Source organism: Gossypium hirsutum, chromosome A07 (assembly GCF_007990345.1).
Source record: "Gossypium hirsutum isolate 1008001.06 chromosome A07, Gossypium_hirsutum_v2.1, whole genome shotgun sequence".
NCBI classification, from domain to species: Eukaryota; Viridiplantae; Streptophyta; class Magnoliopsida; order Malvales; family Malvaceae; genus Gossypium; species Gossypium hirsutum.
In genome coordinates this window covers 92,141,959-92,214,047 of record NC_053430.1, presented here as the reverse complement: position 1 = coordinate 92,214,047, position 72,089 = coordinate 92,141,959, and the positions used below count along the sequence as shown (strand labels likewise).

At 33.3% G+C, this 72,089-nt stretch overlaps 3 protein-coding genes and 2 pseudogenes across 5 annotated transcripts; all 5 read left to right on the top strand.

The window, feature by feature from the left end:
* Positions 1 to 24,410: 24,410 nt before the first annotated feature.
* LOC107941027 (uncharacterized membrane protein At3g27390-like) lies at positions 24,411 to 38,069 on the top strand (annotated as a pseudogene).
* Positions 38,070 to 38,197: 128 nt separating this feature from the next.
* On the top strand, positions 38,198 to 39,854 carry LOC107941028 (uncharacterized). Its single transcript, XM_016874534.2, has one exon. The coding sequence runs from the start codon at positions 38,698 to 38,700 to the stop codon at positions 39,625 to 39,627; it is 930 nt and encodes a 309-aa protein (XP_016730023.2). The 5' UTR covers positions 38,198 to 38,697; the 3' UTR covers positions 39,628 to 39,854.
* A 79-nt stretch (positions 39,855 to 39,933) lies between these two features.
* On the top strand, positions 39,934 to 42,431 carry LOC107941030 (uncharacterized). Its single transcript, XM_016874537.2, has 4 exons — positions 39,934 to 40,382; positions 40,472 to 40,553; positions 41,557 to 41,955; positions 42,099 to 42,431. The coding sequence occupies exons 1-4, from the start codon at positions 40,204 to 40,206 to the stop codon at positions 42,240 to 42,242; spliced, it is 804 nt and encodes a 267-aa protein (XP_016730026.1). The 5' UTR covers positions 39,934 to 40,203; the 3' UTR covers positions 42,243 to 42,431.
* Positions 42,432 to 45,385: 2,954 nt separating this feature from the next.
* On the top strand, positions 45,386 to 50,334 carry LOC107941029 (zinc finger protein CONSTANS-LIKE 9). 3 transcript variants are annotated; one of them, XM_016874535.2, is made up of 5 exons: positions 45,386 to 45,748; positions 46,522 to 47,214; positions 48,095 to 48,316; positions 48,960 to 49,261; positions 49,541 to 50,334. In XM_016874535.2, the coding sequence occupies exons 2-5, from the start codon at positions 46,642 to 46,644 to the stop codon at positions 49,668 to 49,670; spliced, it is 1,227 nt and encodes a 408-aa protein (XP_016730024.1). In that variant the 5' UTR covers positions 45,386 to 45,748; positions 46,522 to 46,641; the 3' UTR covers positions 49,671 to 50,334. The 3 variants fall into 3 exon arrangements, 2 of the variants coding, with proteins under 2 accessions (XP_016730024.1, XP_016730025.1); XR_005929894.1 differs by having other exon boundaries at positions 45,453 to 45,748; positions 48,960 to 49,369; positions 49,541 to 49,681; XM_016874536.2 differs by having other exon boundaries at positions 45,480 to 47,214.
* Positions 49,925 to 53,891, top strand: LOC107941026 (uncharacterized; annotated as a pseudogene).
* The last annotated feature ends 18,198 nt before the right edge of the window (positions 53,892 to 72,089 follow it).

Below are 72,089 nucleotides of genomic sequence, written 5' to 3'. Positions count from 1 at the left end.
TATGTAAACCCTAAAATAGTGAATTTTACTAAAACACCCCTAAGTATGAAAATTACCGTTTTACCCCTAGGTGCAAAAAGACCGTTATACCCTAGGGTTAATTTTGACTGAAATGCATGATATCCTGATTCTGTTTGTTGTATGCCATGACATATATATCTGTTGCATGGGATCTGGGTTATGTTATGGAGGAAGAACCCGTTCTGGTGGCTGTGCCACATATTCTGATATAAGCAGCTTTGCTGTGGACTATAGTTAGTATCGCAACCGGTGCTAACACTGTAAGTGTAGGGATGGCGTGGGTGATTTATTCCCCACAGGAAGTGTAGGGATGGACGGAGGCAAGTGCAGGGTTGAATGGGTTTATCATGCATTAATCATATGAGGCTGTTTTGTTATGGGCCAACTGTATTGAAATGGGCCCAACTGTGTTAATATGGCCAAGGCCCAATATATCTCGACTTGTAATAGGGCTACAGCCCAGATTGATACTGATATGGGCTAGGCCCAATATACTCTGATACTGTAAGGGGTTATGGCCCAGATTAATATTGATATGGGCTAAGGCCCAGTTAACACTGATTTCTGAATAGGGCTTAGGCCCAGTAAAGCTTGAACCGATTTGGGCTCTGGTTGGGATACTTTACACACTGAGTTTTCCAAACTCATCCCTTTCTCTTCCATCCTTGCAGGTGAGCCCTAGTTGGTGGACTTGGAGCTGGGTGGGGTTCAGAGTGGCCACGAAGATTAAGATTCTATTTTCTTTAAAATAAGTTTCGCATTTATTATTTTGATTATTTTTATTTCGATTTAAGTTGTAATAAGGCCGCTCTTTTTATTTTTTTTAATATTTTGGGTTATTAAATTGGTTAGCTCTAGGGCGCGTTTTATAAAAGTAACTTATTTTCAAAATATCACGATTACCGAGCAAAGCTTCCGCAACGTAAATGTTTTCAAAGGAAATAAATATTTTAAATGGACTTAAACTTAATTTGTTGTTCGTGGACAAGTAATATGCTTTAAGTGTGACAATGGATGTGTGCATGTCTAGGATTGGATCCATGAAGAGCTTGGTACTTAAGCAGTCCAATAGACTCACCTCCTCTTTTCTGGTTTCCTACTTGCTGCACAGCTTCCATTCACTTTAATCTATAACGAAAATATTCCTTTCAAAGATTTTTAATTAAAACATGAGTTTTACAATAACGCTCCAATGAGTTTTACATCAAGAAGGGTTTTCAATGAAAACATGGTTTTCGAAAAACACTTCAATATGACACACCGAATTCAGCCGTAACGTCTGGGCCGGGTTTGGGGTGTTACAGTAATTGCGGTGACTTTCTTATTTATTGGTTTCATTGAAAGTGATAATTTAAAACAAATAGCCAAGTTCTTTGGCTTCTTGATTCTGGATGGTGGTGGTTTATGTAGTCTCTGTTGCTGCTCTAGTTTGGTGCCCTTTGTTGTTATGGGAGCACGTATTTGCATTGCTACTAGGCATTGGCATAGATTGTCGCTTGCTTGACAAAAAAATACATTTTTTAACAAAAAACACAATTAATTACTGTAGGTGTACAAACATGCTCTGTAGTCTTCACATGGTTTGAATCATTTATTTCTTTTCTGTTTTACGATTTAGAAAGATTTATTTTCTCAGGGTTCAATGATTTTTAAACATATTATAAATTGATTTATTTGCATATAATAATTTGCGTATTAAATATATAAAAGAAATATATATAGAACTTTCTTCAATTTTTTAATGATAATGGAATAGGTTTAAATATATTGGTTGTGTCCCTGTCCTTACCTTTTATTTCTTATAATATATATAAGAATAAACAAAACTTTTCTTTGTTAACAGGATATATAATTTTAGAAAGCAAACAATGATCATTGTTGCTACAATGGTGATACATAATTTTATCTAAAAACATGTCGGTTGAAATAATGTAGATTTTATGAAATACAAAAATATTAACAACGCATATGAGAATATTATTGATCTAGAAGATGTGCATGATGGAGATGGTGATCGTGATGATGATGATCGTGATGATGATGGTGAGTCAAACAATTCAAGTGGAGATATGCTATAGCTTCTAGTTTAATGAATTCACTTTAGATTGCAAATGCTAATGTAATCCTTGCCTCAATTCTAGATCCTCTACAAGTTGCAGTGAATCAAGCTCTCTAAAGATAAAACAAAGACATTTTAAGTCTCACAGCTGGAGAAATTCAACAGGAAGTTTTTATTGCTCTTGAAGATATTTGCAACAGGAGAAAAATTTTCAAAGATTATATTAATGGAGATAAAAGGATTGAAAAAGCTTGTGATGATTCTTATTTGAAGTTCAATTGCCCAAAAGATCGATCTTGTGTATGCAAAACCAAAAAGAAAAGACATTTCAAAATATCTATCTTCAGATGCAACAAATCCTCCAGAATCTTAAGAAAATGGAAACCAAAGTGGAGATATTTGAGAAAGAAAATATCTCCTCAAGGTACAAAATCATCCAGATGCTACATTTGCAATAAAAAGGGGCATTTTGCAAAAAAAACTATCCCAACAACAAAAAGGTGCAAAGATGATTCAACAGATTCAAAACAAGGCTGGAATTCAAATCAAAAGAGATGATGGTCTTGAATTTATTTTCTCAATAGATGATGAACCAACAGAAAAGACTATGTATGCTATTCCAACGTATTTTTCAAATAGTGAATCTGATTTTTCAGACCCATCCATCTATATGATGATCGCTATGCAAGCACAACAAACCCAGCACCAATCAGCTGTTGCAAAGATATTATACCAGTGCCCCAAGTTTCAGTAAAGAGCTATTTAGACAAATACAGTAAGCCTATTACTGTTATTACATTTCTTGATACTGGAGCTGCTGCTACAATCATGAACCCAGATGTTTTTCTATCAGAATGGTGAAGACCTCATGCAGCATTATTCAACTCAGCAGAAAATTATCCATTTTCAACCTACTTGAAAATTAATCCCATTACTATCCAATTTTTCCTTAGATGTTTTGTTCATACAAAAGTTCTTAGATCCAAACTTCCAAGAAAAGATATTGTCATTGGATTTGATCTTTATTCTAAAGCCCAACGCTTGAGAATCCTTCCAGATGGGCTTAGATATAAAAATCAATTCCAACTATTTTGCCAGTACCAAAATTGTTCACCTTCCAGTCAGAAAATAGTCCAAAAACTTAAAGACCTTGCTTGTGCAGATTCTCATACTGAATTTCCTTCCAAATGCTCAAACCCTTTGTGGAAAAATTTTGATTTCTTCATTTCTTTACCATTTAAGAAGACTAAAGACATAAATCCCACAAAAGTCGGCCATCAAGGAATGAATCCTGAACATCTTAACCTTGTAGAAAAGAAATATGAAGATCTTCAAAACCAAGGATTAATAAAACCCTCAGAATTACAATTGGCATGTGAAGCATTTTAATTCAACAACAGATCTGAACAGATAAGGGGAAAACTCAGATTAGTAGTAAACAATGAACCCCTTAATCTTTTTCATAAAGATGATAAATTTCCACTGCCAAACAAGAAGGCATTGTTTTCAAGCCTAGCCAAAGCTAAAGTCTATTCCAAATTTGATCTCAAAGCTGGATTTTGGCAATTGGGAGTTATTCTAGATGACAAGCCAAAGACAAGGTTTTGCATTCCAAATAGGCACTACCAATGGTAAGTAATGCCTTTTGGACTAACAACAACACCATCAAAATTTCAGAAAGCCATGACCAAGATTTTTCAGCCAGTCATGAATAGTGCCTTAGTTTATATTGATGATATTCTTTTGTATAGCCCAAATGAAGAAGCTCATTCCAAGTTGCTTGATCAATTCAGTTAGCTCGCATTTCAATATGGAATAATGATCTCTAAAAAGAAAATGCACATCAACAAGTCATAGATAGAATATCTTGGAATGAATCTCAAAGAAGGAAAGTATTCTCCAGGGCCATACATTGCTGAAAAACTTCTTGAGTTTCCTAATGAGGATTTAACTAAGAAGCAAGTCCAACAATTTCTAGGAGTTGTAATGTAACACCCCCTAAAGCCAAGCCGTCACCAGAATAGGGCTACGAGCCATTACCGGACTTATACAATAACATTTATACAAAATCGAGTCATAAACTTTACGTTCCAGATCAATTCTTATCAAATTTCATCATAAAGTCCCTAATATGGGCCTATGGGGCCCAATACATGTTTTAGAAGTAATTCGGGATTAAATCAGCAACTTTGGAAATTTTACCTTGTAGATAGGGGCACACGCTCGTGTAGCCTGAGACATGCCCGTGTGGCCAACCTGTGGGGTTCCCATGGCCGTTGGGCCAAGCCGTAGGCAGATCTGACTTGCACACATGACTGTGGGAACAACCCGTGTGACATAAACAGATAGCCACACGGCCTGAGCACACGCCCATGTGACTTGGCCGTGTGAAAACATGTTTTTTGACCATTTTTAAACTATTTTCACATGCTAAGCATATCTAATTCATATCCAAACATTTACTAATAGTTCTTAAATCAAATATCATTCTTTTTGCCATTCAAACTTAGCAAATATTTATTCATTCACTTCAACACCTCTGAAGGATTATATACCACAATTCATCAAAATTATACTACATTATCATACTAATCAAACTCATGTAAGTTTAGCTTCCAAAATACGTATATTTCATACCATGCTTCAACAACTTTCATGTTTATTCACTATCAGGTACAAAATAACACCTTAACAACCTAGATACATACCATTTTACCAAAGAAAAGTATTCAGCACTTTGAGTCCGGGATTGGCTTGGATGCTGAGTCCTTAGCTTTCTTTCATACCTAGTCCTGCGCACGAAAATATACCGTACACTGAGTATACACTCAGTGGTATTTATATAAACTAATACTTAAACAAATAATAAACTATGTATATACATTGTAACTTAAAATTTTTACTTCATAACCTTAATAGTTTCATCTCTTATAATCAATTTGTATCATTTTTCATATCATTCAATGTCTTTCAACATTGTATATCAGTTTCAGTCACATAAACGACAACAATCAGTCTTGAGTACTTTTATTTGCCCCTATTAATATGACTCGGACCTAAACAGATACGCGGATCCAACCCACACACTGGGGATAATGTATAGTGTTTCTTCGGCCGAAGCTGGAATACACCGTAAGTAACAGTAACAGTAACAGTCACAGTTAGGTACGGAGTACCTCTTCAAAACGAATCCAGAACAGTCACAGTAGTCGACACATAGCCGAAATATCCCTGAACACTTCCCATCCTATGGCATGCCAATTATATCTGACTAGCCCGATACTGCTAATAGGGTATTCAAATCATATCATTATAATACAGAAACAATAACAGTTCCATCATATCATTCATTATACATTCTAACTATTAAAAATATCAATTACATTGTATTAAAACATTAAGCATAGTTTATAGAAATACAAACCGAAATTCTCGGATTTATTCGATATCCTCGTTCACTTTCTCCTTTCCCTTTTTCGATGACGTTTCGAGTGCTACGTTGGCTAAATAAAATTTAATATTTAAAATTATCAATATATGTTATTTAATAACACACTCTTTAATTTTCCATGTAACTTTTACATAAATTCCAATTTAGTCCTTCCACCATAACCATTCTTTTTCTTCAAATAACCTTATAGTTTTCATTTTATACCTACTTTAAACAAGTTTCAACTCTTAATATTCAATATAAAACATCAATTCTACAATTTAAACAATTTAATCCCTACTATAACAAAACTTATATCTATCTTTACAATTCAATCCTTTTCCCACTTCTAACTTAAATTTCCATCAAATTACACTTAATTCTTCCATTTATTCAACTTAATCAACATCTAAAAATTTAATAACTTTCAAAATTTCAACATAACTCAAATAGTATTTCTTCTTAGGATTTCATGGACACTAAAATTACAAGAAAATGGATCAAATTGACTTACCAATCTAGCTTGAAACTCTAAATCCCTAATTTTTCCCTTTTTCTTTTCTCCTTTCTTTTTCTTCCCCATTATTTCCATTTGTTTGTTCTTTCTTTCTTTTTCTATTTTATTTCTTTATTCTTTTATTATATTATTATATTATTAATATATTTTAGTAATTATTATTATTTACTTTAATATAAGTAAACATATACTTATACTACACATGTATGTATTATACTTTATACACATGTAATTAATTTTTACTACATATTTGTCACTGTAAGGCTTATTTGCTAATTTAGTCCCTTGACTTTTCTATAGTTTATAATTAAACCTTTACACTTTATTCAATTTAGTCCTTTCACTAAATTAACCTTAATTAAACTAGATTTACTTAACTAAAATCTAATTAATCTCTCACTTAACTTCGTAAATATTTCTAATAAATATTTACGAATCTAATTTTCAGAATCTAAGACCTAAAAATTTACTTTTCTGATGACCTTAAAATTTGGGTCGTTACATTTCTCTCCCCTTAATAAATTTCGTCCTCGAAATTTACCTGAAAAGAGATGGGGGTACTATGATTTCATTGCATCTTTCGGTTCCCATGTTGCTTCTTCAATATTATGACTTCTCCATAACACTTTTACCAAGGGAACTCATTTATTGCGAAATTCTTTTACCTCACGAGCCAGTGTTTTAACCGGTTCTTCTTCATATAACAAATCAGGTCGAATCTCTTTATCTTCAGTTGAAATCACATGAGATGGATCTGATTGGTATCTTCTTAACATAGAAAGATGGAAAACATCATAAATCTTCTGTAATTCGGGAGGCAGAGCTAAACGATATGCCACTGGTCCAATTCTTTCTATAATCTCATACAGTCCAATGTATCGTGGACTCAATTTACCCTTCTGACCAAATCTCAAAATTTTCTTCCAGGGAGAAACTTTAAGAAATACTTTGTCTCCAACTGAGTACTCAATGTTCCGTTATTTCAGTTCTGCATACAATTTCTATCTATCGAAAGTTGTTTTCAATCGTTCTCGAATCTTTCTAACAGTGTTTTCCATTTCTTGAATTAACTCTGGACCAACCACTTTTCATTCATTCAGTTCCATCCAACACACTGGTGATCGACATCTTCGACCATACAAAGCTTTATACGGTGCCATTTGAATACTTGATTGGAAACAATTATTATATACAAACTCAGCTAATGGTAAATAACGTTCCCAACCTGATTCAAAATCAATGATAATAGCTCGGAGCATGTCTTCTAAAATCTGAATAACTCGTTCAGACTGTCCATCAGTCTGTGGATAAAAAGCTGTACTAAAATGAAGTCGAGTACCGAGAGACTCATGCAACTATTTCCAGAACCTTGATTTAAATCGTGGATCCCGGTTAGAAATTATTGATACAGGAATACCATGTAATCTTGCAATTTCTCGAATATACACCTCCATAAGTTTCTGTAGTGACTAGTCAGTTCAACGGCTATAAAATGAGCTAATTTCGTAAGTCGGTCAACGATTACCCAGATAGCATTCTTTTTAGTCGTATACAGTGGCAACCCAGTTACAAAATCTATTATTATTTGGTCCCATTTCCATTTAGGAATACTAATAGGCTGAAGTAACCCTGTTGGAACCTGATGTTCAGCTTTAACTCGCTGACATGTTAAACATTTAGCCACATATTCCACTATATCTCTTTTCATACTTGGCCACCAATACAGTTCCTATAAATCACGGTACATCTTCGTTCTTCCGGGATGTAGTGCAAAAGAACTGTCATGTGCTTCTCGAAGTATTAATTTTTTTAACTCTGAAGTAGTTGGAATATAGAGTCGATTCTGAAATCTTAAACAATCATTTTCGTCAATACTAAACTTCCCTGCTATATCGTCTCTCTTTTCTTCATTAATTTGTCTTCTTCTAACTGTGCTGTTTTGATTTGATCAAACATTACCAGTTTTACTCTCAATTCAACTAAAAGACTTCCATCATCAATAATGCTAAGCCGTGCGAACATTGCTCTCAATTTAATTGCAGCTTTTCTACTCAATCCGTCAGCTACCACATTAGCTTTACCCGAATGATAGTCAATAACACAATCATAATCTTTTAAAAGTTCTATCCACCGACGATGTCCCAAATTCAACTCTTTCTGTGACAGAAGATACTTAAGACTTTTATGATCAGTGTAAATATAACACTTTTCGCCGTATAGGTCAAGTCTCCAAATCTTCAAGGCAAATATTACTGATGCTAATTCTAGATCATGTGTCAGATAATTGCGTTCATGCGGTTTCAATTGTCGTGAAGCATAAGCAATTACCTTTCCATTTTGCATCAATACACACCCGAGACCATTTAAAGAAGCATCACTGTACACAATGAAATCTTTTCTTGACTCTGGTAAAGTCAATACTGGTGCCTCTGTCAACATTTGGTTCAACATTTCAAAACTTTTCTGACACTGCTCACTCCAAACAAATGAAACATTCTTTTGCAGTAACTTTGTCATCGATAAAGCTATCTTTTAAAATCCATTCACAAACCTTCGATAATATCCTACCAAACTAAGGAAACTACGTACTTCTGACACATTTCTAGGAACTTTCCACTAAAGTATGGCTTTAATCTTCTTTGGATCTACTCTTATCCCATCTACTGATACTACATGACCAAGGAATACAACCTCTGTTAACCAAAACTCACACTTACTCAATTTTCCATATAATTGCTTCTCTCGCAATGTTTACAAAACAATTCGAAAATGCCGTTCATGTTCAGTTTCAGACTTCGAATATACTAAAATATCATCAATAAAAACCACTACGAATTGATCCAAGTATGGTTGAAAAATCTGGTTCATAAGATCCATAAAAGCAGCTGGAGCATTTGTTAACCCAAATGGCATCACTAAAAATTCATAATGCCCATACCGTGTACGGGAATGCTATCTTCGGTACATCACTATTCTTTACCTTCAACTGGTAATATCCCAACCTCAAATCAATTTTTGAAAACGTAGAACCGCCCTTTACTTGATTAAATAAATCATCAATGCGAGGTAATGGGTATTTATTCTTGACAGTTACCTTATTCAACTATCGATAATCAATACATAACCGCATCGAACCATCTTTCTTTTTAACGAATGACACTGGGGCTCCCTACGGTGATGTACTAGGTCGTATAAACCCTCGATCCAATAAGTCTTGCAGTTTTACCTTCAACTCCTTCAACACAGCAGGTGACATTTGATATGAAGGTATTGACACTGGATCTGTACTCGGGTATACTTCAATCGCAAATTCAACTTCCCGATCAGGAGGTAATCTAGGCAATTCTCCAGGAAACACATCAGGAAATTCACATACAGTTCGAATTTTACTGCACTGACTCTCAACTGAATCGGAGTAAATAACGTATGCTAAGAAAGTAGCACATATTTGGTAAAGAAGCTTACTAGCTTTAATTACTGAAATAACACGAACAGTCCCACTAGTCCGAATACCCTTTACCTTAATCTGATCACCACTTTCATTTTGAACAGTGAATTTATTTTTATAACAGTCCAAAATTACTCCATGTTCTGATAGCCAGTCCATGCCCAGTATAATATCAAAATCGCCAAATGGCATCATCAACAGATCAACAGAAAAAATGTTATCCTGAATCATTAACGGACATCTTCGACATATTTGATTCACTAACACAGTTTACCCCAATGGACTAGACACTTTTATCGTTACTCTAGATAGTTCAGGTTTTAAGTTTCCCGTCTTAATTAGTTTTGTATTGACATAGGAATGTGATGATCCTGGATCTATTAAAACATATACATGTTCTGAATATAATGAGAATATACCTGTTACCACATCATGAGCATCTCCCTCTTCTCGAGTTCTTACAACATATGCTCGGGCCGGAGCTCTTACTTCAGATAGTTGGGTAGCGTTTTCACTAGTTCTTCTAGTACGTCCTCTAGCAACTGACCACTTCAGCCCGATCCTCGACCTCTAGAAGCAGATTCAGATCTTTGTGATACCATTCATGCTATCTTACCAATCTTCGGACAATCCTTAACAAAATAATCAGTGGATCCACATTGGAAACAACCCCCAGTTAACTTTCTACATTCTTCTTTATGTCTGTTTCCACAATACTCACATTCTGGAATTTCAGTATTCTGAGTTGGGCTTCTGATACTGCTAGTAGATACAGTAGTTTGTCTCTTTCGACTTCTGTCTCCTCTTTCTGATCTTAAGCTGAATCTTCTACTACCACGAGATTCCCTTGATCGTTTGAATTGCTGACTTGAACTAGCAGTTCCAGGATGTTTCCAACTGAACGGACAGTTTCAGACTTTTTACTCTTCTCCAGTACTTGCTCAATCATTTTAGCTCTTTCTACTAAATCTGCAAACTCTGTAATCCGTAGAGGCATCAATTGCAGCTGAAATTCATCTCGTAGTCTTCTTAGAAATCGCTTGCATCTGTCAACTTCAGTCGATACAAATTCAGTTGCATATCTGCTCAATCTCATAAATTCTTGTTCATAATCCACTACGAACATATCTCTCTATTTCAGCATCAAAAACTCCTGTTTCCAGTCTTCCACATATGTCTCTCCCAAATACTTATTTTGAAATTCCCGTTGAAAGAATTCCCAGTTTACTTGTTCTTCTGGTATAGTCTGAATCACTGATTCCCACCATATGTAAGCCTCCTCTTGTAACAGAGAAAAAACACATATTAAACTTTCCTGTGGTGTACATTCTAATTGCTACGAAATTCTCTTCGTAGTCTCTAACCAATTTTCAGTTGTTATTGAATCAGTTCCCTTTGATCCCATAAATTCTGTAGCTCCATACTTTTTCAATTCCTTAATAGGGGCTCTTCGGGTAGCAGAGGTAGAAGTAGTAGCAAGCATACTTCCTGCTGCTTTGTGAAGAGCTTCGACAATCATTCTAAATATTTCTGTATTATCCCTTCCAGTATTCGATGGTTGGTTACCTACCAGATTTACACTTGGGGTTACAGATTCAGATTCAGATTCAGATTCAGATTCATTTACATCATGTGATACATTTCTACTATACATTTCTAGATCGGTACCCTCGATACTTTCGTCAGACATCTTTTACTCACTATAAAACAGAGTTAATTTATCAATATATATATAAATCATCATCCAATCCCGACTCAAGTTTAACATAGAAATGACATGTACCTCTAGACTCAATTCCAAACTCTATTTAGTCCTAAAATTGACTAAACCTGAGTAGCTCTGATACCACTAAATGTAACACCTCCTAACCCCAAGCCGTCACCGGAATAGGGCTACGAGGCATTACCGGACTTATACACTAACATTTATATAAAATCGAGTCATAAACTTTATATTCCAGATCAATTCTTATCAAATTTCATCATAAAGTCCTTAATATGGGCCTACGGGGCCCAATACATGTTTTAGAAGTAATTCGAGATTAAACCGGTAACTTTGGAAATTTTACCTTGAAGATAGGGGCGCACGCCCATGTGGCCTGGGACATGCCCGTGTGGCCAACCCATAGGGTTCCCATGGCCGTGAGACCATGCCATGGGCAGATTTGGCTTGCACACACGGCCGTGGGAACAGCCCGTATGACATAAACAGAGATCTACATGGCCTGAGCACACGCCCATGTGACTTAGCCGTGTGAAAACATGATTTTTGACCACTTTTAAGCTATTTTCACATGCTAAACACATCTAATTCATACCCAAACATTTACTAATAGTTCTTAAATCAAATATCATTCTTTTTGCCATTCAAACTTAGCAAATATTCATTTATTCACTTCAACACCTCTTAAGGATTATATACCATAATTCACCAAAATTATACTACATTATCATACTAATCAAACTCATGTAAGTTGAGCTTCCAAAATATGCATATTTCATGCCATGCTTCAACAACTTTCATGTTTATTCACTGTCATGTACAAAATAACACCTTAACAACCTAGATACATGCCATTTTACCAAAGAAAAGTATTCACCACTTTGAGTCCGAGATTGGCTTGGATGCTGAGTCCTTAGCTTTCTTTCGTACCTAGTCCTGTGCACGGAAATATACCATATGCTGAGTATACACTCAGTGGTATTTCTATAAACTAATACTTAAATAAAATAATAAACTATGTATATACATTGTAACTTAAAATTTTTACTTCATAATCTTAATAGTTTCATCTCTTACAATCAATTTGTATCCTTTTTCATATCATTCAATGTCTTTCAACATCATATATTAGTTTCAGTCATATAAACGACAACAATTAGTCTTCAGTACTTTTATTTGCCCCTATTAACATGAATCGGACCTGAACGGATTCACGGATCCAACCCACACACCGGAGATAATATACAATGTTTCTTCGGCCGAAGCCGGAATACACAGTAAGGGTAACAGTAACAGTAACAGACACAATTAGGTACGGAGTACCTCTTCGAAACGAATCCGAAACAGTCACAGTAGTCGACACATATAGTGTCTCATCGGCACACAGTCGGAATATCCCTGAACACTTCCAATCTATGGCATGCCAATTATATCTGACTAGCCCGATATTGTTAATAGGGTATTCAAATCATATCATTATAATACAGAAACAGTAACAATTTCCATCATATCATTCATTATACATTCTAACTATTAAAAATATCAATTACATTGTATTAAAACATTAAGCATAGTTTATAGAAATACAAACCGAAATTCTCGGATTTATTCGATATCCTCATTCACTTTCTCCTTTCCCTTTTTTGATGACATTTCCGGTGCTACGTTGGCTACATAAAATTTAACATTTAAAATTATCAATATATGTTATTTAATAACACACTCTTTAATTTTCCATATAACTTTTACATAAATTCAAATTTAGTCCTTCCACCATAACCATTCTTTTTCTTCAAATAACCTTATAGTTTTCATTTTATACCTACTTTAAACAAGTTTCAACTCTTAATATTCAATATAAAACATCAATTCTACAATTTAAACAATTTAATCCCTACTATAACAAAACTTATATCTATCTTTACAATTCAATCCTTCTCCCACTTCTAACTTAAATTTCCATCAAATTAAACTTAATTCTTCCATTTATTCAACTTAATCAACATCTAAAAATTCAATAACTTTCTAAATTTCAACATAACTCAAATAGTATTTCTTCTTAGGATTTCATGGACACTAAAATTACAAGAAAAGGGATCAAATTTACTTACCAATCAAGCTTGAAACTCCAAAACCCTAATTTTTCCCTTTTTTTTTTTCTCATTTCTTTTTCTTTCCTATTTCGTTCCACTTTGTTTGTTCTTTCTTTCTTTTTCTATTTTATTTCTTTATTCTTTTATTCTTTTATTATATTATATTATTATATTTTAGTAATTATTATTATTTACTTACAATATAAGTAAACATATACTTATACTACACATGTATGTATTATACTTTATACACATGTAATTAATTTTTACCACACATTTGTCACTTTAAGGCTTATTTGCTAATTTAGTCCCATGACTTTCCTATAGTTTATAATTAAACCTTCACACTTTATTCAATTTAGTCCTTTCACTAAATTAACCTTAATTAAACTAGATTTACTTAACTAAAATCTAATTAATCTCTCACTTAACTTCGTAAATATTTCTAATAAATATTTACGAATCTAATTTTCAAAATCAAAGACCTGAAAATTCACTTTTCTGATGACCTTAAAATTTGGGTCGTTACATGTTAATTATCTTAGATACTTCATTCCTAAAATTTATAAATACATTAGCCCTCTCACCAAAATGTTGAGGAAAAATCCACCTCCATGGAGCATGACTCAGACCAAAGCAGTTCAAATACTAAAAGAAAAGTTACAACACCTGCCAGCATTACAGATCCTCTCTGATGGAAAAAGAATCCTTCAAATAGATGCAAGTGATAAATATTGGAGAGCCATCTTATTTGAAGAACTTGAAGGGAAAAGACACATTTGTAGATTTAAAAGTGGAAGATTTACCGATGCAGAACTTTATTACCATTCCACATTCAAAGAAATTCTTGCAGTCAAGAAAGGTATTTCAAAATTTGAATTTCACTTAATTAGATACCATTTCTTGGTTGAGATGGACATGTCTTCTTTCCCATAAATGCTCAAGTTCAAGCAAAAAATTGTTCCACATCCTCAGCTCTTGAGATGGGCTGAATGGTTTTCTAAGTATTCCTTTAATGTTAAACACATTAAAGGAAAGACCAATATTTTAGCAGATCTTTTAACCAGGCCAACAAAAGAAATTATGGCATTCAAAGCCCATAATGATGTACAGACCAATAATCCCATCCTCTTCAAAATCCTCTGTACAAGCTTTTCCCATGTCACCTAACCTAAATCCAGATTTTCCTCCAGAAGTTATGAGGTTAGTTGAAGAAAAAAAATTTCATCAAAAAACCAAAGACATGATGTTTTAATATCAACTCTAAATTTTCAGAAATTTCGGAGGTCTTGTTCTTAAACCATTTGGTGTTCATCCTAATTATCATTTTATTCATCCTATCATAGGGATTTGTTTGACTAAAGTCCCAGAAGAATTAAAATGGTTCTTATGGTATTTTACTCATCTTTATCATATAGCCATTTGATTCTATGTCTCAAACCTCAAATATGTCCTGCACAATACAATTCATGGAAATATCTAGCCAGAATATCAATATCTTTTCACATTCTTAAGCTAGTTTCATTCTCCTGATCAATGGTTAAATATGATTACAAATAAACGAATGAGAACTCCTGGATATGAAGTTGTGATCATTTTCTATAAACCATAATATTTTGTACAGTGTGGACGAGCTACACAATTAGGTTATTTCCCAACTGCTTGCGTTTACAGAATCTATCCAAATGAAGTCACATATTCTGATAATGAATACAGAAGCTTGCAGAAATATCTTTGCCAGCTTAATCGAATAATCCCATTTGAAATTTGGCCTTCTCAGATATTGATGTTCCCTGGGATACTGTACCAGATGGCCCTTATTATCGAAAAATTCTTCAAGCACTTCAAGAATATAAAGATGATATTCCAGATCCCACTGAATGGTCTTAAGAATATCTTATGTATTGTAGTCAAGTTGAAATTGAAAGAATAAGACTTTATAACAACTCAATCCAAGAAGATAAGTATGAAGATGAGGATACATATAAAGACAACTATAGTGAAAGCTCTGTGGACAGTGCACAGCTTCCTTATTCCAATGCCAACAGTTAAAGCATCTTAAGGAATTTTCACTTTTACTTTAGTACTTTTCCTTTGTAAGTCACGAGTATGTACTATTAAGAATCTTTACTTTTCTTTTTAAAACATGAGTGTGTACTATATTGATGCATTATTAGTTTGTACTGTAACTATTTTTGGTTGTTTCTATATTCTCTACCTATAAAAGGAGATGTATTTCACCTTGTAAGATCATTGAGCTTCCATATAATAAAATTTCTAGTGTATTTTAAACTATGGCTTTCTAAACTCTTTCTTTTTTTTTTGGGTCTAAGCAAGGGTAAGGAGAATCATGAATTTTATAAATAAGTTTTGAAAGTATGCTCTGTGCTTGCCATTTATTGGATCATGCACAACAAAACTAAAACTTAGGTTCAAGATACTAATTTACTTTGATTCAAGAATATATTTTGAATTAAGATTTTATAGCTAAAAGGCAGTGTCTATTTTATGGCTATGAGAAAGGCCTGTGTTATGGCATAGCATACATGCTATTTAATCTTGGTTCATAACTACCTTTTTGCATCAACATTAATTGGTGTCAGAGCCATGTTTTTCCAAAATAGTTCATGATTTTCTCTTGTCTAAGCTTATTCTTGAAAAAAAAATTCATAAAAAAGATAGAAACCTCTTCATACCGTCCATCTGTTTCCAATGCTCTCATTTCAATGCCTAGTTTCCCACTAAAAACTCACTCTGCCAAGAAGATTTCCTACTTATATGAAGCCACCTATTTAAGAGGAGAAGAGAAAGTTCAGCCCACTGAACTTCCTACTGTAAATCCTTATAGTACTTATAAAAAAACTACCTTTTCTCCTGTAAAGAGTATCAAATCTTTGATCCAACATTCTCCAAAACAAGTTCAAGAATACGTTCAAGCATCTAGATTTGATAGTCATTTAATCTCTGGCGACTCAGCTGAAAAGTTTGTTAACTTGGAAATCCCTCCAGAATTTCCAAAAGAATGGGCTGATACAGGATACACTCACATCCATTTTGGTGCTATACGCTTAGCCTTAAATTACCATGGAACAGAAGGTAAACCAGTGGTTGCCAGAATTGCCTTGTTGGATTCTAGATATCTAAAATACCTATATTGCAACGGTAAAAGCCACGTTAAACTCTGGACTAGTTATGGTGACACTTTTCCCCAACTTCACTATGTCTTTACATGATCTAAATCTGATGACAGCCTTGAAGGTTCAGATCTAGATAGTTGGTGCTCCTCAAGTTGCTTCAGCCATTATTGCAACCTTACATTATCAGATTGTTTATCGGGTTCAATACCATGCTTTTAATCTCTCAAAGCACGGTACCAGTGACTCTATTTATTTCAGTCAATACATAGGACCAGCCCCACTGTATCCATATTCCGAGATAGATCCCAAAGGCAGAATTGATAAATTACTGCCTAAAAGATGGATCACAAATTATGAAAAGCTATATGAGCATGATCAAACAATCCAATCCATAAAAATCCAAATCACTTCCAAAAGAGATGGAACCAATGAAATTAAGTTTGATTACAGTCACTTACAAAATCTAGAAACACCTTCGATATTTCCTATAATGTTGATGATGCAACCAGTATCAGACCCTAAATAAGAACATATTCTAGGAGATCCAGATTGTTGCTGTGGACCTTATGAACCAGGTCTAAAAAGAAAGGTTATTGAAAGTTTTACTGCTGATGGAAAACAACATTACATGTTCAAAGACCCTGAAATAGGACACTGTCCATGGGCTTTAGATGATCGCCTTGGTGCTTGGATAGGCAACATAGATCATAGTGCATCCAAGCCTGGTAACAGAAAGTCAATAAAGAAATCTTCTTAATCTGAATTTTATGTAAGATATATGAATGGAGATCCGTCAATTGGCCCTTTCAGAGGAGATAATGGTAAATTTCTTTAGCTGGTTAATTACTCAGCAAAAGTTCGACAACCAAACCAAATTCTACCAACAGATTCAAGCCCACCAACTCCTTCAAAGCCTAATTCAAATCAGCAAACTTCTCAAAAATCTTCATGTCCTTTTACATCCAAAAGGACCAAAAAGAAAAACCCCTTTTCTTTAGCCTCGCTATAAGCAAATTCGTAAATCGGTTCAAATAATCTATTTCCTGAAATTACACAAATTCCTGAGCCTAAGTCAATATGTTTGTGTCAACCCACAAATACATCATATGAACAAGAATTTCCACCTTTGCAAGAATTTACTCAACAGGGGTATACACAAACTCTTAAAATTCCTTCCAAACTACAAATTGATGAATCAGGAAAACCTACAAAAGTTAGTGCTGCAGAAGCTGCTCTGAACTGGCAAACTGAAAATGCCATAGCACAGAATAGGGCTCTTAAAAAACTAGATTCAAAAGTCTCCCATCTGGATACAAAAGTTTCAATAGTAGAAGAAAAGCTAGATGACAACTCCAAGATAGTGAAAGACTTAATTGTTCTCCTACAAAGGCGCTTAAAAGAAGTTGCTAGAGAAACAGCTGCTCCAGGACAAGATTTCTTTTCCCATATTGCACAAAGGGATAAAGAAATTCAAAAGCTAAAAGATCATATTAAAACTTTAAAGGAAACAGGACAAATTCCTTCTCCATAAATATGTTCTAAAGATTTTGATGTAGAATTTTTATTATTCCCTTCAATCAGGCAAAGCAGTCCTCTACTAAATGAAACTTTCATTAAGTTTTTTGTAGTTTCTGAAAAGAAAAAACCAAGTCTCCATGAACTTTTTATGAAGATAAAGAAGAAAATGGAGAAAGAAAAGAAAGAAGCTGAAGAAGCAAAAGCAGCTGAAACAAAGAAAATTCAAGAGGAAAAATCTTCCCAACATGAGTCCAAACAATTGGGAAAAAGACCTATAATTGAAGATTCACCGCCATCTTCTCCTCTCTCGAAGAAAACTTCTAAACCCTTGATAACCCAACACAAAAAGAATCATTTGTCATCCTTTTAAAGGATTGTCAAAAAATCTGGTACCAAGAATTTCAGCCATTCAACTATCAAAAGAAGAAAATGATTCTCAGACAGAGCCATCATCTACTAAAGTACCGACAGACTCTTCTTCAAATTCCTCTTCAGAAGATGAGTTAGATGAAAATTTTCAAGGAATTGCTCAAACTCAACCCAAGGTTGAAGTTACTTCTGATGATGAACCAATGGCAGATGCAACCCAATAGGGAGAATCATCATATCAAGTCCCAAAAACTACAAAAGGTTCATCCATTGGTCGGATGACTTTTACACTTGATGACATTCCTCCAGAAAAATGGTCAGCTAGAATTCAAGAATTTCACTCTTGGTTTGACACCAAAAAGCTTACTAAAGAAAGCAACTACAACATTCTCTTGGAATCTGTTTCCAGATTTACAAGAATGTTAAGAGATTGGTGGAATTCAATTGATCAAAATTCACAAATGCAGTGCTTGGTTCTTTAAGACCTAAATACTCCTATCCGAATCATACATCAACATTTTGTTAGCAACCCAGATGATTTGCTCAATTTGAAGCGGCGAGAATTTTTTAAAAGAAAATGTTGTTCTTATAACAAAAGAGAATATTGAAACTTTAATCCAAATACATGTAATATTTTAATTTGTTAGGTTTGTATTATCTATATTATGTTAATATCTAATATGGGTTATATATTCAAATTACATTTTAAAATAAAATCATTAATTAAAAAAGATTTCTTACAATAATACAAATGTGTTAGTATCTAATTTTATAAATAATTAATATTAATTGCTTAAAAATATTTAAATTTTATATTTCATATATTAAAATATTGAAAAGTTATAATAAATTATTTTTATATTCTTGCTAAAATATCATAATATTATCTAATTTGAACATTATTTAAATGCATATTTGTTACTTTATAATACCATGTCTAAAATAGACATTTTATTTCTCAAAAGTACTTTTTGACAGTAATATTGAATACTTAAATCTTAAACTAAACTTTTTAAAAGTACTTCTCAAAAGAAATTTTCCACGACACTTTAAAAGCACTTTTCAAAAGCAATGCTAAACTAGCCCTTACTATGCTAGCAATAGCTTAACATGTGTTTTATGCGCGTAAGTAACGAGAAACAATTAAAAGACTCCGAGGATAGGCCGCATCTTATCACATCAGGACATAAATGGACCCAAGAAAAGGGTAAAGTTTTATTTTCTGTTATTCCAATAAATGGCATGTCCCTAGGTGAGTATTTCTGCAAGAAAGTGTCAAGGGACTAAAATGTAAAGTGTGAAACTTGTTTAATCTATATGAAATATTATATATGGTTATGAGTTACATGTTAAAAATAAAGAATCGGAACTTGTATGTGTAAAGTAGATATGTAAATTAATATAGTTTTAAATAATCAAGCAAATAGGGCTAAATGGACAAAATGTGAGGGACTAAATGAGTAAATTAACGCTGGTTTAAAATAAAAATAAAAATATAGTGGCATTTTGGTATCAGCACCATGGGTAAAGTATCGATACTTTAAGCAAAGTATGGGTACTTAGGGTATTTTTTCCTAAATTTTTCAACATCGAAGCTCAAAATGGTATTGATACAGAATAGGGATATCAATACCTAAGCAAAAGTATCAGTCTTGTTTGTACAAAATGTTAATTCGAAACAAATTTTTACCAAAAGTTTTACTTGGTTTTGTTTGATACAGTTGTAATATGAGAAAAACATGCAAATAAAACTAAAATATGACCAAGAATATGATTAGTATCCGAACTTAACCAGGAATACTCTGGAACCAAATGTGACATTCCTATATTTGACTCAGTAGTCGGGTTAGGTATAGGAATGTTACATGCTATTATATTGGCCTTGTTTAGGTTTGTTTAGGAGTTTATTTGCATGACTTAAAATGTGCATTGTAGGCATTTCAACATCTAAGTCTTAAGACACTAATAGCATGTCTCGAAACATCAAGAACAAATTTGATGATTTTGGTGCATTTCTAAGTGTAAGTCTCAAAATCTGCCAAGAAAGTCTCCATGCATCAATGTCTCAAGTCTCGAGACATGGATCAAGACAACAAACATCGAACTAAAATCCAATTTAGAGCCTCAAGACTTAGAGGCTTTTGTCTTAAGCGAACAAACATAGAAGCTGAGGGACTTGGAAACCTTGTCTTAAGTCTCGAGACTTGAGGCTTAACTCCCAAGACATGAACCTTATTGTCTGAAGACAATGCACTTTGAACCTAGAGGTCTGAAACAGGGAAGGAGTGTCTCGAGACATGGTTTCATGGTCTTGAGACACATCACTCTATTTTGAAAATTTGAGTTATGATTCGTATCTCGACTCCGTGTTTGACCTCATACGACCTTGGGTCATTATAAGTGGGCCTATTTGACATCAATTAAGTACATTACACCTACACAACATGAAAATATATGAAATTATGCCACGTTCACTCTTTAGCTTCAATGAAATAATTCATGATAATTCAAATTGCTTTAATAACAGATATGACATCCTACATTTGGTTTAATTGTTTAGGTCAGGTGTAGGGTGTCACATTGAGTGGTATCAGAACTAGAGTTTAGCCAATTCTAAGATTAAATTGCGTATTACATTATGTCTAAAGGTACTTGCCTTAGGAATGTTGTGTTTGATCTGAGATTGGGATGCTGAATTTGTTTGTTTAGTGCATATTTAAATTGAGATATTGCATACAGGAATTCATGTGTTTAGTCCTTTGGGAACAGAGTATGATTGTTGATAAGACTTGTAGCACTGTTCCTTAATGTTTCACGAAGTCACGATTCTAGTTATCCTTTGAGGTGATATTATCTAAGGAGAGGATAATGATATCAAATCCTATCAATTCGGTATTAAAGTTTGTATGAAATTTATTTTATGGATATGGTAGTAGAGTTACATGTGCTTGAAGTGATCACTACATTAGAACAATGTAAAAGTGTAGATAAGCTAATAAGAGAAGTTTAAGATTATAGGATGAGATTGGGTGATTGCATCATCCAACATCTTATTACGATGAATCATATGATATAAGAGGTTGTTTGGAAAGGGCATGAAATGATTCAAGAAGATAAAATACAATATCTCACTTTGAAGGGCACTTTTATATATGTGGAACAATGAATGCTCTTGGATAAACTTTGGAAAAGTTGAAGGCATAAACATATAGAAACTTAGTTAAATGATTTGTAGCAATTGTAGCATATTATGGTGCAAGAAAGACTATAATGTCAAGTATCGAATCATAAAGATGCAATAAGAAACAATTGGTTCTTGGAGCACCATGGTTGAGCAAATTCTATATTGAGAAGCTACTAGGAAGTTTGTAAACTCTATCGCTATTTTGGAGGAGGAAATTAAGGAAGACCCAAAAATAAACTCAAATTGGAATTTGAGGGAAGATTTAGGAGATGAGTTGGACTTAAAAGTGGAAGGAGATCTCAAGGAATACCTGGACATATGAAATGGGTGAAAATTATATTAAGATTTGACATTGTAAATAGAAGAAATGAATTAATAAAAAAAGAGATAGTTTTACTTTCTTTTTTTAAAAAAGTCAAATTACTAAATTAATTTTATAAATATATTGCAGTTAATGTAATTTTTAAATAATTCTTAAGTTTTTTTAAATGATAAATATTTTTCAATTGAATGGGTGTTACTGAGTTGAGAAACTCAATAAAAAATATTATATATATTATTATTTAAGCTTCTGATTGAGTTGGTGTCACCATCAATAGTGTCATCAATTTAGTTAAGAAGTTACGAAAATATACTTTTTGTAATTAAAATAAGTAATATTATTTGATGGTATTCTAGTTTTTTTACTTTAAAACACTAATAAAAATATGCATAGGATGGGATTTAAACCCACTCAATTGCATTAGTAAAACATTTAATTTATCATTTAGCTAAAGCATTATTTTGATATTTTTATACATTTTAATTTTATTATGCACACTTTATATGTTTCAATATTTATTGTATGTTATTTTTAAAAACACATTTGCGTTCTAAATTTATGGTTATCACACTTGTAGGATTTCTTTAAAATATAGAAATTTAATAGTGAGTTTTATTTTCACTAACTTGATGCTTTTTTTATGTGCTATAGAAAAATTACAATACCATGATTAAAACTACCCATAATTCCTCCCAACCCATAAATAGGAGAATAATGTGCTTCAGCGTACTCAAACTCACGTCTTCCTATATTAGCAACAATATCCCAATCGAATTAAAACTCAATTGATCATTATATGTTATTTTTAAATACGCATTTATATTCAAAATTTATGATTTCCACTAAAGTGATAAGATTTCTTATCCTATCTTTTTATTATCTTGAAATAAACCTAGGTATAGCAGTAATCATCGCAGGTTAATGCGAAAAAAGAATGGACGGTGTGAAATTTTTTATTACCTCTTTTTGAAAGAGTTTCAAGTTTGAAAGCATTAGCTAGTATTTCATGAAGAAAACAAAAATAGTTAAACCAAGTTTGACTACTGGATAGAACAAGCAAGGATGGTTCATCAGATAATTTGTGTAGAAATAGAAAGCTAAAATTAGAGCTCATCACGGCCCAATTCATGCGATCCCACATCCCACATGCAATCATCCGTTTCAGTCAAATGTGGAAATTTATATATATACTGGACAGGAATATTTTAGTACACAAACAACATCGGATTATCTTTATAACCCCCATAGAGAGTTCATCCTCAACTTGAAATATTTATATTGCACTCCCATCTTGGTTCCATTTACCGAAAATTAGGGTACAAAAGGACAGTTAAATAATCCGTCAAACCAAAGGCTGTCAAATTGTCTCATGCTATGACCTTGGCACCTACACTCCTGTCAATACAGACTAAAAAGCCAAGATTTAGGAAGTTGCAATTCCAAATCATGTTTGAATTTTGGCATTTAAAACCCAAAATCCAACTGTTTGCCGACCACTTTTTAGTCTTTTATCCTCTCTTTATTCTCTCCCTGTACTTCTTATTGTCTCTTTACTTAGCCACACCTAGCATTTAAATCCCACAGACATTCATTACATACATTTATATATCTGGGTTGAAAGAGAGCAATCAAAACAGAGGCAGGGTGATGAGCTAAATATCTTGGAAGCGAGTCTCTGCAATAGATGGTGTGTTGTTTGTGAGCCAAAGATTGAACTGTAAGTGATCATTTGTACTGATTTTTTTCTTCTTCTTTTTTGCTTTGAATAGCCAAGTCTCATTGATTATGGAGTCATGATTGAATGGTATTGTAAGTGTGAGATGAAACAATGGAAATGATCTGCCTGGCTCCCTGAATGCCAACTATGAATGGTGTCAAATAAGCGGTGTTGTGTTGTTGGCCCTTTCCTAGTTGGCATCTGAGGACTCAGGCAGGTCTATCCTTTTTATCATCTTTTCACTTATGCATGGAGAAACAAGAGGAGAGACCAAAGGGCTGGGCCTCCTGCTGATCTACCTTCAACCCATGACATAACTGGCCATACAATGACAGACACTAGTTTGTAATCTTATACACTCATACGTGGAGCGGTTCGTATTGTTCAAGCTACTTTTTGTATGCACCTTTGAATCAAAGAAGCATAATCTTTTTAATATATTCTTTTAAAGATGATCATAAACTCAACCGAATGCACTTCATCAGTTCCTTTTTTCTATTAAAGGACTAGATTCCAAACATTTCCTTTTCTCCCAGGAGCCATTAATTGTACGGATGGTGATTGGTGTTTTATTTATTGTAAAATATTAAATAAAATTATAATATGAACTTACATAATAGTAAAATGAAGAGGAGAACGGGTTAGGGTAAAATTACATTAACACCCTTGAATTCGCAACGTCAAGACATGGGACAACCTTAAAGTCGGTTGGTTCCCGCCAAAAGCATGAACCCCGGGGAGGTGCCAATGTCACCCCCACCTCCTCACTCCTCGCCCGCCATGTGTCCCGCGTACCACCTTCTCCTGCCACGTACCTTCTTTTCAGCTGTTCTAATTTTAATATAACAAACTCCTGTACCTTTGAACTATGTCTAATTGTCTATTACACACATTTGAAAACGCAGAACATTTTTTTCTTTCCATTATTGCCCTTCAAATATCTCTAAAGCCTTATTGCAAGCAAACAAATGGAGGTTCCCTCGGGGTTGTTGGCTAAACTCTGGAGCTTCGTTTCATTTATTCCCTTCTTTTCTTTACTCTTTATCCTTGGCCATCTCAAAGGTAAATTATAAACAACAACAACAACAAAAGACCCGTATTTAAACGCTAAAATGAATGGTTAGATTAGTGATTAGTGCAAAAATGGGTGTTTTATTTAGTTTTTGCAAATATTTTTGGTTCTGTTAACAGTTGCAATCATCGGTCCAGTAGCGGTGGCAATTATTGGGAGCGGGAATTCAGCAGTGGTGATCGGGCTTTGGCCAGCACATTTTATATAGACTTACTTCTCTGTGTTAACATTAATGGAAGACAATTAATAATGGTTGCCATTAACATTAATGGGAGACAATCAATAATGACAACCACCAACTTTGGAAAAGTGGCAAGGGATAATTTTTTTTTGGGCTTTGAGATAATGGGCTATTTATTGTTTGGTCCTTAAACCTCAACTATAAATAGGCCTTCTCATTTCTCATTTCAATTCATCCCAACCAATCTTTCTCTCTTAGTTTTCTCTCTTCTCCCATTTGAAAATTCTTAAGGAATTCTATTTGTTTGTAATACTTTGGAGATAGTAAAGTTATCATCTGGTGTTAGTGCCCGAGGACGTAGGTATAATTTACCGAACCTCGTTAAAACTCTTGTGTTCTTTCTTGTCCTATTTTTCTTTCAATATTTGAGGGTATAATAGTAGTATTTAATTGTGCTATTAAATTACTATAGAAGGGATATTCTGTCTAAGGAAAGACTTGGTATTTAAGAGATCCATGTGATCCACCTCTCTTCCCTGGGAATTGAACTTTGTGTGATTTTTTAGTACAATAATTTACACGCTTCCGACCCTATTGGAACAACAAGTGGTATCAGAGCCGAAGGTTAATCGTAGTATGCTCTGTGGTTGCAGTTTAAACTGATCTTCCACATCAGAAAAGATTTCCTTAGGTATATTGAAAGATTATGGAGAAAACGGTCGGTGTAGGAGCTTCAACATCGTCCATGTGGACAAGACCGACAATTGCAAATGCAAGATTGGTCGTGGAGATCTTTGATGGCACGGGCCATTTTGGTATGTGGCAAAGTGAGGTTCTAGATGCCCTTTTTCAGCAGGGTCTAGACATTGCCATTGATGAAGAGAAACCAGATGATGTACAGGAGAAAGATTGGAAGACGATCAATCGGTTGGCATGTGGCACAATTCGATCATGCTTTTCTCGAGAGCAGAGGTATGCTTTTTCAAAGGAGACTTTTGCAAATAAGTTGTGGGTGGCACTTGAAGAAAATTTTTTGAAGAAAAACAGTCAAAATAAGCTCCACTTGAAGAAAAGACTGTTTCGCTTCACATACGTCCCAAGTACCACAATGAATGATCACATCACCAAATTTAATCAGTTAGTCACTGATTTGCAGAATATGGATGAGACATTCAAAGATGAAGATTTGGCTTTGATGCTGTTGGGGTCACTTTCTGAGGAGTTTGAGTTCCTCGAAACTACTCTACTTCATGGCAGGAGTGATATATCTCTGAGCGAAGTCTGTGCGGCCTTATACAGTTATGAACAGAGAAAGAAGGACAAACAGAAAAACTCAATCAGAGATACAGAAGCTTTAGTAGTCCGAGGTCGTTCATACACTCGGAAGAAAACTCAAAAGGGGAGATCAAAGTCAAAGTCCAGACTCGGGAAAGATGAATGTGCTTTTTGTCATGAGAAAGGCCACTGGAAGAAAAATTGTCCAAAGCTGAAGAATAAGGGAAAAGCTGCTATAGATGCTTGTGTTGCTAAGCATGATACTAGTGACTCTGAACTATCACTGGTTGCATCATCATCGTCGTTCCATTCAGATGAGTGGATATTGGATTCGGGTTGTACCTATCATATATCCCCTAACCGGGAGTGGTTCTCTGATTTAGTAGAACTAAATGGAGGAGTTGTTTATATGGGCAATGACAATGCCTGTAAAACTGTTGGGATAGGTTCAATCCAATTAAAGAATCAAGATGGATCAACCAGAGTTCTGACTGATGTTCAGTACGTGCCCAGTTTGAAGAAAAATCTCATCTCATTGGGAGCCTTGGAATCCAATGGTTCAGTTGTTACTATGAGAGATGGGATTTTGAAAGTGACATCTGGCGCACTTGTGATATTGAAGGGCATCAGGAAAAATAACTTGCATTACTACCAAGGTAGTACAGTTATTGGAGCAGTCGCTGTAACTTCCGGCAACAAAGAATTGGACTCAATACAGTTGTGGCATATGAAGTTGGGACATGCCAGCGAAAAATCCTTGCAAATTCTGGCAAAGCAAGGATTGTTGAAAGGTGCAAAGGCTTGCAAATTAAAATTTTGCGAGCATTGTGTTCTGGGAAAGCAAAAGAGAGTGAAATTCGGCACTGCTATCCATAATACAAAAGGTATTTTAGAATATGTTCACTCAGATGTGTGGGGGCCTTCCAAGACACCTTCATTGGGAGGAAAACACTACTTTGTTACTTTTGTTGATGACTTTTCCAGAAGAGTTTGGGTGTATACCATGAGAACTAAGGATGAAGTGCTTAGAGTTTTTCTTAAATGGAAAACTATGATCGAAAACCAGACTGGCAAGAAAATCAAGCGGCTTAGGACGGACAATGGAGGGGAATATAAAAGTGATCCGTTCTTCGATGTGTGCCAAGAGTATGGTATTGTTCGACACTTCACAGTTAGGGATACACCACAGCAGAATGGATTGGCAGAGCGTATGAATCGAACATTGCTGGAGAAAATTCGATGTATGTTGTCCAATGCTGGGTTGGGCAAGCAATTTTGGGCTGAGGCTGTGACATACGCTGGCCATCTTGTTAATCGTTTGCCATCATCTGCATTAGAAAGAAAAACTCCTATGGAGGTATGGTCTAGAAAACCGGCTACAGATTATGATTCCTTACATGTGTTTGGAACCACTGCATATTACCATGTGAAGGAGTCAAAGTTAGATCCGAGGGCAAAGAAAGCTCTCTTTATGGGAATCACTTCTGGAGTGAAGGGATTTCGTCTTTGGTGCTTAAGCACAAAGAAAATGATCTGTAGCAGAGATGTTACCTTTGATGAATCTGCCACATTGAAAAATGTAGCAGATAAAGATATTCAAACGAGCAATACTCCACAGCAGGTGGAGTGTACTCCAAAACAGGTGGAGTTTGAGCAGATGGGGATTTGCCCAGTTAATAAGTCTAATTCTCCAGCCACAATGGAGGAATTAGAGGTTAAAGAGGTTCTGACCCAAGAACCACTAAGTACATCAGAACCAGTTGCAGTTGCAAGGCCACGGAGAGAAATTCGTAAACCTGCTCGATTTACTGATATGGTGGCCTACACCCTTCCCGTTGTTGATGATATTCCTATCACTTATCAAGAAGCAATGCAAAGCTTAGAAAGTGATAAATGGAAAAGCGCCATGGATGAAGAAATGCAGTCTCTCCGGAAGAACAATACTTGGGAGTTGGTGCAATTACCGAAAGGTAAAAGGGCAATCGGATGCAAGTGGGTATTCGCAAAGAAAGATGGATCTCCTAGCAAGAAGGATATTCGCTACAAGGCAAGATTGGTAGCTAAAGGCTACGCTCAGAAGGAGGGAATTGACTACAATGATGTATTTTCCCCTGTTGTGAAGCATTACTCCATTAGAATTTTGTTGGCCTTGGTTGCACAGTTGAATTTGGAGCTAGCTCAACTTGATGTTAAGACGGCTTTCTAGCATGGTGAGTTAGAAGAGGAGATCTATATGACTCAGCCCGAAGGATACATAGATGCTGGTGGTAGAAATTGGGTTTGTAAGCTGAACAAATCGCTATATGGATTGAAGCAATCCCCGAGGCAGTGGTACAAGCGATTTGATAGCTTTATGAGAAGGCAGAAGTACACAAGAAGCAAATATGACAATTGTGTATATTTGCAGAAGCTGCATGACGGATCTTTCATTTATCTACTCTTTTATGTTGATGATATGTTAATCGCTTCGAAGAGCCAAAATGAGATAGATAAGCTGAAGGCTCAGTTGAATCAAGAGTTCGAGATGAAAGATCTAGGTGAGGCCAAGAAGATTCTCGGCATGGAGATAAGTAGAGATAGACCGAGAGGCAAGCTCTGTTTAAATCAGAAGCAATATCTGAAAAAGGTATTACAATGTTTTGGTGTAAATGAAAACACAAAACATGTAAGTACCCCACTTGCTTCTCATTTGAAACTTAGTGCTCAATTATCTCCGAAGACTGAAGATGAAAGAGAATATATGGCGAAAGTCCCATATGCTAATGCAGTTGGGAGTTTGATGTATGCGATGGTGTGTACGAGGCCTGACATTTCACAAGCTGTTGGAGTTGTGAGCAGGTATATGCATGATCCTGGAAAAGGACATTGGCAAGCTGTGAAATGGATTCTACGGTATCTTCGAAAAACCGTAGATGTTGGTTTAATTTTTGAACAGGATGAAGCACTTGGTCAGTTTGTAGTTGGATATGTTGATTCCGACTTTGCTGGTGATTTAGATAAACGTCGTTCAACTACGGGGTATCTGTTTACTCTTGCGAAAGCCCCAGTGAGTTGGAAGTCTACCTTACAGTCTACAGTAGCTGTGTCTACTACAAAGGCAGAATATATGGCAGTTACAGAAGCTGTTAAGGAGGCTATTTGGCTTAATGGATTGTTGAAAGATTTAGGAGTTGTTCAAAGTCACATAAGTTTATATTGTGACAGTCAGAGCGCTATTCATTTAGCGAAAAATCAAGTCTATCATTCAAGAACCAAGCATATCGACGTAAGATATCACTTTGTGCGGGAAGTCTTTGAAAAAGGAAAAATTCTACTTCAGAAGATTCCGACAGCAGATAATCCCGCAGATATGATGACCAAGGTGGTAACAACAATCAAGTTTAATCATTGTTTGAACTTGATTAACATCCTGAGAATTTGAGCACCTTCAGGTGTATGGCGCTCGAGAGCGCATTTGTAGGCACTATAAAAGATAGCTTTATCAAATTTGGGGAGTTGAAGGAAGTGTGTGAAGATGTGATTATCCTAATCAAATCTTCAAGGTGGAGATTGTTAACATTAATGGAAGACAATTAATAATGGTTGCCATTAACATTAATGGGAGACAATCAATAATGACAACCACCAACTTTGGAAAAGTGGCAAGGGATAATTTTTTTTTGGTCCTTGAGATAATGGGCTATTTATTGTTTGGTCCTTAAACCTCAACTATAAATAGGCCTTCTCATTTCTCATTTCAATTCATCTCAACCAATCTTTCTCTCTTAGTTTTCTCTCTTCTCCCATTTGAGAATTCTTAAGGAATTCTATTTGTTTGTAATACTTTGGAGATAGTAAAGTTATCATCTGGTGTTAGTGCCCGAGGACGTAGGTATAATTTACCGAACCTCGTTAAAACTCTTGTGTTCTTTCTTGTCCTATTTTTCTTTCAATATTTGAGGGTATAATAGTAGTATTTAATTGTGCTATTAAATTACTATAGAAGGGATATTTTGTCTAAGGAAAGACTTGGTATTTAAGAGATCCATGTGATCCACCTCTCTTCCCTGGGAATTGAACTTTGTGTGATTTTTTAGTACAATAATTTACACGCTTCCGACCCTATTGGAACAACACTCTGTAGCAAGGTTTGTTTCCTTGGATTTCTATTTCTATTTCTTTACATCTAATCCCTATTATTTTAAATAACTTTGGGGGTTTTAGCTTCTTCTGCCTTTGATATTCATAGCATGTCGCCGGTCACATTCGAATGATGTGTGTTTGCAATAGAGATGAATCTCTGATTCTAGGAAGTAAAAAATGTTTGTGTTTTGTCCTTATTTTCTGTTTCTTGGACTTGTAATTTTAGAACGAAGAGACTGGGACTGGCTCTAAAAATTGTGGTTTTGGTGTCGTTGATTGTACCGCTGGGTCTCTGGCCAGTCGTGGCTGTTGCCGGAAGCATATTAGGTGGAATAGGGTATGGAGTTTTTGCTCCCCTTATTGCAACTTTTCAGGCAGCAGGGCAAAATGCGATCGACAAATGCTACCACTGCTTTGCTGTAAGTTGCCTTTCTCTTTATTGCCCGGTCTGTTATTTGCATGCAAAACACTTTTTTTAAACAATGAAGTGGAGAACTTAGCAATTCCCTGCCAGGATGGTTTTCTGTCAACCATTAAAGGAAGCTGCACGGTGGTTGTGGACTTCACAGATTTCTGTTTCCACTCATACTTCTCCTACATGGATGAGCTAAGCGAAAAAATGCCTCCGGATGAGAAGCCTATGGATGTAAAGTAAGAACGTCCTTTCTTAAGCTCTGCTTCAGTCAATATATATGAGTTAACTCTTTGGATTTATTCCATTTTGTTCTTGCAAGGTTAATGAAATTACCAGGTTGTTTGTTGGTTGGCTTGATTGGCATGTTGGTTGATGTGCCTTTGATTACAGTTGTTACTCTATGGAAAAGCCCATATATGCTGTTCAGAGGATTGAAAAGGTTGTTCGAAGATTTAATTGGTCGGGAAGGACCGTTCTTAGAGACAGTGTGTGTTCCCTTTGCTGGTTTAGCAATCCTTTTATGGCCTTTGGCTGTTGTGGGAGCTGTAGTTGGAGCTATCATTGCAAGCTTCTTTCTTGGACTCTACGGTGGAGTTATCGTGCATCAGGTCTGGAAAATGTTCCTTTCTTTGTTTTTACACTGTTATATACATCTTTTGTTTCAAGTTTTGTCTAACATATGTTTGTTAAAATTCAGGAAGATTCACTTCATATGGGATTTTCTTATATTATATCTGTGGTTTCGCTATTTGATGAGTACGTAAATGATTTACTCTACGTGAGGGAAGGATCCTGTCTGCCCAGGTACAACATGTGTTAATGTTCTTTAGATTACTTACAAGAAAAACCATGTATATTTCTCCTATGTTGCTTTCAACCTTCAATAACTCTCCTAATACCTGGAAAAACTTTGAAAAAATGTGACACTCACCCCCAAGACCGAGTGACATATTATTTTACACATCTATTGATTATGATTATGAGACATCTATTTGACAGCCAGGCTCCGGTATCGTAGAAACAAGGACCGTAATTCTGAGATCGAAAAGGTTGACAACAACTGTTGCAATGAACTGGAGAGTAAAGGTCAGGCATCAAGCACACAACTCATTTCAGAAAACTCAAGAACATTGAAGTGGCCAATTCAACAGTATAATCCAATGCAGGTCTGCTCTTTGACCTATAAAAATCAAATTAATGTCTAATATATAAGAACTCAATTATGTTTGAAACTTTTACAGGTGTGGGACTGGCTTTTTAAATCCTATGAGGTGGATGGTCGGATACTCCTCCGTGATGGCCTAATAACTATCAAGGACATTGAGGAATGCATTGTTAAGGGAAATTGTAAAAAGTTGTGCATAAGACTACAAGCTTGGTCCATCTTGCAGTGTCTGCTGACATCGGTTAAGCCTGACGCATCTGGCATAGTTATCGGTATGTGTTTCTTTCCCCCTTCAGTTAGTATTGTGGAGGATATCGGGGTTACAATCATATGATTACGTGTGATTGAATTGCCAGGTGATAATGCGGAACTGACTAGGAGTAATATGCCAAGGGACAAAGTGTTTGAATGGTTTGCTGGGCCGCTTTTTGTCATGAAAGAGCAATTAAAGAAGCTCGAATTAGATGAAAGTGAAGAAGCTTATCTAAGGAAGCTGGTTATGGAGTGCAAAAATGAAACACCCGAGGACTGGAATGATTCTGGTTATCCATCCGAAGATAATGTCAAGAGAGCACAGCTTCAAGCCATAATTAGAAGGTATAACAAAAGCTATATCTGAAAAACTAAACAACTCTTTCAACTTGTGACCGTGCGTTAGGAATCATCACGCAATTTTCATTTTATGACAGATTGCAGGGAATAGTAGCTTCCATGTCTCGGATACCAACTGTTGCGCGGAAGCGTGTGAAAGAGTAAAATTATTGTACTGAAAAATCACACTAAGTTTAATTCCCAGGAAAGAGAGGTGGATCACGAGGATCGCTTACATACCAGATCTTTCCTAGCCAGAATATCCCTCTATCGTAATTTAATAGCACAATAAATCACTACAATGACACTTGCAAAATATGCAGAACAAAAAATAAAGAACACTAGAATTTTAACGAGGTTCAGCAAATTTTGCCTACGTCCTCGGGCACTACCAAATATATTTCACTCCAAAAATACAAGTGAAAGTTTACAAATAGGGAGAGAGAACAACTGCCTTAAGTAGAGAATGGCAAGTGTCGGATGAAGAAAGTAAGAAATGGTTAGGCCTATTTATAGTTGAGGTTCAAGGATCAACTTGCAATGTCCCTATACAATTAGGGACCAAAATTGCAATTATCCCATGCCAACTTTTAACCCAACTTGCCAACCAATTTTACTTTCTACTTTCGGTGCCCACCCTTTTTGACTTTTCAAACAATGGGTGGGTTCCAATAATCTCCACCTTGAAGATTTGATTAGGATAATCTTATCTTCACACAATTCTTTCTGCCTTTGACAACAATACTTGATAGTGCCTTCTTCAACTGTTAAACTTGCAGGATATTAATCAAGTTCAAACAATGTTCGAACTTGGTTGATGTTACCACCTTGGTCATCATATCTGCGGGATTATCTGCAGTCTTGATCTTCTGAAGACAAATTTTCCCCTCTTCAATAATTTTCCGCACAAAATGGAATCGTACGTCGATATGTTTTGTACGTGCATGATAGACTTGATTCTTTGCTAAATGAATAGCACTTTGACTATCACAATACACGTTAATATGCTCCTGAACCAACCCCAAGGTTTTAGCCATACCTTGTAACCAAATAGCCTCCTTTACAGCCTCTGTTACAGCCATGTACTCGGCTTCTGTAGTTGACAATGCAACTGTAGACTGTAGTGTAGACTTCCAACTTATTGGTCCTCCAGCAAGTGTAAACACATAACCGGTGGTTGATCTTCGTTTGTCCAAATCACCGGCATAGTCAGAATCAACGTACCCAATAACACCTTTACCAAGTATATTATCCTGCTTGAACAGTAATCCAACATCCACGGTCTTCTGAATATACCGTAGAATCCATTTCACAGCTTGCCAATGTCCTTTTCCAGGATTATGCATATACCTGCTCACTATACTAACTGCCTGTGAAATGTCGGGTCTTGTACACACCATTGCATACATCAAGCTACCCACTGCATTAGAATACGGAACTTGCAACATGTATTCTCGTTCCGTATTCGTCGAAGGAGATAGTTGTGCAGAAAGCTTGAAATGAGAAGCCAACGGGGTACTTACAGGTTTTGTCTGCTCGTTCATGCCAAACTGCTGTAGTACCTTTTTCAAATACTGCTTCTGAGACAAGCTAACTCTATCATGAGCTCTATCTCTCCATATTTCCATGCCGAGAATCTTTTTAGCTTCTCCTAGATCTTTCATCTCAAACTCGAGATTGAGTTGAGTCTTCAATCTTTCAATCTCAACTTTGCTCTTAGATGCTATTAGCATATCATCAACATATAAGAGCAAGTATATGAAAGTTCCTTCTTGTAGCTTCTAAAAATACACGCAATGATCAAATTTACTTCTTGTGTACCTTTGCCCTTTCATGAACTGATCAAATCGCTTGTACCACTGCCTCGGAGATTGCTTCAATCCATAAAGCGACTTTGTCAGTTTGCAAACCCAATTTTCTTTTCCAGCAACCTTGAATCCATCTGGCTAAGTCATATAGATTTCCTCTTCCAAATCACCGTGTAAAAACGCGGTCTTCACATCAAGCTGAACTAGTTCAAGATCATATTGCGCAACCAAGGCTAGCAAAATCCGAATAGACGAATGCTTCACAACTGGAGAAAACACTTCATTGTAGTCTATTCCTTCTTTCTGAGCGTAACCCTTTGCTACTAATCTAGCCTTGTATCGAATTTTATTTTTATCAGGAAATCCTTCCTTCTTTGCATATACCCATTTGCATCCAATTGCCTTCTTTCCCTTGGGTAGTGTCACCAACTCCCAGGTCTTATTTTTATGAAGAGACTGCATTTCTTCATTCATTGCTTGCTTCCACTTTACACCATCAGGGTTACTTATTACTTCTGTGTAAGTAGAAGGAACATCATCATCTGTAATTGGAAGTGCATAGGCCACTATATCATCAAAGTGAGCAGGCTTACGAATCTCTCTTCTTGGCCTTCTATATGCAATTGAATCTTGTTGCTGTAGAGATTCTTGGGTAGGAACCTCTTCATCATTTGTCCCTTCAATATTAGCTGGATCATCGTTAACCTTTTCAAGCTCCACCTGCTGCAAAGTACTACTGGTTTTGTCATCCTTTTGTGAATCCTTGTACTTCAACATGGTTGATTCATCAAAAGTCACATCTCTACTGAAAACAATCTTCCTTGTATCAGGACACCAGAGACGATATCCTTTTACTCCATCAGTTATACCCAAGAATAATGCTTTCTTTGCTCTTGGGTCTAACTTAGATTCTTTTATATGATAATATGCAGTGGAACCAAATACATGTAAAGAATCATAATCAGTAGCAGATTTACCAGTCCACATCTCCATAGGAGTTTTTTCATTTATTGCAGCTGATGGCAAACGGTTAATTAGATGGCACGCATATGTAACTGCCTCAGCCCAAAATTCTTTGCTCAATCCAGCATTGGACAACATACATCGAACTTTCTCCAGTATAGTTCGATTCATTCGTTCTGCCACCCCATTTTGCTGTGGTGTATCCCGAACAGTGAAGTGTTGCACAATGCCCTCATCTTGGCATACTTGTAGAAATGGATCGTTTTTGTACTCAGTACCATTATCTGATCGAAGTCGTTTGACCTTTCGACCAGTCTGAGTCTCCACCATCTTCTTCCATTTCAGAAATGCATCCAAAACTTCACTTTTTCTTTTCATTAGATACACCCATACTTTTCTTGAATAATCATCAACAAAAGTAACAAAATAGTGCATACCTCCCAAAGAAGCTACTTTGGTAGGTCCCCACACATCACTGTGAACGTAGTCCAGAATTCCTTTCGTATTGTGAATTGCTGGACCAAATTTTACCCTCTTCTGCTTGCCCAGAACACAATGTTCACAGAATTCTATTTTGCAAGAATTTGCACCTTTCAATAAGCCTTGCTTCACCAATGTCTGCAAAGCTTTTTCACCAGCATGTCCCAATCGCATATGCCATAATCTGGTAGCCTCTGAATCTACATCTTTTGTAGAAACTGTTGATGTTGATCCAATAACTGTACTTCCATTTAAAAAATACAAGTTATTTCTTCTTGTGCCTTTCATCACCGTCAGTTGCCCAGCTACTACTTTTAGTAATCCATCTCTCAAAGTGATTGTGAGCCCTTTAGATTCTAGGGCACCTAATGAGATGAGATTTTTCTTCAGGCTAGGTACGTAGCGAACATCTGTCAAGACTTGGATTGAGCCGTCGTGATTCTTCAATTGGACTGTACCCACTCCCATTGTCTTACAAGCACTATCATTGCCCATAAGAACAATTCCACCTTCTAGCTCTTTAAGACTAGAAAACCAGTCCTTATTAGGACACATATGGTAAGTACATCCTGAATCCAAAATCCACTCATCCATTTGACATGCCATTGCCATGCCAACCAAGCTAAAGTCTGACTCCTCATCATGCTCCGCTACACATGCATTAGAAATAGCCTTGCCCTTTTGTAACTTAGGACAATTCTTTTTCCAATGCCCTTTTTCACGGCAAAAGGCACATTCATCTTTGGCGGGTCTCCCTTTGGACTTTCCCCTTCTACCAGATTTGCTGCTGTGTGAACGACCTCTTACTGTTAAGACTTCTGCGGTTGTATCTCTGTGATCTCTTTTATCTTTCTTTCGAGTCTCAGATCTATACAACGCACTACAGACTGCATCAAATGTGATCGTGTTCTTCCCATGAAGCAATGTGGTGGTAAGATGATCATATTCATCAAGAAGGGAATTCAACAACAATAATGCCTTGTCTTCATCTTCAAATTTCTCATCCAAATTTAGCAAGTCTGCTAAAATTTTATTGAATGAGTTCACATGGTCATTCATCGACATACCGGGTGCATACGTGAATCGATAAAGTTTCTTTTCATATAAGCCTTTTCAAGACTTTTCGTGATTCATGTCTCCCTCATGACAGAGTACTTCTGCTCTTTGGCCAAACATAGGCGGATTGTACTACACGCCTGTCTATTGATCTTGGCCCACTCCTTGTCATCCATCTTGTCAGGTTTTTCTTCAAGGGCTATATCTAGCTCTTGCTGACATAAGACATCCAGGATCTCACATTGCCACATACCAAAATTATTGGTACCGTCAAATTTCTCTACTTCAAATTTTGCATTTGTCACAGTAGTCCTTGCTGATGACGATGCTGCTGCCATTTTTCTCCTCAATCCCAACTACTGTATACGTGAACAGTACCGTATACGTGAATAGTGCTGTGTACGTGAATAGTACCGTATATGTGAATAGTGCCGTATACATGAATAGTACCGTATACGTGAATAGTGCCATATACGTGAATAGTACTGTAAACGGTCGTATTCCCCAAGTACGAACCTGGCTCTGGTACCAATTGTTGCGCGGAAGCGTGTGAAAGAGTAAAATTATTGTACTGAAAAATCACACTAAGTTCAATTCCCAGGAAAGAGAGGTGGATCACGAGGATCGCTTACATACCAGATCTTTCCTAGCCAGAATATCCCTCTATCGTAATTTAATAGCACAATAAATCACTACAATGACACTTGCAAAATATGCAGAACAAAAAATAAAGAACACTAGAATTTTAACGAGGTTCAGCAAATTTTGCCTACGTCCTCGGGCACTACCAAATATATTTCACTCCAAAAATACAAGTGAAAGTTTACAAATAGGGAGAGAGAACAACTGCCTTAAGTAGAGAATGGCAAGTGTGGGATGAAGAAAGTAAGAAATGGTTAGGCCTATTTATAGTTGAGGTTCAAGGATCAACTTGCAATGTCCCTATACAATTAGGGACCAAAATTGCAATTATCCCATGCCAACTTTTAACCCAACTTGCCAACCAATTTTACTTTCTACTTTCGGTGCCCACCCTTTTTGACTTTTCAAACAATGGGTGGATTCCAATACCAACCTTTCGGCGTCGCTTCAGGAACTTGGTGAAGTTGTTATACATAGAGGTGATTCAGGCTGATGCTTCAGTCCATCACATCGGAGGAATCCTAAAAGCTAGACTTAGTGGCCAGAGATCATCCGGAAAGGGAAGTAAAAAAGATGGATATGAAAATGATGATGCAAAAGGGAATAAAGCTAATGAAAATCTGGATGTAGTGTAAATGAACCTTTGCACAGTTAAATTTATTGTAGAATACAGGTGTGAATTATATACATCTTCTGTAAAGGATGAAAAATCAGGTCACTGTAACATTGACTCTGATGTCAGTACCATGATGTTCATGTCAGCAAGAATATTGCAACTTAAGGCTCGGTACCTTTGTCTCTCTATTTATTATTCTTACATAGACCCCTCCTGTGTAGCAGTTGGACCTATTGATATAACAGTTAGAAATGTTACCTTTGGGTTAAGATACAAAAGGTATAATTTCCTTAGAAAATGGCAAACTTAGACTAAATATAGCAAATTGGTTGGAGGAAAATTTCGTCATCCCCTTGTTTCCGACACCTTTTTTTGCTTACAACCTTTGGATGGAGATTTTCTCTCCATGGAGAGACAAAGTTCCTTGTCTGTTCTTTCATTCTGTCTCTTTCCCAGAAAATCACAATTTCTGCCAAAACCAAACAAGCATGCTCACACATTTCTCTTCTGCAATCTCATTTTGGCACCATTTATTAATATTTTTCTTTACCATTGTTCATCAGCTAAGGTTTCAGGTCGGTTTAATCCTTTGAAACTTCCCAACACAAGGTAACCTGATTTTAACCCCTATATATATACACATATAGGGTTATATATCTACATACATATATGAACAGTCCAGGAAACCATTTTTACTATCAGATCAGATGCAGTAGAATCGAATTATTAGAGGTTTTTTGCATGAAAAATCAATAAAAATTTTGCATTTACAAATGGCATTTCATTTTCCCTTGAGAACTCAGTCAGTTGGAAGCTCGGCGTATTATGCAGAAAGAATAACGGAAGAACCTCACCCTCAGACAAACAACAAAAACGCTCAGACCACCGTCACGTTGATGTACCAAACGAACATAGTAGGTTATTGTCGGAATGTCAAGATTTTGTGGTGTAAGAACCTTATGAACCATTCTCTCAGCATCCTGGTGAATAGCACGCAAGGTAATTTCCAATACTCGTGCAAGATCGATCTTAAGCCATGGCATTTCTGGAGCAAAAAAGGGTATAAATCCTTTGAGGTTGAAGGGAGCCAAGTGGATGTTTACTGGGATCTTCGTTCAGCTAAATTCACCAGTGGCCCCGAACCTGTCTCGGACTATTATGTCGCCCTAGTTGCTGACGAAGAGGTGGTTCTATTATTGGGGGATTACAAGAAAAAGGCATACAAAAGAACGAAAGCGAGACCGGCTTTGGTTCAACCCCTTTTGATTTACAAGAAGGAAAACGTGTTTGCCAAGAAAAGCTTCGCGACACGAGCTAGATTCGATGAAAAAAGCAAAGAACACGAAATTGTTGTTGAGAGTTCGATGACTGGAATAAAAGATCCTGAAATGTGGATTAGCATCGATGGTGTAGTTTTGATTCACGTCAAGAATTTGCAATGGAAATTCAGAGGGAACCAGACTGTTCTGGTCGATAAGCAACCGGTTCAAGTCATGTGGGATGTCCATGACTGGATGTTTAGCAGCCTTGGAACTGGCCACGGCGTGTTCATATTCAAACCGGTGGTGGCTGATGCAGAGAGTGACAAAGAAGGAAGTAGCCAAGAAGGAGACAGCGATGCCGGAAGCAAGTACTATTCTACACTAAGCCCCGCCACGGCATCCGAATTCAGCTTGTTCCTTTATGCCTGGAAAATTGAGTGAGGATATTGAAAGCAATTTTCTTTTTTTTCTTTTTGCTGTTTCCATTTAAAAAAAGGGCATACATATACAGGTAATTTAAATGCATGTATATTGTTGAAGTATTGTAAATTATGTACTCCCTAATATTGAAAGTTATTAAAGCAGATAGTCTTCACTGCTTTGATTTATTCAGGAATAGGCCACACATGATTTAGAAATAATAATATTGAATATATTATATTTGTTCATATAATAACTTTGCTCTCATACTTTCACTTACATTTCTTAGTGATATTAACCAAACCTTTTGTTTATTCACTTACCTTGATTCATATAATAACATGTACACCCTAATATTTGTAAAGAAAAATAATTGGGGGACTAAATCGTTAAAAATAAAAGTAGAGGACTAAATTAGAATTGTATGAAAATTACAGAGACTTGGAGCATATTTTAACCTTTATTTTATTACTATACTAGTATTGTTCTACAAGAAAAAGAAAACCCTCTTAAAAGGGAGTGAGTGTTCACGGAAGGAAAGGACTAGTGTCATTTCCCTTGTAGCCCATCATCGTCATCGAGTGCCGTATTGTTTTCATGGATCTAGAGCAAAATCTGGAATCACTCTCACTCCAAAACAGCGGAGAAACACTAAGTGGAAAGTTGCGGAGATTGAAGGTTTCTTCGAATGTGTTCTTCGTTTACCATGACCAAGATGGGTTCGGAAACGCCATCGCCCGAGCTCTCAGTCCTACTCCCCATCCTTGTAGTAAAGCGTGAGTCCCCTCTCTCTTTCTCTGTCTCTTCTTGGTTGATCTTCATTAAAAACACTGATTAAGAAAGCTGTATGTTTATATGTTTTCAGCTTCGAGTTAGTCGACCTGGAATTAGGGGATGCAAAACTGAATGCCTCTATTACTCAATTTATGGATGGAGAAAATCTAAAGGTACTGTTTCTTTTGAATGGTTCCTTCCTTTTGCCATTAATTTCAAAACTCATTTTTTTAAAAATATATATAAATTCTGTTCTTGGTGAATGTAATTTTGTGGATTTGCTTGGAAGTTTGATTGGAAATGAAGAATTATCAAGCTATCTCTTTTTCTAGAGTTTGACTGGAAATGAAGAATTATCAAGCTATCTCTTTTTCTAGAGTGTCTGGTTCCTGGTAAAATGAGAGAAAAAGGGGACTGTTTACTTTGATATTTTTCTTCAATAAATTAAAGGGGTAAAAGCTCATTAGGAACTAGGAAAGAAGTGCCTCATAGAACCCTCTTTCAGTCGACATATTCAAAGGTTAGATTTTTTAGTTGAAAAATTATAAGTCTTACTTTTAGAGTTTTCCCTGGGGTAGATTAGAAAAGGTTTTCCTGCCGGATTGATGGTTTCATAGTTGCTGATCAATGAATATTCGTTTGTTGTGTTCCTGATAAGATGATGATGATGAATGTGATTTAAGGAGGTGCAGAACATGAGACATAAACTGAGGATAGAAATAGATTTGAGTAGTAGCTGGCAAGGGCATCATTTTCTTTTCAAGCCTTCATTTTGTTGGCGTTGTTGATCCCGAGGTCTTAGTGGTCAAGCAATCATCCTTGAGAAAGAACAGCCTTGCGTGAAAATGACTAAGGTCATTTGTCTTCAAGAATGGGTGTATGAATCCTCTGGATTACTGCAATAAATAGAATGATGACTTTAATCCTGTGTTTGGTAGGAGGGAAAGAGTAAGGAACGGTAAGGATTGGAAGGAAAACTACTTTCTTTCCAGCCTTCCCCTAATTTGTGATAAGATGAAGAATAGGGAAAAATGAAAGGATTTGTATTTGTACACATTCAACATAAAATTAACAATTTTATTTGAAACTTTACCACTAACCACTTTTTAACTATACTTTCCATCTTTCGTATTGAACACACTGAAAGAAATATATCTTTCCTTTCACTCATTGCAGGCAACAATGGTAATGTTGGATCATTTGGAGCCGCCACTACTGTCACAGGCTATAAATTCAGTTCTGACTAAAATAGCAGATGCAGAGCACATACCATCTACCGTACCCACTATCATAGCCCCTTTTCTTGTACCGGCATCAAAGCTGAAGTTGGAAGGTAGGTTGTTTACAACAAATAGCGGCAAGCTTCCTCTCTATAGTATCCAAGTAGGCCCCGAGACTGATGTAAGTCGAGCCATTGCTGCCAAAACCCAGAAGCCACCTCCATCTTTGCAAATTCATTACGAGCCTTTAGCCTGCTTTCTTCACCTGGTCCGTGCTGCAAACTTGCCAACTTCTATTATAGTCGGGCAAAGAAGCCAAAGCCCATTTAATCAAGCTTTAAGTGAGGACCTGCAGGTATTCATTTTTTCGGCAATTTTAAGCAAATAAGGTTAACCATGCATCGCTTGTTAATTGGTTTCATGTTTTTATCCTGGCATGCTAAGTGGGTTTTGAGATCAATATTGATTTATATGTAATTGTGGGAAATGATTTTTCAGACCCTGTATGAGATAGGACAGCTTGCGGCAAGCACGACTGGGACATACTTCCAGAGAGAGCAAACTAGCACAAATTGGATTCCAACAGCAAAGCCAGCAAGTGGTGGTGGTGTTGGAGAGCCATGGCTTGCATTCTATGGTTAAATGTTTAGGTTTAACATGCCAATGGGTGCATACTGTAGTGAAAACTAGGGCCCATGCTGTTGGATTTTGTGGGATATAATACGAATTGCAGTCAGCTGTGGCTTAAAATTGATGAATGGTGATCTTATATGTTCTATAGTTGTGGGATACAAGGAAGAACTGAAAGGTGATCTAACTTGTTTCTTGATTGATTGTCTGACCCTTTCTATTATTTCTTTCAGGCTACTTAGTTGTTTTATTACTTGAACCTTGTACCTTTTTTACTTAAAAAAATTTTAAAATACAATTTGATGTTGATAAATTAATTAAACTAGACTATCCAAAATTAAATGGTTGTTAGTGTATAATATAGAGATTTATATTTATATTGAGTTGTTTATTAAAAGATATTAGTATTAAATTTATTAAAATTTTATACATTTACATGTCATATTTATATGTCAAACCCGTGTTTTGATAGTTATTTTGGACTTCATTTCAATTTTAAATCAAATTGGGTTGGACTTTAAACGAAAGGGAAAACTCTTTCAATGTTATTTTTACTATCATAACTCACAAGCTTCAAACTCAAAACTTTACTTAAAAAGTATCAAACTCTTTATTATTCAACCCATTGAAGTTGTATAACTCTTGCTGTTAACATGTTGGAAATTATTTTATATTGTGACCTAGGCATAACTTGTCTCTTTCTTCATCAGTTGGGAAGTTGATTTGCAGAGCAGGAATGATCATCAGAACATTGTTAGGTTCCCCATTTTATTTTATTGTATTTTTTCTTTGATAAAGGTTTGTTATATCAGTATTTATTGAGTTGTGTGTAAATTGTGGTACAAAGTGAGGACTTGGAGTAACGTGTATGTGTAAATGGTAGATTAGATTTCTTCTCAAATTTGTACAACACTTCTTTAGGTTTGTGGTTGTTTAAAAGTGAAATATTACACTCTTTATATACTTAAAACCTGCCTTTATTAAATGCACAACATTCTTTTCATCTTTTCCTTTTTCCCGTATCTTCTATTAATCTCTAATTCCGAATTAAAGTATGTCATCGATTTAAAAGTGTTACTTATAAATCATTTACCAAATAAGAATATTGATTAGACTTAAATCCTGATATTTATCAAAGTATTAATAAGTACTTAACTAATTGAATCAACTTATGTCAACATATTATTATAAATGTTTTTGGCCAACAGAGAAATAATCTAAAATCTCATTTTAAAAGGGATAAAATTAAATTATAAATTTTAAAATATAATTTTATCATTATATATTTTAAAATTTTTAAAAAATTTTTAAAATAAAATTTTAATCTTGAGTTATCAAAATGTAATTTTAACGTTACATTTATTTATTACTTATAATTTTAATAATGACTAAAATAATTTTTTTATTTTTTGTCATTTTATAGGAGGCAATGCTCCCTACGAAAAAGCACAAATAAATGGTGACGTTTATTCTCATCATTGCAGATCAAAGCGCAGCATTTTGAGCAGTTTGTAGTTTGTACAACAAGAAAGTGGAAATTAAATTGAGTTGATAAAGTGTTGGCATCATTGTTGTTTGTTATTTATAAAATAGTAGCGGGACCACCACATTGTGGTCTGGTGTGGATCATTTAAGCCATTGTTGGATGTTCAATGGCCTTTTTCACTAAATATGATAAATGAATTTTTTTCATTTGATTTGGTTATTATTTATAGCTTCTAATCGTATTTATTTTCATAACATACTGTCTAAAATTATTCATAATCTTTTCTTAATACGTAAAAAGGAGAATAATATATTTCAATATATTTGAACACATGTTTTCTTATATTGATAATAATATTAATACCAATCAAACTAAAATTGAATTTATTAAATAAATCCCAATCAATAATAGCATTTGAATATTTAGTATATTAGATTATTTTATTATATTTCCATGAAAAGAGAACCTAGGAGGGAAGTGAAACTTTTATAACATTATTAGCTACTTATAAGATAATAAGATAATGTTGCTTACCTAACAAATAGTGAAGTGAAGAAGGGATGAAGTCTTAAAATAATTCTGAATATAAAACCAAAATCTCTCCTTAATCTTACCCTTGAAGTTGAAGTTGAAGTGGCATCACAATCATATTAAATCTATTATCTTAGGCTTTACTTTTTAGGTTGTTGTCTTCTCTAATTGGATTTGAAGTAGTTGCCTTCCACAAGCCCTTCTTTATTTTAAACTTCCAATTTTATTACTTCAATAATTTATATATTTTTTTAAATTTTAAAACTCATTCATTAACACTAAACAATATTTCTTTAAAAAAATTAAAGTATTATTGTAAAAAAATTATTATGAAAATTTATAATATGTTGTTATAAAATAAAAAATAATTTAAATAATATTTAAATTCGTTAATATTATAATATATGAAATATTAATTTTTAAGAAAATAAGTAAATAACATAAATTGTTTGTAAAATCTAATTTGAATATATAAACCATATTTTAGATACTAAAATCATATGAAAAAACAATTTTTCATAAGTGATGGAATAATTGATTTAAATGCAATGTATTTTATTTTGTCGTGTCTTTTTATTATTATTATTATTATTATTATTATTATTATTATTGTAATAACACATACTCAACTTAAATTATACTACAATTATAATAAAATAATTTATGATAACTTATTATTAATATTATAATATATGAAATATAAATTTTAAATATTTTTCAGGCAATTAATATAAATGGTTTATAAACTTTAATTTTAATATATAAATCATATATATAATTAAGAGAGTATTTGATATATTGATAATCTTAAAAAATTGATATGTAACATTTGTTGATTCCTAATTTTACTATTGAAATTTAAAAATTCTATTAACAGTCTATTAAATAATTTCTCTTCATAATTTATATTTATTATAAATGAGAATAATTATTATAAGTAAAAAAGAAAATATATAATTTAATATTCAAACTAAGGCTTCGTTTGAGGTGGTGATACGGTGTGTTTAGTTTACCTTTTGTCTCTGCTACAATATTTAATTTTACTATTACTACTATTTTTACACTAACTGCAAGTAAAAGTATCACCTGTCCAAATTCACACTAAATATATATATATATCTGAAATGAAGAGAGCTGCACTTTGCTTTTCACTAACATTTTGCCTTTATATTTATTATTATTAAATTTATTTATTTAATTATTTTCTCTCTCTTTACACTTTTTCTCATCGTATGTCATCACATTTCCTAATATACACCCACCAGTTTCCATCTCAGTATCTCTTCTCTTACTCGCATAAACTGAAAGCACAGAAAAAAAAATAAGAACAAAATTAAAAGAAAATAATAATAATAATAATAATAGAGAGAGGGGGAGGGACAAATTCTGGAAAGCACTTTGTTCTAGGGTTTCTCGTTTTTTTTTTGTAATTTTTAAATTTTAATGGTACAGCTAGCAACCGATCTTGTCCTCTTATGTCTTATCCATTTTTTTAATCAAGGTAAATTTCTTATTTTCTTTTATTTTAGTTCTTAATTTGATTTTCCATTTTGGGTCCTTCACTTATTTTTTTTATCTGGGTTTTGGATTTGTATTTTGGTTGGTATTTCTGGGTCTCTTGGTTTGTTTATTGATCATCTGTTTTTTTTTCCTGCTTAAGCTGTTTGTTTTGATTATGGAGTTTAAATCTTTGGATTATAGTTCTGGCTTTCTTCTTTGATTTACGTTCAACCTTTTACCTTATTTATGATATTAGATTATTTTGTTTAATATGCTCTGACATGAAATTAGTTTTGCTTATAATTCTTTTTCCTGGAATGCATATTCCACTGCTGTTTCCTTTTTATTAAAACTGTTTTCTTTTTTCATTTTTCTTTGTTTTCTCTTATTTTATTTGACTGTTTCAGTCGTCATGGATTATGAGTGTATGTTTTCTTTTTCTACTTGTTCTATTATGAGTGTGTGTTTTGCATTGATTTATTGGTGCTTAAAACTGTTAACTTTCTGGCTGTGATCATAACATTATTGAGACTTTTCCCCTTCAATAGTGCTGATCACGTGAAAGCCTTTTATGATTACAGTGTCTTCCAGAATTTGACCTTGAGCCGTATCATTATTGTTTTAGAAGTAGGAATTAAGCAACCTCTATAATCAATGGATATTTAAGTTTTTTTACTGATTAGCATGCTTTTACAACATACATGAACTGAGTTCTCTTGTAATAGCTAACTCTTTTTTTTTTTTCCTCTTTTTTGCCTTTGATAACTATTGAAGTGCAAGGAGAAATAACGGAGTCGATGATCATCTCTGAAGCTATTTGCCCTTATTATTTGCTTAGAAGTCTGTAAAATTTTAGAGAAAAGTTTTAGCTTTTGTTGGGGTAGTGTGATTGGAATGGGTTACATTTGTGATTTCTGCGGAAATCAACCGTCAACAGTATATTGCCGGTCTGATGCTGCCTGTTTATGTTTGTCTTGCGATCGAAACGTCCATTCTGCTAACGCACTGTCAAAACGTCATTCGAGAACATTGTTATGTGAAAGATGCAATTCACAACCTGCTTTTGTTAGATGTGTTGAAGAAAGGGTATCTTTCTGTCAGAATTGTGATTTGATGGGTCACAGTACCTCTACCTTGAATTCGACACATAGGAGGCAAACAATTAATTGTTATTCTGGTTGCCCATCCTCGGCAGAACTTTCTTCCATATGGTCGTTTTTTTCGCAATCCCCTTCTGCAGGTGAATCTACATGTGAGCAGGAATTAAGGCAAATGAGCATCACTGAGACTTCCTGGTACCCTACCGAAAATACCATTAGCCAGAATGATACTGGTGATGCTGAAGTTAATCGTGATTACAATGTGGATAGGGGAAGTAGCTGGAGTGGGTCTTCAATTCCTGAACTCAGATCTGGACCAGGATTACTTGATCAGCCAGCTGGAACAGCCGACACATCATTATCCGAGGTAAATGATGAATATGATATATTTATCTTTAATGAATTTAGATAAAATATTTTTGAGGTACTTCCTAGCCCTTGCTATCTGAGTTCCATGGGGTAATAGTAAACAACTACGTTGAGTATTTCTACAAAAGCGGGTTTAAATTTGCTAATGCATTCTAAAGTCTGCACTTAATGCTGAAAAACATATTAACAGTGACTGTTGAGTGCTAACTTTTCTTTCTGGCTGGAAAACCAGCTTTGAGGTTAAGGTGTCAACTTTCTTCTAGGGAGGAACTATATGCCAATTTCTATTCCTTGCTTTTCTTATGAGTACATTTTATGATGGAAAGCAAAGTTACATCTAGGATGTCTTTTTTACTTGAACTTGAATGGATTTTCTGGTATATGTAGAAGATTTCATTCTTTCATTAAACCTCTGTTCATTTTGTTTTTTTATTGGTCTCTTTGGATATCTCTGTTACTTGGCCCAAAAGCAACTTAAATTTTAGGGTAATATTGTAGATGATTCATTTCAGCCTTCACTGTATGATTACTAAACTGTAACCTTTTCCTCAATTTTACTTTTATTCTTATGCCTATTTTTGCCATGGGTTCATAAACTTGGATGTAGATCTCTCCTATTCTAAACACAAGAATTACTTTCTGGACGCATACCATCCATCTACATCATTGAAGTTCTACAAATTTGTTTTTAATCAAGAGGGAAAGGGGTAGTGTGAAGGTGATAGGAAACAAGATAATTTTTGCATTAGATGATCCAAAATCATTTTTAGCATATGTGTGAAAACTTCATTATTCAAAATTTCTGCATGTTTCCTTGACTATTAGTAGATGCAATATCTTCTGTTTGGGGACTAATTCTTACCTTTGTTAATTTGCAGTTATCTTGTCCTCAAACAAAGTGTCCTGGAGTTTGCGAAGATGATCTTTATGATGATTTCAACATGGATGAAATTGATTTGAACCTTGAAAAATATGAAGAACTCTTTGGATTAACTCTCAATCATTCAGAAGAACTTTTTGGGAATGGTGGGATTGATAGCTTATTTGGGACGAAGGACATGTCTGCTACTGATTCCTACCAGGGTGCAGTGGCTGCTGAGGTTCTCTCATCTTTTTTCGTCTTGCTTTATGGTATCTGTATCATCTATATTTTTTAGTAGTATTGCCATTCTCCTAGATGTTATGCTTTTCTTTTTCCGCGGCAGTCTTAGATATTTCAGCTTTTAGTTCTTCCCATTCTGTCTGTTGGGGGTATCAATTTCGTCAATAACCTTGACTTTCAGACATGCTTTTCATTTTGAATAGCTGCCAAAGGAAAATATCCCTCTTTACTTGGGTCAGAAGTATATACATGAAAACAGTAACCTCGTATTTTCAGACATGACCAACATACAAAAAGGAAGTTTACTCTTGTTCAATTTTGGGAAAATATCCCTCTTTTAAATCGAGTTGGTTATATAGCCATTATTGGTAGGCTTTCTCAAGTTTGTAAGTATGCTAGTACTTGATCTTTCAGCATTATCTTGAATTTGATTATTAATAAAGCAACTTTCTTGTCAATTACGCTCGTGTCAAATGTATGCTTACAAAAATTGGAGCATTATTCTGCTTGACTATTACAAATTTGTTTTTCTCCTTTAGTAGAATTACTGTAAATAATTATACCCTAATTTGAACCCCTGAGAATTTCAAGTTTCTACTCGGCAAATGTTCTTACGGTTGGAATTAAATATTCTTGTCCAGGGCTCATCTGTTGGACTGGTGAATGCAATCCAGCCAGCATGCAGCAATGCTGCATCTGCTGATTCCATGATGAGCAATAAAACCGATTCAATTTTGTGTTTTACGGCAAGGCAAGACCATTCGAGCTTCTCATTTTCTGGCCTTACTGGAGAGAGTAGCGGAGGAGATTACCAAGATTGTGGAGCTTCAGCAATGCTTCTCATGGGAGAGGTCCCTTGGTGTCCTCCATCTGAAGGCCCCTTCTCATCGGCAACTCGAAGTGATGCTGTCATGCGTTACAAGGAAAAGAAAAAAACACGGAAGTAAGTCTATGCCGATTACCTATATCTCAGTATCGTAATCTGTAGGCTGTGCAATTTTAGTTACTAATCCTGCCACCGCGGGAGTCTGTTTCACTTTGGTGCTCTCAAGTAAGCAAATGTGAATTTATGATCCACTTTATCTGCGTCTGTGTATTTGTCAACAATCCATTTGGAAGGTCGATATAGAATCTATATTGTAGGTTTTAACATTTTATTTTACTTCTAGTCTTGTTTGGAATAATCATTTATATGTTCAACATCTCCGGTGTTGCATGATAGGTTTGAAAAGCGAGTGAGATATGCCTCTCGAAAAGCAAGGGCTGATGTGAGAAAGCGTGTGAAGGGACGCTTTGTCAAAGCTGGTGATGACTATGATTATGATCCATTGAACCCAACTCGAAGCTGCTGAGAGTACAACTGTTTTTATTATCCTCATATCAAGGAAAGCCAGTTGTTGGGTGCAAAAAAAAAAAAAGAAACAAAAACAAAAACAAAAAACCAAACCATGAATAACTTGGCCGGGCATGGTTCTCCATAAACATAAACAATTAACAGATTGCGGCATCATTCAGCAAGGTCCGCGTTGATTGCCGTCGCTGCTGTAATGCATTCAAGTGAATTCACCTGCTCAAATTCTTTTGATTTTTTCGTATGGGAATAAAAATGTTAGATCTTCCAAGCCATATATATATGCTTTCAGTGTTTGTTATGCTGGACACTTTGTTTTCTCAGCCCTCTTTTAAAGCTGCTACTGCTGTTGCTGTTGCTGTTGACAGGCCACGCTTGCTCGACTGCACCGGACACCATGACATGCTAAGAAGCTCCAACTTGTAATGCAAAGTTACATGCTAATAAGCATGCTGCTCTAATTTTGCTCCCTTTCTAAATTTTTTTTTTATTGTTTATTCTAATGAATGTATAGCCATAGATCTTTTATTTGTCAAGAAACATGCAATTGTATAATTTTCTCTTCTGATGTATAGCAAAGGATTTAATCACATGCACTTGGATGAAAAAATTTGTAATTTATACAAAAAAGAAAAAAAAACTACTATTCGTTTATTCCTCTTAAACAGGAATGTTAAAAAGGATTTGTCATCTTTAAATATTTTTAAGATATCCACCATGTATGTTGCATTTTGAATAGAATATTGAGTGTTTTACTGTTTTTATATTTTTGGAACCAATGTTGGTTCGTAAGATTAATCTTTTTGGGTTTGTATTTAGGATTCAGACTTGAGTTTTTTTTTTAAGAGTGTAATGTGTTTTATCACTTTATCCAATATTAATCGATGCAATTATTGATTTAAATTGTTGCATTTCTAAATCTTAAATCTAGTATGTTAAAACATCATGAATCTTAAGTACAAATAAGTGATGGGTACAATAATAAGACACATTGTCTCTAAAAAATGCATGTTGTAGGGTGTCTCAAGAATAAATATGGGCCTCGTGTGTATATATATATATATATATAACTAGCTATTAAATAGAAGTTTAAGTGTTTTTATCGTAAGTTAGAACCAAAATTATGTAGATTTATTTATATCTTTCATATAATCAAAAGGAAAAAAAAAAACATTTAGAGCATGTTTGGTTGGGTGTATTGGATTAGCCAATACACCCCTAATCCGTGGGCCCCACTAATCCCCACTTAATCCCGTGTTTGGTTTGATGTTTTGCCTATTACAGACCTATTACAACACGGATGTAATACTCATTTTCTCTGCTTCAACAACGATTAGCCATTCCGTTCCAAAAGTAAAGATTAGCTAATCGTTTCTGTTTTACCCTCCCCAGCCTGCTGCTCCACCCCACCCTCTCCCTCCCAACATCAACAGCAGTTTTCTTCGAACCAAATCTCCACCGTCTCAGATCGCCTGTGAGTAATCCCAACAACAGTTGCCAGAGAAAATTGCCCTTTCTTCAAAAACCCAGCCCTAAATCCTTCTCCTCTTTCAATACTCCATTCGAACAGGTTGTGGCAATAGCAACCGAATGTAGACCATATCACAGGGAATAAAATCCGGAATAGTTTTATGTTTTCGAGGGGGAAGCTTCCTGGTCCTCTTAGGCAACTTCAAATGGATTTGAGAAAATTGATGCTTCCTTATACTGCTCTCAAACTCAAGGTAATTCATTTCCCTCTTTTTTGTTTAAAAAAATAAAATTTTGTTGTTTTATAAGTTGTCCCTTTAACTAGATTTATTGTTTGTCGTTGTTTAATGGTTGCAGGAGAAGAAAAGGAACAATTTGAAAGACTTTTTGAATGTTGCAGGGCCAATGGGTGTAACCCATTTCCTCGTTTTATCTAAAATCAAAACTTCGCCTGTCCTTAGGGTTGCAAAGACCCCTCAAGGCCCTACTCTCAATTGCGCCCTCGTTGCCCGCAGGATCTTTTCAAGAATCCTCCTTTGGTAATTTCTTCTACTCACACTGTCTCAGCAGTGGAACTTTTAAGGTTATTGTAATTCTTAGCTGCTTGTATAACTTAGAAATGGATGTCTTTTTATGAGCCAAATATTGTGGTGTTTTTTTGTATTAAAACATAACTAAAGAGAGATTGAAACCTTGTTCTTTCTTTGAGTTTATGCCTTAACTTGTATGGAACCTTCATGGTAGTAATTCTAAATATATCTTTGGGCAGATTGTTCTGTTTGGTTTTGCAGCAGCAGATGAACAATTAAGGCTCACGACTATGGTGTTCAAGAACATCTTTCCGGATATTGATATCAACACTGTGAGTTCACTTAGACAGTTAAATTATAGTATTCAAAGTGATCTTATTTCTTTTCTTCTTCCCTCTTTAACATTGTTTGGACATGAAATGTTACAGGTTAAACTCTCTTCTTGCCAGAGGATTGTGTTGATTAACTACAATAAAAACGTTTCCTCCCTTCATGTATATTCAACTGTTTGGCTTGTTTTCATTTTTAAATTACTTAATGCTAGTATATAGAAAATGGATTTGTTATTTTTATTTGGCCTTGACTTTTCCGTTGTATATATTTTGCAGCCTTTTCAAGCAAGGAGTCAGTTGTTCACAAAGGTAATTTTCTGAATTTATCGTTTCTTTGTTTGGGATCCTTTTTTGGGTAAATTTGCCTTAACTATATAATTCTGTACATTATGGTAAGAGCTGTATGCCTAGATCAACAAATATTTGCTATTCCATTCAAGTTTATGCATACTGAATTGGAGCTATCTTTTTTCTCTCTTATAGTTTCAGCATATGCTGTCTGTCAACAACACATGATGCACTTTTTCCTGTCTTGATGTTTATAGTTTAGTGTTAATATCTAAAATATGGACTTCAGAAAGATCGTAGTGTTGGAGAGGCAGGGACATCAGCATTATTGGATGATTCATGGTTTTCTTCTGATAGCTTTCTGCACTGCTTCTGCAAGGTAGTTTCATGATTTTTAGATATGTAGTTGTGCTGACTAATTGTTAGCATGATTATTTTTCCTTGAAATAGTTGAAACCTGCATCTTTTTGTCAAGTTCTGGCATTTAGTTAGAAATAGGATCACCTGACTTATTGTTTCATTTGTACCTAACTTCAAAGTAACCATTTTTTAGTAACATTAGCCTACACCAAAATTGATAAGTAGTTTGATGGTGGAATCACAGGATTTCTTTTCGTTAGTGCAAGATGCTTCAGTTGTTGATGGAGATCTTCTCTCATGGGTATGTGTTCTAAGCCTTGCTTTTCTACGTTTCAATTCTTACCAATTTTATACTTGCCAAAACATGTTACGAACTAGGAAGGTTTTTACACTTCACCTATTTCTTCCGTATAGTTATCCCTTTCCTTTTTTTTCCTCCTCTTAAAAGGAGTCAACGGTGACAAATGGAGACTAGGCTTATTATTCATATAGTACTTTTTATCTTCAATATTTAACTAATTAAACCTGATTGTTAGATATAAAGACTGCCTGAACTGTGTGTATATGAAAACCCTTAAAATCCTTGGGTGATTTGGCTAGTATCTGATGGGAGAATGTGGATGACTTTTAGTCCCCTGCAATTATTTATTTGCAAGCGGCAGGTATAAGTAAATTATGTGAAGTGAAAATCTTGAGTTTCAATATATGTGAATTTTGCAGACAAGGAAATTAAAAGAGCTGCTTGAAAATAGTTTAGGATGGGAGTTCCAGCAGAAAAGTGCAGTTGATGGAATCTACTTTGAAGAGAATGATGAGGTCTCTCTCTGATTTTTTCATCTCCATGAACTTCAATCTCTCTCTCTCTATATATATGTATATAAACAACATCATCCCTCACCATTCCTGCTTTTAACTTGTGCAGTATGCTCCTGTGGTTGAGATGTTGGATGAGCCGAGCGGTAGCGAACCCACATCTTAGATAGTTACATCATGTCTTATTATTTTTTGTTAATACATTAATGACTGTGAGGGTAGTTTTCAACTTTGGAAATAGCAAGTCTGTGGTATATCAGCCTATAGGATCAGAGGTAAACAACACTTGAAATTAATTCCATGTATAAATCAATTATCTAAACTACAATGAACTTCCAATCTTGTCTCAAAATTGTGTGATCATGGACTGGGACATATGCTTAATTTAAGCCCTGAAATGCAGTGTTCGATAGATACAGCTATTTTTTACTTGATGTTCTTTTGTTCTATTCTGTTTATCCTGCTTTGGTTAGAGAACTAGACAAGGGGTGATGCATTTATGATGAACTCCTTTCTCAAAATAAAAAATTGTCTAAAATTCAGTACAATATTCAGAAGATAATAGTAATGGTTATTGAATTTATGTTTATTAAAAATTAATCAATAATTGAGTTGAAGTAAACCGGTGAAATGCTTACAAATAAATATTCTTTTAAGTTTGGATTCAATCTTTAAAATTGCATATAAAAATACCAAAAGATGAGAACACCGTTATATAAATATTTAATTATTTTATTAAAATAATTAACTTAGAAACAAATATTATATTTTTGTTCATGTAAATAATTCTTAAATTTGAATCTAGATAATTATTTTAAATTTTATTAAATCATATATTTTAATTAAATATATTTAATATTAATTATTTCAAATTATATTTTATAGTATCATATATTATGATTTTAGTAAATTCATATAAGAATATTGATTATTAGAATTTTATTAAATTATATATTTTAATTAAAATATATTTAATTATTATTATTTTAATTTATATTTTACAGTATCATATATTATGATTTGAGTAAATTCATATAAGAATATTAATTATTAAGAATTTTATTAAATTATATATTTTAATTAAAATATATTTAATAATAATTATGTTTAAATATGAGTAAATTATTTATTATTGATATTAATAATCTTATTAAATTTAAATAAATAATTTACCAAAACAAATTTCTGCTAATTATTAAGAATTTTATTAAATTATATATTTTAATTAAAATATATTAAATAATAATTATGTTTAAATATGATTAAATTATTTATTTTTGATAATAAATAATCTTATTAAAATTTAAATAACAATAACAATAATCATTTACCAAAACAAATTTATGCTAAGGGTATTCTGGTCATTTTAGTTTTCTCCATTATGCTATTACACCTCTATTACATTCAACCAAACACAGTTTTACTATTACGCCTCTATTCCATTACATTCAACCAAACAGTTGATTTGCTATTACACATCTATTCCATTACACCTCTAATCCAATACACCTCTAATCCAATACAGCGAACCAAACGTGCCCTTATTATTTTGCACTAAGGGCCTGTTCTGTAATGTTTAAAAAAAGTACTTCTAGCTTCAAAAAGTACTTTTAGAATAAAAGCTGTGTTAAACAAGATGTTTTTGACTGAAATTTTTAACTTTTTAGAAGTACTTTTGAAAGCACTTCTAAAAAGAAGAAGCTAAATTTTTTAGCTTTTTCTCTCCCAAAAATACTTTTAGTGCTTAATTACTTCTCACTCCTCCAATAACATAGTACTTTTCCTTTTTTTATTCTTAATGCTTAATTAAAAATGTGTTAAAATCATTAATTAAAAATAAAAAATATTTTTTAAAATACTAATTGCAAATATTTAATAGCTATATTTAAATATTTAAAATATAGTTTATATATTCTAATTAAATTTTATAAATAATTAATATTTATTGCTTAAAAATATTTAAAATCTATATTTCATATATTAAAATATTAACAAGTTATAATAATTTTTTTATATTTTTACTAAAATGTAATAATATTAATTAATTTAAATATTATTTAAATACATATTTGTTACTTAATAATATGTCTAAAATGGACATTTTATTTCTTAAAAGTACTTTTTGACAGCAATGTTAAACATTCAAATTTTAAACCAAACTTTTCAAAAGTACTTTTTCACATCACTTTTCAAAAGTATTTTTTTTAAAATATTACCAAACTAGCCCTAAGTAGGCGTATCAAGTTAATGCTTTATTACTTTACAATTTTTTTTATATTTACTCATTAGAACTTAACAGCTCTTGTAAACATTAAAAGTTAATAAATCTAGGCCTAACAGCGATAAAGCATTAGAAGTCGAAAAGCCAACATTAAAAGAAGAAAACTTATTGGTGGTGATGATTTGGAAAGTAATTTTTTTTATAGATACTTAATTGAAAGTTTTCTATCATAATTAAACTAATCAAACAATATATTTTTCTCTCTGTAAGAGTTTTTAGTTCTTCTTAAACTCGGAATTGAAATCCTCTCATATATTTTTTAAGAATCAAGATTAAAGAATATCTCTTTAAATTTCTCTTATCGCCATTGGCAATCAATTTATAGCCAAGTCATATTATTCTAATTAACTTTGAAAGTTATATTACTACTTTATATTTTACCTAATTTGGAGTATTATAACAAATATACTCATTATTTTCTTTTTCAACGAAAAGATGAAAAATTCTATAAGATCATAAATCGACCTTAACTCTTAAATCATTGTTATAAATAAGTTGAGAAAATTGTATTGAAAGTGTTAAAGTTATAAGATTTTACGCTTCACTAATAAGAGATGCTTTATTGAAATTAATTGAAGTTAGTAATGATCTTAAAATTAAAAGTGAAGTTGAATATTTAGCAATACATAAGCTTAAAAATTTTAATTTTTTGTCGGGCATGACTATTTGGAATGAAATATTATTTGTTGTGAACTCAGCTAACAAAAACTTAGAATCAAAATATATGTACATTGATGTAACTATAGAACAACTAAAAATTCTTCTTTCAAAATTTTTTTTTAAAATATAGAGAAAATGGACTTCAAAATGCAATGACGTGTGCTAAAGAAATATCTATTGAGATGAATTTCGTGAAGAACAAATTATTCGTGGAAATAAACGATTGAAGGGAATGTTGATAATGAAACAATAAAAACTCTTCAAAAATCTTTTAAAATCGATTTTTTTATATATATAATAGATCAAACAATTTTTTCTCTCCAAAATAGATTTGAACAATTTACAATATTTGAAGATATTTTTGGTTTTTTATTCAATGTAGAAAAATTAAAGTCACTAGATAATGAAAATTTGAAAATATATTGTTTTAAACTTGAAAATTCATTAGAGTTAAAAGTTTTGAAAGAAATTATGAAATTAAAAAATACACTCCAATTGACGTACTAAATTATATAAAGATTTGATTCCTTTTCAAATGCATATATTGCTTATAGAATATGTTAATTATTCCAGTTTGTAGGGGATCGATTCAATTAAGTAAAGAACAAGTAAAAATAGCAGAAGAAATTAAGAATTTGAATACATAAATTTAATGTGGAAAACCCCTCAAAAGAGGATAAAAAACCACGAGTAAATATAATTTTACTATAATGACAAAAGAACGAAGAGTACAAAAGATGGAGATAAAACTAAATCCCGAAAACAAAGAACCCTTAAAATATAAACACAAAATTCTCTAAAAGTATTATGAGTTCTTATCTTTTAATGGGTGTTTTTCTAATGTTGTAAAAGAGCCTATTATATGCTAAATTCGTAGGTCAAATAAATTATGCTAATAAATTCTAAATATATTATATTAATAAAAACTAAATCTTCTAGAAAAAAAAAATTGTTTAATTTGACTTGCAAGCAATCTCTTATTTTATTTAACAAGAATTTGGGTCACACAACTTTAATAATCTCCACCTTGACACGAATTCTCACAACACCATTTTTGCCAAAGCCCGCCACGGGCCTATCTTGAACAATATAGGGAATTAACTGAGTTGAATCTGTGCTTAAAAGCTGGAAGACTTCTAGCCTTCAACTTGTGCACTGCCAAATCAAAACTAACTCAAGTCTGATTTTCACAAACACAGTGCACTAACTTTTCAAAACTTGTATCCAAAAGAGAACTTCTCTTCAACGAAATGGTCATACATTTTTCCCTACTATGACCAAGTTGTCTCTGTTCCAAATGAGTTGACTTCGACTCCGTAACTGACGAAGGACATCCGGTTTCACCACTCACTGTAGAACCTTCCAAAATATAAAGACTATCGGTCATTTTACCTTTTAACAAAATGAGAGCCCCACGAGACACCTTAATGCCGTTCGATTTGATGTTAATTCTGCAACCTTTCGTGTCTAAAATACTTAAGGAGATGAGATCTTTTGTGAATCAAGTACATACTTGACATCTGAGAGTTCCTAATCGTCCCATTGTGCATCCTAATTTTAACAGTATCAATACCAATTACCTTACTAGATGAATCATTTCCCATGCACACAATTCCACCTTCAACTGAACTGTATGTGGAAAACCATTCTCTGTTGGGACACATGTGGAAAGAACATATTGAATCTAGGATCCACTCAGACGTAAGCTCAGAGCTATCGCTCGTTAACACTAATAAGGAATCATCATCGCTTTCATCAGTCAAGTTAGCACCAGTTACATCTTCCTCGTTACTTTCAGTAGCATTTTTATTTCGCAGTTTATAATAATATGCTTTGACATGACCTAACTTCTTACAATAGTGACACATTTTGTCTTACTTTTTTTATGCTACCAAAACGGAAGCTTGTCTATCTACATTGCTATCTGAACCAAACTCATTGTTGAATTTTTCTTTACTCCACAAATGACCCTTCACATCCTCGAATGAGAGTTTGTTTCTGCCATAAATTAGGGTCTCCCTGATAGACTTGTATGAAGAGGGTAAAGAGCACAATAATAACATAGCCTAATATTCATCGTCAATCTTAACCTCAACATTCTTTAAATCATTCAAAAGAGTAATACATTGACTAATGTGATCTCTAAGAAGCTCACTTTCATTCAAGCGAAATGTAAATAGGCGTTTTTTAAACACTAAACGGTTAGCCAGAGACTTAGTCGCATAAAGAGTTTCTAACATTTTCTACAAGGCAAATGAGGTTTTCTCCATCAATACCTCCTGCAATACCCTATTCGCGAGGCACAACTAGATTGCAGATAGTGCCTTTTCATCAACCTCTTCCCATTCTGTTTGATCTTGATTCTCAAGCTTTTTCTCAGTAATGATATTTTTCAGGCCGATCTGAACTAGAATTACCATCATTCGAACTTGCCATAAATTGAAATTTGTGACACCATTGAACTTTTCAATGTCAAACTTGTTGTTGCTATCTTTGAACGAGCTAATCTACGAAAAATTGAACTAGCTCTAATACCACTTGTAGGGGATCAACCTATTAAGCAACGAACAAGTAAAAATAATGGAATAAATTGAGAATTTAAACACACAAATTTAATGTGAAAAAACCCCTCAAAAGAGGATAAAAATCACAGGCAAATATAATTTTACTATAATGGTAAAAGAACAAAGAGTACAAAAGATGGAGATAAAACTAAACCCCGAAACCCGAAAACAAAGAACCCTCAAAACGTAAACACTAAATTCTCTAAAAGTGTTATGAGTTCTAATATTTTAATGGGTGTTTTTCTAATGTTGTAAAAGAGCCTATTTATAGGTTAAATTTGTAGGTAAAATAAATTATTCTAATAAATGCTAAATATATTATACTAATAAATACTAAATCTTCTAGGAAGAAAATATATTTTGTTTAACTTGACTTGTATTTATCTCTTATTTTATTTAATAGGAATTTAGGCCACACAACTCTTACACAGTTTTTATTGCATCAGTTGAGAAAAATTTCTCAAAACTAAAATCGATGAAGTCTTACCTAAAATCAACAATGTCTCAACAAAGATGAAATAAATTAACTATTTTATCATTTGAAAAAAAATGTTACTAGAAATTAATTATAATAGTTTAATAGATAATTTTGCATCTCCAAAGGCTAAAAATATAAATTTTAAATAAAAATTTTATAATTTTCTAATGATTAATTAATTTAAAAAGTCTCAATTTATAATTTTGTTTTAGGCTTCTAAATATATTGAAACATTCCTGAAATTTTAAAAACAACATTTTTGTGAGGAATAATTATAAATCTCTCATAATACAAATATGAAAAATATCAAAAGAAATCTAAAAAGTAATTGTATAATGCATTCTTAGGATTTATCATCTTCTTCATTGATACAACTAATAAAAGAGTTATTGACAGATGGAATAAATTCCATATATATTTGCATTATGTTGAGGTTATATTTTTATATTTTATTATATTATGTTTTCATTGTATAATTATTTCATATTCAAACATATCTATAATTATAAATATAATATAATGTAACATTAGTTATGTGTCCCCATTAAAACTATAAATAGTCTATAGAATTGGGTAAGGATTAAAGATGAAATTAAGAAACAAAATAAATAAATAACCACACCAATGTCAAGTCAAACCATAATCAATTAAAATTTTTTTTTGAAAATTAAATTTTAATTTAATATTCTTTAATAAATCAGTTATAATTATTGACATCACACCTAACAATTAATTTCATTATATTCTTAACAAAAAAGAAACTCGTTAAAATTTTTTTCCGAAATAATCTTATAACGAAGCACTTAAGATTTAATTTATTAACAGCATTAAAAATTATAGAGAACTACTTGTAACTAACATACACACATAATAGACCAGATTACTGATTTACACAACATGAATTGCGTATCTACTTTATACTCAATCATACTGTCTGCCACAAGGAATAGAATAATTAAAAAATTGTGATTAATTGACAAGGTAAATATTCCAATCAAATATTTGTAATTAAAATATAATATTATGCAAATACAAAAGGCTGAAGAAAAAATAAAAACAAATTAGATCCTACTAACTTGATAAATCAGAACTTGGAAATCTCTTTAAATAGCAACTTATGTCGAGAAGAAAACACAAAAATAAAATAATATTGAATGTGACTTAATATAATTCTAATACAAATAATATGTATTTATAGGTTAATTTTTGCATAAAGAAAAAAGATAAATTTGCTTTAAAGTAGTCTTTTCAAGTCCTTGGTAGATTTTTTCTGCAAATTTCAAGGTCGTTTTAGGCATCTTTTGGATATTTTTAGGGCTTCAAGTGTTGAAATAATTCTGTTAGATTTTTTAATTTCTTTTGAAACAGTATATTACCAACATAAATCAAAATATTGCAATTATGATTATATATTTTAATTTAATTATCATTTTAAATAAGAATTAAAATATTTTCAACAATTTCATCATTCATTCTCCATAGATAAGTTAACTATTAAAATTTTAATTTTTTTAAAAGTGTATTTAGACAGCAATCTAATAATTGGATTTAGATATAATTGTTTGTAGTTGCACGTGTATAGTTTGTTTGAGATATCACTATAATCAATGGATCTTATTGAATTGAGTGTAACTGCAACATCCCAATTATATTTTTCAATTCTTGAAGAAAAAATAAAAATTGAAGTAATTATACAAATAATTAAAAAAATTATTATAAAAATTGATCAATGAGCGTTTGAGTAATTATGCATGTATTTTTTTATGTTAAGGGTACTATGCTTTCTCTATTTTCCAAAATACCACTTTTTTTATAATTAAAAAAAGCAATTAAACAAATGGAAAAAAATATCATCCATATTTTTAAGAATTACATTAGAGATAAGTGAGCAAACTTAAAAGTAAAAGTTACGGAATAAATTATGAGTTGACATTTATTTTATTTTTTAAATGTACATATGATATATTTTTTCTATTAAGAGGGCAAGATCCCACATTACGTAATTTGTTGCAATTTATCTTACTCCATTTAGGGTAGATTTGATTCACTGTAGTGGAATAAGGATGTAATTGAATAGAGTTGTAATCAGTAATTCTATTGTTTGATTGAATGGAATGAAATAAAGTTGTAATAGCATTTTTGTGTTTAGTTGAATGGAATAAATGTTGTAATAGTATAAGGAAAAAATATTAAATGACCAAAGTACCCCTAACAAAATTTTTTTAAGTAGATAATTATTTTTACTGTTATTAAATTTTAATAAAATTATTGTGAAATATATTTTAATAAAAATAAAAAATAAATAATTTAATCATATTTTAACATAATTATTAAATACAATTTAATAAAATAATATATAATTTAATAACATTCTTAATGTAATTATTATTATATGAATTAAAAATAAAAATATATAATATTATAAAAATAATATATAACCTACTTTATTATTTTTAAATTGCAATAAATATTTAATGTGCTAAAATATTATTAGTGAAACAAATAATTTAATTATTCTACAATAAAAAACAAAATATTAGAAGTAATAAATAGTTTGAGAATTATATTTCACATCCAAACATAATATTTATATATTAACAAAAAGTTACATGATTTCATTAGCTTATATGTCATAATAGAGGTGTTCATGGGCAGGGTCGGACTCAACGAAAAATTTAGGCCCATTTGCTAGGGTCGGGCCCAGATCGGCCTGAAAAATGAGCCTAAAATTTTGTCCAAGCCCGACCTGAATAAAAATTTTAAAACCCGTGCCCAGCCTAGCCCGCTCTTATTAATTTTTATATTATTTTTTATATAATTTTTAAATATATATAATACATCAAAATAAATATTTCCTAACAAATTGAAAACAAATTTTAAAAAATATGTATACTTACTTAACACTAAGATAGAGGCAACTAAACAAGCAAATACCTCTAAAATAATAACAAAATTAACAAATGCCTTTAAAATAATAACAAATTAATAATAAAATAAGTTTTATATAATATCCAAACAATAACAACAAAATAGTAGCAATATAATAGTAAAATGATAGCAAAATAAGGAGAAAACAACAAGAAAAAAACATTAGAAAAAAAAAAGATTTTTTTGTCCTTTAGTGAATTCGGGTTAAGCATGGGGCGGGTGGCCTGACCCATGAACAGGTCTATGTCATAATCCATATGTTAAATTTTACAACATAAAAAAGTTACAACATTATAATGACATTCTATCATGTCATTATACCATCCAAATATTACAAACACAAAAAGTTACCAAAATATTATCAACACAACCATGATTTTTAATAGTCAGCAAGAAATCTTCTAACTCATTCCAATCGCATAGAAGAAGGTAAACTAAAGAAAATGAGCATTTGCATTAGATGGTCTGGAATTTTGCTCAACGCGCGATAGCGCTGATCTTTAGTTAAACCTTCTACTTCACATAAGGTTGGATATAATTTTAAAGCATTTTCTTGAATGGTTATTTCTGACTTTTGTTGAATTAGCACTTTGGAGGCAATACTCTTACTGATTTCAAGGCCAATGGTCCATATGTTTTTCGCCAATAAAATGGCAGCATCAGTAAATGAAGTAGAAGAAATATGATCACTTGCATCAAAAATCATTTTTTTTATGATCACTTGCATCAAAAATCATTTTTTTTTCTTCTTTGAAAATGTGGAATCACCTTGATTTCTAAGTGATTGCGGTTGTGTAGCTGAAAGATCCATGACATCCAAAGAAACATCAACTTCGCATCCATAGAAATCGTTTCTTTCTCCATGAGTATTTGTAGTAGCTACATCCTCAACATCTATTTCTAAAAATAATATCAGTGGCTATTTGAGCATCTTTCCTAGTGACTCGATCTTTTTTGCGTAGGTGGTAGTAAGTTTGTCATAATAAGGGAAACTACAATATTTGAGTTGACCGGCTTCTTTATGACTCTATAAAAAATGAGGAATCCATATTAGATATAAGTTTGGTCAAAACAAGATAATAAATATTTGAAATAATTCTTACATTTATATACGAGTTCCACATAGCATCTTCAGCAACAACAAGTTGCCTATGCTCGTCCCAACCAAAGCCGCTATTGTTTTTTCCACTACTCATGTCATAAATGATTGCCCAATCCCTTTTCAATGTCCTAATCCTCGATTCAAGATTAGGTTTAGCCTTCAACATAGCATGGGGTAAAACTTTTCTAACATTTTTTCCAGCTCATTTAAATAATCAGTTTTGAATCCTGTATTTGCATTAAAGGTTCCAACATTGTGCAAGTCGACTATACAGACAACCAATGCAACATCTTCTTCTGGAACCCATTTCCTTTTGGTTCCTCGAGAATTTTGGGTAGAAACACTTAATTGTGAAAAACTATCTTAAGAAAAAACGTAAATTAAAATTAAGTCAATCTTATGAATCAAGAGGTCGACACTTTATAAAACTATAACACATGATGAATCAAAAGAAAATAAGTTATAAATCAACAAGTCTAGTACAATACAAAAAACAATTCAAACACCACCAAAGTTTCATAAACTAGATACATGAAATAACATAAACAAATTAATGTTTACTATTTTTACCCTAAACCTAACCAATTTCTAGATGTTTGTCATTCATCGAACATTTGATTGGCTAGTTTTATCTTCCAAGTAGCCCATGCATCCGATGGATGAATATTTATGATATTCGATTCATCGTCATCTATCACATTACTAGGTAATCCTTTTCCCAACTCCGTTTCAATAGGATCAAGACTCATATAGGTTTGAATAAAATTATGAACCAAACAACATGAAATAATGATTATATTGAGCACCCTCATAGGATAGAATGATGGACTCCTAAGTATTCCCCATCTAAGTTTTAATAACCCAAAGCATCTTTTAGTAACATTTCGTGCTGAAGTAAGTTTCATATTGAAAAATTCTTCCGAAATACTTGGTTGGTAATCGTGATGCCACTCATTCAAATGATATCTTTTTTCTTTAAAAGGTACATGAAATTCCTCACAGTTTGTGGATCCAACATCAACTAGATAATAACAACCTATAAGAAAAATATTTATCATGGTTAACTTCTCAAAAAAGTATGATCTTAAAAATTAATTCAAATTCCTCTAATTTTGCACTTTACCGTTAGGAACTTTTAGTCCATATCTCCTACTAATGACATCTTAAAAAATCGGTCCATCAACAACAAAACCTTCCCAACCAAGAAGAACATAAACAAAATGCATATTAGGTGTACAAACACCTAGCATATTTGCTGCTATGACACCTTTTCGCGTTCAATATTTAGGTTTATCAACTGTTGGAACACTAATCTTGATGTGGGTTCCATCTAAAGCACCTAAGCAATTCCATATCACATGTATAAAACCTCAAGTTAGGATACTATATTTAAATCTAAATCAACTAAATTATGTACGAGTTATATATGAAACTCACTCCAATACCTTGAACCATTTCCACATTGGGTATGTAGAATTAGATGTAAATAGCTCTGCCTTTTTAAATAACAGATTTTGTAAGCGTATGACAGAATTTAAAACATTGTCTGCTGATGGTTTCCTCAGACCTATTAAAGTAATGCTTGATAAATTGATTTTTAAGGTGATGAGAAATGATATGTAAAAATATTGCCACTTGCTCATCAACAAGCATGTTCCTTGACGACTTTAATCCCCCTAAAGTTTGTAACATCTCACATTAAAAAAGGTAATTCTATTCATCTTAACTTGCTCAATACTGGTCTCGTCACTAGCATATACAAGTCTTTTCACATAATCTCGTTTAGCATAAAATCTAAAATATATGATCTAAGCCTTGGTCTATAAGTATGTAGGCTATGGATGACACCAAATGTAACTAAGAACCAACTTGCAACTATAAACATTTGCAACCATACTATCAATGCAAGACCAATTCTTTTACGCCTCTCACTTTGTACTATTAAAGGCAGACGTGCAATTACTGTAAGATATTAAAGTGTTACATATCTTCAAATCATAGTAAAAAGGTCACATTTCTTCAATACTAATTTTAGTAATAGTAAAAAAAATCAAAGAATTTAATTGTCAATGAACTTACAGTGATTCAGTGAATACAAGAAGCTCCACTGTGGGTGGAGGAAGCAATCAAACAGGCCAAAGAAGAAAAGGAAGCACTAACACATTGTCAAAGAAAAATGAACAATACATATTAAGAATATTTGCAAAGCATAAAATAGAAATTACAACTATCTTTACAAGTAAAAAACTTGAAATTCATTTCTTTATCAAATTTCATTCAACAAAATCGACTTTTTGTTTAGCAAATAATAATGTCTTGAACAAAAATTATAGTTGTTTTAAAAGAAAAATTAATGAACATCTAAACTTGAAATACATCCAAATCTAAATTACACAATTTCTAATTTTACAGAAATATACATATATTATATGAAAATTTTTAAAAATTCGATCTTCAATTTACCTTTTAAAAAGCTTGTATTCATCCTCACATTATAATTAACTAAATATACACATGGTAACCATATATGGTGGGATTCGAACCTAGGCACTTAAGGATAGTGGGATTCGAAGCTAATTTTAATCTTATAATCACCATAAAAGGATGGTGGCAAAAGCGTCTTTGATTAATGTGTCAAATGGCAAATTTATAGTTTTAACTTTAACTTTTTTTTGTTTGTTTGATTAGCAATAATTTTAGTTATGCATGCTATTTAGTTTTTTATCTGTCAGCTAGCCTAAATGATGAAAAATATTTATACAATGTTGGCTTCTTAATCTAATCTAATTAATATAATTTAAATACTTAATCTAATTTATATAAAAATAAATCAAATTACAAATCCTTCAAATATGCCCTATTTAGATTTAAATTGGTGGGTTTAATTTTTTTTTTGAAAGAACATTTAAATACTTATTTGAGTTTATTTCATGTTTGGACTTAAAAAGTAAAATGCTTGGATATGGGCTTGGGTTTAAGTATTTTAATTATGTATATAAATTTAATCATTTCAATTGTCTCTTTAAATCAAATGAAATTAATTTGGCTCATCCTTGGAGTCTTAATACTGTCATGGTTTCGAATATGTTTTTTAATATTATTACAAGAATGTCAAATACTATGAATTCTTCCATTTCTTTATTTCCAAACCACCTAAAGATGGTGGCTTTAAAGCTTTACCTTTGCATTTACCATTAACCATTGAATTCTATTATGCCAAGTACAATAACATCAATGAAACCACATGCATTCAATATTTCATCCCATAACAGTTTTAAAAAATAATGTAATGAAAAGATGATCTCTAGTTTCCAAAGCTTCTATACACAAAATGCAATCATCAAAATCTTGAAAACCTTAGGAGCAAAGCCTACTCCTAATAGGAAATCGATCCAACATGGCTAAGTTCGTTAGAGTTAGAACAAAAAACATAGAAGCTAGACTTTAGAATACTAGCTTTTCACACATAACAATACCAACTAAATCTAATGATGACGCCCCAATAACATTAGCATTTTTTCTTTCATTAACCATATCATATATAAGATGGTCCAGAAATTAATCTACCTTACTATTCAAACTTGTGACATTCATTAGATGATGAAACATGATTATGCAATGTGGCACCACATAAAGTATGAAGTAGTGGATCCTAATGAACACATTCTCCTTGAAGATCATCCATTGAGATCTCAAACACACAGTGGGTGTGAATTCTTCTAAAGAAATCTTGGTACCTTGAGTAACAATAAGCTCCAAAGAAACGAACTCTCGAACAAATAAGGAGCAATAGAAAATAATTCAAGAGCTACTCTAATCCAAGACAGTATACTCCACAACAGATGGAATCCATTTACCAAACTGAATTTACCCAAGAGCATCAATAATTAAAAAATCAAAATATTTTACCAATCCACGAGCAACAAAGAAATAACTAACCACATTCACATCACCTCAAATTAAAATTAACAAAGTTAATGTATTAAAACTAAAAGTAGCAAAAATGAACAGATTGAAACTCATTCATCATACTAGATCATCAAAGTCCACGAACTAGACCCAATAATGTTCAAGAATAATAGAAATAGATGAAAACCCTCCAAATAGAGTATAAAAGACAGAAAAAAATTATCAACTACAGATGTCACCAGATTTAGCAAATAACTTTAAATGAAGATAGATAGACCACCCTCAAACACTCAAAGATATATTGATAAACCATCTAATCGATCAAACACCCTAAAACAACCATAGATGTATCAGATCAAACAAGCAACATATTCTAATAGCTAAATGTCATCGAAAACTTGAAAACAAACTCCTAAAAAATAGAGATTTCAACATTCTCCAGTTGATACATAAAATAGAGTGAATTTTGGGTAAGAAAAAGAAAAACATTTTACTTGAATTAACTCTGTTAACATGATGAGGCTGTCCAATTGAGTTGTCTTTAGTTGAATCCTTTTTGCTAGTTCTTTCACACTGCCCCCACCATTACTGCCTTCCTTGTTTGATGATCCAAAACAAGGAAAACACCCACCCATAATCAAAACACATAATTCAAAAAAATCCAAAATTTAGTACAAAATGAATTTTAAGGCAGATAAATAAAATAGGGTTTTGATTTACATGAAAAACAAGATTAAATGAGAGGTAGAAAGGGTAAACTCACGAAAGCCTAGTAGGATAAAAATTCAAATCCAAAAAGGGAAGAAGACTAACAACAGAGACTGAAATGGTGAAGGAAGCAGTAACAAAAAGAGGCAAAAAAATTTTCTGGCTAAGAAAAAATGGCAGAGAGGAAAATGAAAAGAATAGCGAAAGCAAGAAATGTTTACCTGAAGGACGCTAGATGAAGGGAAGGAGTGCTAGAGTTGAAGGAAACAAAGAATGACTGTCGTTTGAGTGTTTTTGAGGTGAGAATTTGGTGAGCATAAGATAAGATTCTTCAAGCACCGAATCAGTAATCGGTGGAGATGGGAGAGAATAGAAATCACAAAATTTCCCTGCATAAGCCTGGAATAGAATACTCCCGTAATAGGGTATTCCATTGAACCAAACATCTGTTTGTGTGGGCCTGCAGAATAGACTTGTAATAGACTTGTAATGACATAACAATTACATTGAACCAAATATCCCCTTAGTATTAAAATTTAGCATGAGAATTTTGGACTAAGTGTTTTTTTAAAAAAAATAAATAAGATCGATGATTGTTCAGTTGAATTCTTAAGGTAAAATCAATGTGTAATAAAAATGAATTTCTTAAGTTAATATAAATTCACCAATAGTTTGAGACTAAAAAATATTAAAGTGAGTGAACTCGTAAAAATAAAGTTCTATAACAAGGACAATATAGTAAAAATTACTTGTTGGTAATCTTACATTCCATTAACCAAAACACCTAAATCTTATATTCTAGCCAAACAACTAAATAAGGTAATTTCACATTCCACCCATTATCTTATTAAGGAACATAATCTAAAATTCGATGAACCAAATGCACCCTTAAATCCAGTTTTCCTATGACTTTTCAAACATGGCTGTAACACCCTATATGCAACCCAGTTGCTGAGTCTGAGCTACGAGATGCTACAACTACTGAATGAGTAAATTCAAACCATTATGCGACATGCAGTCATTCAAATACATAAATAAATAACATTCATGTAAATAATATGTTACACAATTATTTTTGAGTCTCACACGAGCTTATGGAAGTTTTTTTGTTAACCCGAGTTTGAATTAGGACAAAACTATAAAATTTGATAATGTTTGGGCTGATGTCATGACTTTACACTCTTCATGTCATGATGTCACCATCTCAATATGTCACTTTGTGTAACACCCTCACCCGACCTATTTGCCGGATTTGGGTTCAGTGTCACAACTGAACTGTGTTTATTGTTAATACTTAGGTTTCACTATTGAAATAAGAACGTATTACCTATTTATCTAGAAAAACACCTATACAATAGAGAGACGAATTTTAATCCAAAAGTTCACTATCTTAAAGTCGGACTCAAAAGGATTTACATAATTACAATGTAATGGACCCTAAGGTGAAGCCTCTCATAGTAACCCCTTTTCATGTGCATTACACCGTACCAACGTCAAATCTTTGAAATAACTTAACCTGACTTAGTCCCTTCTCAAGTTTATAGGCAAACAAGTCCTGCAACCACAAGTTAAACCACTGTAAGTTCAGATGAACTTAGTGAGTTTTCTCATTACACGTAAATAGACCCTACTCTACATGGGTTTAAGTAGGAAGAATTAAGTATAAATAACCCCCTTATTGTACGTATATATTTCTCATAAACCCGATGTAGCAGGCTCTGATTTAATTCGATCCTGTCTATTGGAAAATAGATTGTCAGGCGATCTTTCCTTGAGCAATCTATCAACTTTTGTTCATTCTTGTGGATTCCTCAAATGTCTCTCCATCTCCGTAGAATCTATCCTTTCCTTTATTTATTTTCTTTCTTCCATTTATTCTTAGCGTAGATTCCTCTTTCCACTATGTTTTTATAAGGTAGTCCCTTGGGCCTACCCTCCTAAAGGTCTTGGGATATGTTCCCTATTGGTGATCATTCCGAATCGATTTAGTTCAAGGTAGACTCCTTATCTTACTATAGTCTCATAGGACTTGCTAATTTCCCTTCTATCGAAACAATAATGAGGTCTTTTGTCACTCTAGGGGAACTAAGTCCCACTTGGGTTAAATCGAGATCAGTTTATATTTTTGTAACCCGTCTCGTTCGCGATACCTTGCTCTTAAATGTAACATGCCCTTGTGTTTGGCCTACATTACTCAATAGACTATCATCTAAGTGATCGTCTGAGTTCACAATCTCTTACATATCAATTCCCTATGAAACTAGTCATTTGGTGGATACTTTCACACTAGTTCCCCTTAAAGAAGAATAGTCTTGATAGACATATCTATCACTTGATGTATCATTTCATGTGACTTTATTTGTCGATGGGCTCTAGCCAACCCCTCTTTACCCTATGAACTAATTGTCATGCCTATGCTCAATCTCTAACCAACAAGATTTCACTGATTATCTTTTGGTAGCTTTTATTAACATAACCTTATCTGTGATCCTTAGATAAATCTTCTTTCGCTTGCCTATACACCAAACACCTACTAACGTGCCATTTCTCATGACAGCTTCATGTTGGGTTACCACTCCGATACCCTACCAGCTTTCATGATTACTGTTCTGGTGGTCTGTTTCCCTTCTATTACCCTTGCCTTGTTCAGCGGATTCCTTAAACCTGCTCACCAATATTTTTATTTTTCCTTATGCGTGACTTTCCAATCGAACTAATGGCCTAACCATAAATTTTCCTATTTACTCTTCCCATTTCATTTCATTCATTCTTCCATTTCACCATCCTATACCTTGATGCTTGAACATCGTAGCATCCCCTTCGTAAGGCCTGAAGCTTTGCACATCACGGGTGCACACAAAAACACATATGACGGTATCTAACAGATTCACTCATTCTCCCATCCTAACTTTATCTAAACCTTCAACATCCCCCATCATTTGCACATTATGCACACACACAAGCACATGCATATAATCACATATGCATAAAAACAAGAAACTCGCCAACTTGTACAAGTATCATCACAATTTCATGTTATTCATACAACATCCTAGAAATAGGGTATAGAAACTAACCTGAAGTCTCTTTGCCTTTTTCTCTCATCTTAACTTCGTCAAATAATAGAGCTTCTTCTCTCTCTTGGTAGCTAAGCATATAACCAAAATCATGAGTTAAACTCAGTGTTCCCAATTTAACTTAATTTTCCAGAAACATGCAGAACCCTAACGTGGTTTTGAAAACCTTTAACTTTGTTTTCTAAATCTTGTGTATACTGAAGGATTTAGAGTCTTACCGGCTTACTGGATTTTCTATTTTTTGATTCAAAACTCATGGGCACTACTGCATGTCGAGTTTCTCATAATCTTTTTGTCTTCAGAGCAACGAACAAGATGACTAAAAGGAAGAAAATAAAACAAAATTGAGATGAATACTCTCTGGGAAGTCACCTCTCGACTATTTATAGCCCCTTTTTGCACGGTCTTCAACCATGTAAAATCCACCTATTGTCAATCATTGTGTCTCCCAATAATGGATTGATTGATTATATCTCAACTAGACTAGAATTGGATTTTGATTGTAACAACTTAATTGTCAGTGGTGTCGAAACAGTGATTCGAGATCACTAAATTCGACAAATGAGTAGGAAATATTATTAATTTAGTGAGTATAAGTTAAATGTGAAGTTAGGAAAAATTTTGAAATAGTGAAATGTACAAAATATATATATTAAAATAATTAGAATGTAAAATGAGGTATCGAGACCTCGAGAATTTTAAATCGAGCCATAAATATTTTTATAAATATTTATGGAGTGTTAATAAGTTAGTATTAAAGTTTCGTCAAGAAATTTTAAAGTACTGATAACTAATTGAACAAAAAGGACTAAATTGTATCAAATGCAAAATTATGGGAAATGATTAAATAGCTTAAATGATAAAAGAAAGAGGGTTTAAAAGGCAAATAAACCCAAGGTCTATTTGGGCTGGACGGCAAG

Coding starts and splice junctions, on each gene's coding strand:
- LOC107941028 (XM_016874534.2), top strand. CDS start 38,698: ATGGCATTTCATTTTCCCTTGAGAACTCAGTCAGTTGGAAGCTCGGCG.
- LOC107941030 (XM_016874537.2), top strand. CDS start 40,204: ATGGATCTAGAGCAAAATCTGGAATCACTCTCACTCCAAAACAGCGGA. Junction 40,383..40,471: donor CCCCATCCTTGTAGTAAAGC/GTGAGTCCCCTC, acceptor ATATGTTTTCAG/CTTCGAGTTAGTCGACCTGG. Junction 41,956..42,098: donor CTTTAAGTGAGGACCTGCAG/GTATTCATTTTT, acceptor ATGATTTTTCAG/ACCCTGTATGAGATAGGACA.
- LOC107941029 (XM_016874535.2), top strand. CDS start 46,642: ATGGGTTACATTTGTGATTTCTGCGGAAATCAACCGTCAACAGTATAT. Junction 48,317..48,959: donor AGGGTGCAGTGGCTGCTGAG/GTTCTCTCATCT, acceptor ATTCTTGTCCAG/GGCTCATCTGTTGGACTGGT. Junction 49,262..49,540: donor GAAAAGAAAAAAACACGGAA/GTAAGTCTATGC, acceptor GTTGCATGATAG/GTTTGAAAAGCGAGTGAGAT.